General features: G+C 45.3%; 2 protein-coding genes across 6 annotated transcripts; both read right to left on the bottom strand.

Moving 5' to 3' along the window:
* Positions 1-14,812: 14,812 nt before the first annotated feature.
* ZNF346 (zinc finger protein 346) lies at positions 14,813-69,408 on the bottom strand. Of its 5 annotated transcripts, none has more exons than XM_066272309.1 (7): positions 69,203-69,408; positions 36,074-36,177; positions 35,234-35,326; positions 32,774-32,918; positions 28,580-28,813; positions 19,138-19,231; positions 14,813-16,222 (listed from the first exon to the last, which is right to left on the bottom strand). In XM_066272309.1, the coding sequence occupies exons 1-7, from the start codon at positions 69,375-69,377 to the stop codon at positions 16,135-16,137; spliced, it is 933 nt and encodes a 310-aa protein (XP_066128406.1). In that variant the 5' UTR covers positions 69,378-69,408; the 3' UTR covers positions 14,813-16,134. The 5 variants fall into 5 exon arrangements, with proteins under 5 accessions (XP_066128406.1, XP_066128407.1, XP_066128408.1 ...); XM_066272310.1 differs by having other exon boundaries at positions 28,580-28,765; XM_066272311.1 differs by lacking the exon at positions 19,138-19,231.
* Positions 40,484-41,708, bottom strand: LOC136333324 (prothymosin alpha-like). Its single transcript, XM_066272319.1, has one exon. The coding sequence runs from the start codon at positions 41,510-41,512 to the stop codon at positions 41,186-41,188; it is 327 nt and encodes a 108-aa protein (XP_066128416.1). The 5' UTR covers positions 41,513-41,708; the 3' UTR covers positions 40,484-41,185.
* Positions 69,409-71,510: the final 2,102 nt, after the last annotated feature.

Genomic DNA, 71,510 nt, shown 5'->3' with positions numbered 1-71,510 from the left:
CAGGAAAGATCTTTTTCCTCTAGGTCTGAGTAATTCCATCTCATTCTTAAGTCTCAGCTCACTTCCTCAGAGAAGCCCTCTGGACTTGCCAGGTTTCTCTTCAGATCTTCTCTTTGTGAGAATGGAGAAATAAACCAAATGTGGCAGCGGGATGGCTGGCAGCAGCGGGGAGGGCGGGAAGGCAGTGGTAGCAGTGAAGCGTGCTAGAGCACAGCTTGCAGGGCTCGGTCTCAGCACCGTCACCATGGCTTTGGCATACGCCATCTGTATCGTCAATGATAGTGTATCAGCCTCAAGAAGTGGTTGCAAAAAGTAGACACGTCAGTTTGTGTAGGCCTTTAGAACAATGGTCCCCAACCCCCAGGCCACGGACCGGTACTGGTCCATGGGCCATTTGGTACCGGTCTGCAGAGAAAGAATAAATAACTTACATTATTTCCATTTTATTTATATTTAAGTCTGAACAATGTTTTATTTTTAAAAAATGACGATTCCGCCTGACCTGTGATGGCGCAGTGGATAAAAGTGTTGACCTGGAAATGGTGAGGTCACCAGTTCAAAACCCTGGGCTTGCCTGGTCAAGGCACATATGGGAGTTGATGCTTCCTGCTCCTCCCCCCTTCTCTCTCTCCTCTCTCTCTCTTCCCCTCTCTCTCTCCTTTCTAAAATGAATAAAAAAAAATTTAAAAAAAAATGACGATTCCCTCTTGTTACATCCATCTAAGACTCACTCTTGAAGCTTGTCTCGGTCACGTAATACATTTATCCGTCTCACCCGATAGGCCGATCCATGTGTTGGACAGATAAAATATATTATGCTCACTTTGTTAAAGATGGCGCTGCCCACATGGAAGCCTGTCGCCCAGGTGATATTAATGTGTGTTGGGGGCTGGCTGTGGGCAGGCAGGATCCTTGTAGCCTGGGGCTTGGTTTTAAGACTAAGCCTTTCCCACCCCCCCTTTTTTTTGTATTTTTCTGAAGCTGGAAACGGGGAGGCAGTCAGACAGACTCCCACATGCACCCAACCGGGATCCACCCGGCATGCCCACCAGGGGGCGATGCTCTGCCCATCTGGGGCGTTGCTCTGTTGCAACCAGAGCCATTCTAGCGCCTGAGGCAGAGGCCATAGAGCCACCCCAGCGCCCGGGCCACCTTTGCTCCAATGGAGCCCTGGCTGCCGGAGGGGAAGAGAGAGACAGAGAGGAAGGAGAGGGAGAGGGGTGGAGAAGCAGATGGGCGCTTCTCCTGTGTGCCCTGGCCGGGAATCGAACCCGGGACTCCTGCACACCAGGCTGACGCTCTACCACTGAGCCAACCGGCCAGGGTCTCCCACCCTTTTTGATGTGGAGTGGTGCAATCCCATCATGCCTCAGATAAGTGACTTTGTATTAGAGACTTCCCAATGTTGTATATTGGATTAAAGGTTTTGATTCCTACACTATAAAATGGGGGTAGAATGGGAGCTTGCTCTCTCGGTTCCTGAAATTAGCATTAGAAAGCAGAGCAAAGAAAGGCCATGTGGAGGAGGCCAGGAGAAGCAGCCAAGATGGCGGAGTGTTGAGTGAGAAGCCAGTTTGTGCAGAGTTTATGCAGAGAGAAGGAGATGGGGAACAGAGGTGAATAAGTCTGGTGAGCTAGAAACTTTTAATTCTAGGAAACTCGGATAAGTCAGTAGCTTTGTGAGCACTGAATGAGTGGGTTTTGGAGCCCAGTGTGTGTTTTTTACTTGCCTGCAGGGTGCAAGCTAGAATTAAAGATGATGGCCCGGGCCTGACCTGTGGTGGCGCAGTGGATAAAGCGTTGACCTGGAAATGCTGAGGTCGCCGGTTCAAAACCCTTGGCTTGCCTGGTCAAGGCACATATGGGAGTTGATGCTTCCAGCTCCTCCCCCCCTCTTCTCTCTCTCTGTCTCTCCCTCTCCTCTCTAAAATGAATGAATAAATAAATAAATAAATAAGATGACGGCCCACCAGCTTTTGGCTCCATTGTTTCTTTACTGATTGTCCGAATCCAATGAGAACCCACATGGGCCAGGCTGCTGTGATGGTGGCCTTGGATACTGGCTTCACACCGTGAAAGTATTTTCTGACATTAAACTGGTCCGTGGCCCAGAAAAGGTTGGGGACCACTGCTTTAGAACACTGCTTGACATAGACTCTATGTTGTAGAGCACTTGCTTTGTAATGCTGGCTATAATTATTTAGGACCTGTTATTTCTTTACTTTTTGCTTTCTTTCTTTCTCTCTCTCTCTTTTTTTTTTTTAGCAAGAGAGAGAGACAGACAGACAGGGACCAACAGGCAGGAAGGGAGAGAGATGAGAAGCATCAACTTGTAGTTGTGTCACTTTAGTTGTTCATTGATTGCTTTTCATACATGCTTTGACCAGGGGTACTCAAGCAGAGCCAGTGACCTCTTGCTCAAGCCAGCAGCCTTGGGCTCAAGCTAGCAACCAAGAGATCATGCTGAAGATTCCACTCTCAAGCCAGCAACCCTGCGCTCAAGCTGGGGAGACTGCACTCAAGCCCGATGAGCCTTCAAGTCAGCAACCTCGAGGTTTCAAACCTGGGACCTCAGTGTCTACATTTGTTAATCCAAATTCGGAAGGACTCGAAATATGGAAGACAGGAGCAAGGCCTGTCGTTTACACATCAAAGCTTTATTGTCTAGCTTGGCCAAGCAGTGGAACTCCTACAGAAATCTGACGGAGAGCGCGCCGGCCCTTTGTTCTACTTAGTTTTTATAGTTTGTAAGTGGGAAGTACAGAAGCAAAAATTGCAATTAGGAGCCCCTTACTGCTATTGGTTATAGTCATATGTCCTTTAACATGATAGGACCACATTCAATTTGCAAACCATACATTATTTTGGAGAAAACAAAATTTACAAGCCAACACAATGGTAGAAAGATGTCTCTTTACATATTAAAGGCATTCCTATATTATCTAGTGTTTATCTGCTATCTCTCTGTCCAGAGTCACACACACATTTACATAGGAGAGGTAGTTTCGGTGGGTGGGGACAAATGCCCACAAATGGCTCATTGCTATAAGAAAAGGTTTATTTTGGCTTTTCTCTTCCTGCACCTGGCTAGCCATTCACCCCTTTCCCCACAGGTGTGGTGGAATGTCTGGGAATCCATGTTTTCCTCCCCTTGCATTTATAATACAATGCCAAGGGCCATCCTGGTTATGCCAATCACACAGTACAGAGACTATTCTCACAATTTCTCTGCACACCTTAATCCAAATTAATAAAATGTTCTCCAAGCCTCCTAAAATATTAATATTAATTCTGTAGCCTTTGGTACTTTACAACACCTGCTGGTGAAATGGCTCAGTGGCTCCTCACATTTTTTTTTATTTTTTTATTTTTTACAGAGACAGAGAGTCAGAGAGAGGGATAGATAGGGACAGAGAGATGAGAAACATCAATCATCAGTTTTTCTTTGCTAACACCTCAGTTGTTTATTGATTGCTTTCTCATAATGTGCCTTGACCTTGGGCCTTCAGCAGACTGAGTAATCCCTTGCTCAAGCCAGCGACCTTGGGTCCAAGCTGGTGAGCTTTGCTCAAACCAGATGAGCCTGTGCTCAAGTTGGCGAGCTCGGTGTCTCGAACCTGGGTCCTCCGCATCCCAGTCCGACACTCTATCCACTGTGCCACCGCCTGATCAGGCCACCTCTACATCTTGAGAGCCTGGCACACAGTAGTTATCCCTAAATAACTTTGCCCTGCTTGGTTCAAGTCTGCTTTACCTGCAAGCACTTCTCTCCTGAGCATTTTGACAGTAGCAAAATAGCAGGCCAGCTGACCTTTGACTTCTGCCCAACCCTCACCAGAGTCCAAGCCCTCACTCCTTAAAGTCTCTTTAAGGGGAATCCTTAGCCAGGGTCTTAGCTCACTTCCCCTTAGCGCTGGGCTGGTGGAGACCTTGGCCATGCAGAAGCACTTTCCGTTCCCATTGTTATGCCAAGGAGCTGGTCTCTCACCCTTACTACTAGGAAGGAGGTTTACTTTGCATAACTAAAAGGCCCATTCAAGTGATTTCTTTCTTTTATCTTATTTTTCCTTCTCAAAGAAAAGAATGGTCTTCTTTCAAAGATAAGTAAGAAGATAATTGGCTATCTTTTAAAAAACAGCTTCTCCAAATTCTTGTCTTTCAGGGTCCCTTCTTGCTGGAACATCCAGAAAGGTAGTCTCTACCAGCCCATATCCACTTTTATTCATTTATCCTTTAATTGACTCAACCACCATGCAGTTATGAAAACAATTACAGTACGATCTTGGGCAGGTAGCTCAGTTGGTTAGAGATCATCCTGATATGTCATAGTTGCGGGTTCAATCCCTGGTCAGGGCACATACAAGAATCAATCAATGAATGCATAATGGGTACAACAACAAATTGATGTTTCTCTCTCACTTTCTCTCCTTTCCCACCTTCTCTAAAATAAATAAATAAATAAATAAATTTAAACAAACAAACAAACGATCTCAGTCCTATGCTGGGCACTAGGGGACCCAATATAATGAATAAGACCTAGTTCCTGCCCTCAAAGAGTTTCTTGTCTAAAGGAAGAGACAGGGAATGAAATAGATCATAACACAGTATATTAAGGGTGTAAGATATTTTTCCCGCTGAGAAGGAAGGAAGAGGGCTCGGAGCCACCAAGTGTGTAATAGCAAAAGGCTTTATTGAGTACAGCGCATCCCCGCCCGGCAAGGTTCCCTGACTCCGAGGTAAGATGGAGGCCAGGGAAGTTGCAAAGATTAAACCACGTGGGAGATATTTAAAGGGGTCCCTCTAGGGAAGTTGAGCTACCATGACGTGTTGAAATCCCACTGGCTGGTAGATGGTCGCTTTTTTCCAAGCGGTTCCTGTGAAGCCTCTTTTGGCACGCTTGGTTGTGGGCGGTCCTAGCCAGGGTCGGGGGTCTGGGTTCCCCAAGTGACCATCCCCCAATATCCACTGACCTTACAAAGGGCAATGCCAGAGTGGGTATGGGGCATCTGGAAAGGCAGCCAACTCAGCCTCGGGTTTAGTGACAGCTGCCCGGGATCATCTTGGACATCTCCAGGTTGATAAGGGACCTGGAGCAAGTATTAAGCAGAACTCTTGGTTGTAAGTGATAGAAACCTGACTTAAGGAAAAAGGGAATTTATTGACTCATCACTAAAAAGTCTTGAGAACACTGTCTTCAGGCATGTTTTGATCCAGGTGCTCTTCAGAAATCAGTCTCTTCTAATCTCTCAGCTCTGTTTTCCTGTGTTAATTCTCAGGCAGACTGTCTTTAAGTGTTGACAAAGACAGCTACTGACAGTTCCAGGCTTATGATTCTGGTTGCTCAGTTCTAGGTCAGAGGTTCCTCTGGAACCAGGGAGTGGGATCAGTCTCTCAAACCACAGGGTCTAAGAATGGAGCAGAGATGTTACTCAAAGGAAGTTAAATGACGTCTAATGAGAAGGCCAGATATCAGGTGTGCTCCCAGACAGGTGACTAAATTAAAGATCTCAAACAGAGGTGTTGTTGGGCAGATAAAATGTATTATGCTCACTTTGTTAAAGATTACGCTGCCCAGGTGATATTTTTTAATTTAATTTTTTTTAGTTTATTCATTTTTAGAGAGAAGAGAGAGAGGAGAGAGAGAGACAGGGGGGAGGAGCTGGAAGCATCAACTCCCATATGTGCCTTGACCAGGCAAGCCCAGGGTTTTGAACCGGCGACCTCAGCATTTCCAGGTCGACGCTTTATCCACTGCGCCACCACAGGTCAGGCCTGCCCAGGTGATATTAATGTGTGTTGGGGGCAGGCAGGATTGTTGTAGCCTGGGGCTTGGTTTTGGGATTAAGCCTTTCCCACCCTTTTTGATGTGGGGCGGTACAATCCAATCATGCCTCAGAGAAGTGACTTTGTATTAGAGACTTCCCTATTTTGTATATTGGATTAAAGGTTGTGAAGCTACACTATGAAATGGGGGCCTCCTGGCTTTACATTTGGCGTAGTCGGCAGGATTCGATACAGATCGGCAAGGAGCCTTTGAGCGGTGGAGTAGAGGACTGGCTAGTGTTAGGGTTCCCCATGGCTGTCCTCTTGGGGATCGTAGGCTGGCTGACTTTTACAGCCATGCATGAGGAAACTGAGAGCTCCGTGGAAGAGGCTGCCTGGGACCTGCAAACCGAGCAGTGGAAGGAGCTGGAGCAAACGCAGGAGAAACCAATGCTGACCCTGGAGCTGGAGGAAGCGCTGGAGGAGGAGGCCGACCAGGTTTGCGAGATTCGCCTGGAAATGGAGCAAACGCTGGAGGAGGATTCAGAAGTTCATGAGTTGCAGATTGCCCTGGATGTTGCAGAGAGCCAGCAGCGGCAGGAGGCCGGGGTTGAGGCTGAGGCTGAAGCTGAGGCCGGGTCTGGAGCTGCAAGTTCTGCGGAGCAGAAGGCGGCAGCGGCCTGGGGTTCAAGCCCGGCAGCAGGAGCTGATGTTTCCAGTTCCTCTTTGGAGGATGAGGAGAATCGGGCTGGAGTTGCAATCCGCAGTCTCCAGAAGATGAGAGCCCAGCTGGAAGGAGCACCTACTACAGCCCTGGTAGGTCTGTGATTTTGGGGACATAGGATGGACGCTATCATGCTCTCCAGAGCCAAGATGGAAATGCTGACTGCCATTGCCACGTGCTCCTCTTTGGGACAGTGTAAGACCTGCCAGGACGGCAGGGCTTTCGGTTTACGGATTTTGGACAATGTGAAATACCCTGATGGGGTGGGGGGGTGGCTATACTGGAAGCACTCCCCTGCCCCGGGAAGCTTTTCCCATAGGCCGAGGACATTTTGCGCTTTGGGCAAAGTGCTCAGAGACTGGTGAAGTGTACCTTTGTGATTGTTGAAACTGTATGATTTGTGCTGTTGTAATTTGTGTAATGTTCTAATTTCCTTGCACAGGGTTGCCGGTGGTATAGATTGTGGGTAGTAAAGTGAGCATAGGGGTGGATTGTTGGGCAGATAAAATGTATTATGCTCACTTTGTTAAAGATTACGCTGCCCAGGTGATATTAATGTGTGTTGGGGGCAGGCAGGATTGTTGTAGCTTGGGGCTTGGTTTTGGGATTAAGCCTTTCCCACCCTTTTTGATGTGGGGAGGTACAATCCAATCATGCCTCAGAGAAGTGACTTTGTATTAGAGACTTCCCTATTTTGTATATTGGATTAAAGGTTGTGAAGCTACACTATGAAATGGGGGCAGAACGGGACTTGGCTCTTGGTTCCTGAGGTTAGCATGAGAGAGCAGAGAGAGTAGAGCCAGTAGCGGAAGGAGGCCACGTGGAGGAGGCCAGGAAAAGCAGCCAAGATGGCGGAGTGTTGAGTGAGAGGCCAGTTTGTGCAGTTTATGCAGGGAGAAGGAAGGAGATGGGGAACTGAGGAGAATAAGGCTGGTGAGCTAGAAACCTTTGATTCTAGGAAACTCGGATAAGTCAGTGGCTTTGTGAGCACTGAATGTGAGTGGGTTTTGGAGCCCAGTGTGTATTTTTACTTGCCCGCCGGGTGCAAGCTAGGATTAAAGACTATGGCCCACCAGGTTTTGGCTCCGTTGTTTCTTTACCGACTGTCTGAATCCAATGCAAACCTGCATGGGCCAGGCTGCTATGATAGTGGTGGTAGCCCTGGCTTCTGGCTTTACAGGTGTCCTCAGGAGGGAAACGTCCCGAGGGAAGGGCTAGTTGGCCTTTGGGGCTCAGGAATAGTCATCTTAGTCTCTTCTGCATTAAACCAAACAGCGGGGTCCTGGGGCTGGTCTACTTTGCCCCGCAAAAAAAGGAGCATTCTCCACCTAGTGGCCATCGGGATCATTGGCCGTAGCATAGACCTGTTTAGGACTGGAAGTTACTTTGGCAGGGTGAAGTTCCTGGACAGATGAAGCAGTGTTTGCAGACAGGGAAACTGGGAGTGCCAGAACAGGGACCTGTCTGCCTTCTCTGTAATGCGGGCTTGGCACAGGGCAGAGTAAGCGAGGTAGTTAGGGGGACAGGTGGCCAGAGGAAGAAGTTGTATTTGATGGTAAGAGTAGCTCACCTATGCCTGACCTGTGGTGGTGTAGTGGCTAGAGAGTCCACCTGTGGTGGTATAGTGGCTAGAGAGTCCACTATGTGGTCATAGTTTGAAACCCAGAGCTTACCTGGTCAAAGCACATACAACAAGCAACCAATGAACAACTAAAGTGAAGCAACTATGAGTTGATACTAATTGGCCTCCTCCACTTTCTGTAAAATCAATAAATAAAATCTAAAAAAAAAAAAAAAAAGGGCAGCTCACCTGGCAGGGGCTGCTGTTGAAGGAAGGGCTTTCTTCTTTCCCTGCTCTGGGAAGGACTCCTAACTGCCCATCATTGCTACCTCATCAGGACTCCTAGGAACTCTTGATTTCTTCCAACTTCTTCTTCACAGACAATATTAAGGCCTCAGTTCACATGAAGCTGGTGGCAGGGCTCAGACTGGTGCCCAGGGACCTTGAATCCCAGGCCAGTGTTCCATACACACTCCATTACCATTATATGGGCACATACACAGCTCTGGGTCTACACTGGGAGTTATTACATCCCAACACTTGCTTTGCATCTGGCTCTGAATTAAGAGCTTTATATGCGTTGTTTTTTTTAATGGTTTTTTTTTTTTTTTTCATTTTTCTGAAGCTGGAAACAGGGAGAGACAGTCAGACAGACTCCCGCATGCACCCGACCGGGATCCACCCGGCACGCCCACCAGGGGCGACGCTCTGCCCACCAGGGGGCGATGCTCTGCCCATCCTGGGCGTCGCCATGTTGCGACCAGAGCCACTCTAGCGCCTGAGGCAGAGGCCACAGAGCCATCCCCAGCGCCCGGGCCATTTTTGCTCCAATGGAGCCTTGGCTGCGGGAGGGGAAGAGAGAGACAGAGAGGAAAGCGCGGCGGAGGGGTGGAGAAGCAAATGGGCGCTTCTCCTGTGTGCCCTGGCCAGAAATCAAACCCGGGTCCTCTGCACGCTAGGCCGACGCTCTACCGCTGAGCCAACCGGCCAGGGCTATGCGTTGTTGTTTTTTTTTGTGAGAGGAAGGGAGACAGTGAGACAGACTCTCACATGCGACCCAACTGGATTCCACCTGGCAACCTGTCTAGGGTGGATGCTCAAATCAACCAAGCTATTTTTAATGCCTGAGGCCTGTGCTTGGACCAACTGAGCTATCCCCAATGCTTGGGACTAATGTTTGAACCAATCGAGCCACTGGCTGTGGGAAGGGAAGAGGGAGAGAAGGGGGAGAAGAAAGGGAAGAGAAGCAGATGGTTACTTCTCCTGTGTGCCCTGACTGGAAATCGAACCCAGGATGTCCATACACTGGGGCCACGCAACATCCACTGAGCCAATAGGCTAGGGCTGCGTGGTTTTCTTTTTTCTTTTTTTTGTATTTTTATGAAGCTGGAAACGGGGAGGCAGTCAGACAGACTCCCGCATGTGCCCGACCGGGATCCACCCGGCACACCCACCAGGGGGCGATGCTCTGCCCATCCGGGGCGTCGCTCTGTCGCGACCAGAGCCACTCGAGCGCCTGGGGCAGAGGCCAAGGAGCCATCCCCAGCGCCCGGGCCATCTTTTGCTCCAATGGAGCCTCAGCTGCGGGAGGGGAAGAGAGAGACAGAGAGGAAGGAGAGGGGGAGGGGTGGAGAAGCAGATGGGCGCTTCTCCTGTGTGCCCCGGTCAGGAATCGAACCCGGAACTTCCACACGCCAGGCCGACGCTCTACCACTGGGCCAACTGGCCAGGTCCTAAAGGAAGAATTTATTTAGAAAGTCACAGAAATTGAAGAAGTGAGCTATGGGAAAAGTGAGCTAGCTGGGATGTGTGGGCTCAGGAAGTGAATTAGTCAAAAGAAGGGCTCCTGGAGCTTAGGAGAGAGAAAGCAAAGGCACAAGGTGGCTTCTTGCTGGAGCCCAGCATGTTGCCTGCCTTGCACATTGAATTAGGTTTACACCATTTCATAAATCATTGAGTCTTTTTTTTAATTGAATTTATTGGACATTGGTTAGTAAAATTATAAAGGTTTCAGGGGTACAATTCTTCAATAGCATATCTGTACAATGTAGCAGTCACCACCCCAGGTCAAGTTTCTTTTCATCGCCATTTATTTTCCCCTTTACCTTCTCCTACCTCTCCCTACCCCTTTCCCTCTGGTAATCACCATACTGTTGTTTGTGAATTATTTCTTCTTATTAATCCCATCACAATTACTGAGTCTTAATACAAAGGGCTGTGTCAGATGCCATCTACCTGTGGACTCACTTTCTTTCCCAGGGAGACCCAGAGCTTACTTAAGCCAATAACAGAAACAGCAGCAGTCATGCTTTATGTAGCACCTATCATCTGTTAGGCACTGTAATTTCTTATGTAGCTATTCTTTTTATTCCCACAATCGCCTTGTAAGGTATAGTTTCACCCTGAGGTAGAGGTCAACTAATCAAGATCACATAGCCTCACAGTGGCAGAGCTGGGATCTGAACCCTGTCTGCCTGACTCTTTGCTACTACTACACTAGACTGCCTCTCCATAACTGATTCCTCTCCTGTGGGGACTTTCTTGGTCACCAGAGCCATGGAGCGGAGCTCCCTCTGATGTTTACTGGACTGTATTGTGGGTCCAGGAACTGACATCAGAGATGATTTCAGGCTAGAGAACTCCAACCCTGATATACAGGGGTGGACAGAGTACACGGGGCCCTGATATACAGTCAGGACCCTTGGGTTCAAATTCCTGGATGTCACCAGCTTGGCCAAAGTTAGAAAGACCAGCATTAGCAAGTGCTGCCTAGGATATGGAGCATGTGGGACTCTCCCACATTACAGGTGGGAAAGCAGGTGGGTAGAACCACTCTGGAAAACCTTTTGGCAGTTTCTAGACAAACTAAATCCACCTACCCTATGCTACAACATTCCACTCCTAAGTGTAGTGCACACGAACACCAAACAACACAGACAAAATTGTTCACAACAGCTTTATTTATAATAGTTTAAAACTAGGAACAACCCAATTATCCATCAACAGTAGAATGGCTAAATTGTGGTATATTCATATAATGGGCTGCTACTCATCATGAAAAGAAATGAACTTCTGATGCATACATTAACATAGATGAGCTCACAGACATATAGTATTGAGCAGAAAAGGATGCATGACTTCATTTTTATAAAATTCAAGAGCAAACAAAATTAATTTATGCTAATAAGAGGTCACAATAGTGTTTACTTCTGGGGGATACTGACTAGAAAGGAAAACAAGGGAACCTTCTGGGAGCTGGCCCTGTTCTGTGTCTTGATCTGGACTGCCCAGATGTCTGCATGTACGTGAGGACTCATTAAACTGCACATTACTAAATGTATGCTGTATCTCAAAAACTCGGGGGGAAAGGGTTAGGTAAAGACACTTTCTGGGTGTGGCTGACGAGTTATTTTTGCCCACCCGCACCCTGTTCTTCTCTCATAGTCTGGAGAGAACCCACTTTCTTTTCTTTCAGTCATTGTGTTTCAGGAGGTGCTCACTCCCTCGCAGGCTCCAAGTCAGAGCACCATTTCCCCTGCCTGCAGTGAATGGTTTAGGGATGGGAACAGGACCAAACTGGCTCATGAGTCAGTCCCAGAAGTTTTTGTTGGAATCAGTAGAAAAAGATGTGCTTTCGACTGCAGTTGCCAGTCTCCCAGGCCACCTTCTGAAGAGCCTGCTGGAGAAAGGTCACACAGAGGAAAGCGGCGAGACAATTCTTCCTGATGCCACTTTCAGAACCTGGACCTAGCCATGCCTCCACCAAGATTTTTCATTAGGTGAATAAAAAATTTCCTTTTTAGCTAATCATTTCAAGTTTCATACAGTTATAACTACTGTCTAATACACTGAGAATCTTGGGTAGAATTATGAGTGGTACGAGGGGGCTTGGAATATAAAGTAGCCACTGAACCTTGTTTGATCTGTTTTGTGGGTGCTGATGACACCCCTGCACTTGCTCTATGAAACTATGTCCTGTCAGATGAAGGGGTTGTGTGGGAAGGACTCTGGGCCTTGTTTGAAAAGGGTTCTATCTCTGGCCAGATAGCTCGGTTGGATGGAGCATCATCCTGAAGCACAGGGTTGCTGGTTCAACCCCTGGTCAGGGCACAAACAGGAGACCTATATTCCTGTCTTTCTCTCTTCTTTCCTCTCTCACTAAAATCAACAAATAAAAGTTAAAGAAAAAGAAGCCTGACCTGTGGTGATGCAGTGGATAAAGCGTTGACCTGGAACGCTGAAGTTACTGGTTCAAAACCCTGGGCTTGCCTGGTCAAGGTACATATGGGAGTTGATGCTTCTTGCTCCTCTTCTCTCCTTTCTCTCTAAAAATGAATATAGCCTGACCAGGCAGTGGCGCAATGGATAGAGCATCGGACTGGGACACTGAGGACGCAGGTTCAAGACCCCGAGGTCACCAGCTTGAGCGCAGGGTCACTTGGTCTGCTGTAGCCCCTCGGTCAAGGCACGTATAAGAAATCAATCAATGAACTACTAAAAAACCTCAACGAAGAATTGATGTTTCTCATCTCTCTCCCTTCCTGTCTGTCTCTATCTGTTCCTCTCTCTGTCTCTGCCACACACACACACGCACAAAAAAAGAATAAATAAAAAGTCTAAAAAAAAAGAAAAGAAAAGGATTCTGGGCCCTGGCAGGTTGACTCAGTAGATGGAGTGTCAGCCTGGCATCCGGAAGTCCCGGATTTGATCCCCAGTCAGGGCACACAGGAGAAATGACCATCTGCTTCTCTCCCCTCCCTCCCCCTTTTCTCCTCCCCTCTCATAGTCAATGGCTCTACTGGTTTGAGCTTCATCCTGGGGCGCTGAGGATAGTTCTGGTTGGTCCAAGCATTGGCTCAAGATGGGGGTTGCTGGGTGAATTCCAGTTGGGGTGCATGAGAGAATCTGTCTCCCCTTCTCTCACTTAAAAAAAAGAAAGGGCTTGGGAGCAGGAACCCTGCGAATTGGATTCCACTCCCCATTTTGCTGCCTTCTTAGTGGTAAGACCTTGGGCAAATCCCCACAGCTCTTTTGAGGCTTGTTCCTTTTCCATAAAAGGGACTATCATCATCTAGCTCAAACAGCTATTACAGATCAAATGCATTTCCCAACTTCTTTTTTTTGTGACAGAGACAGAAACAGAGACAGAGAGAGGGACAGATAGGGACAGACTGAAAGGGAGAGATGAGAAGCATCAATTTTTCGTTGTGGCACCTTAGTTGTTCATTGATTGCTTTCTCGTATGTGCCTTGACCAGGGGGCTACAGCAGACCGAGTAATCACTTGCTCAAACCAGTGACCTTGGGCTCAAGCTGGTGAACCTTGCTCAAACCAGATGAGCTCGCGCTCAAGGTGGCGACCTCGGGGTCTCAAACCTGGGTCCTCCATGTCCCAGTCCAATGCTCCATCACTGTGCCACCACCTGGTCAGGCACATTTCCCAACTTCTCCAGCTTTTCATACCCTTAGCTGTTAGTGCCTACATCCTGGCATCTGCATAGCACTCTGTATGACCCTCTGACCATTGCCATAACGGTCTTTAATAGTATGTGAGCTTCCCAAGGAAAAAAATGTGTTCATCCTTGTGTCCTCATGCCAACAGGGCACACATGGCTGGCAGGGACTCCTGAATCCAGACAAGGTGGTTCTGTAGGCCAAGGGTATGGCGTGGTATGGCAGCCCACCCATCCTTCTGCCCATCACTTCCTTGCCTGGCAGAGGAACCCAGTTCCAACATCCTGGGTGGGACAGAAGGACTCTGGCAACTGGGAGTTAGCCTGGGCTCTAGAAGTCGAGAGTTGAGAACCCACACTGGGGGCTGTGGAGGGTCTTCCCCTGCTGGCCAAGAACAGATGCTGAGTGACGAATGGGAGCAAAGACCATGGGCTCCTTCCTCAGATCAGTCTGCCTGAAACAAGGCTGGATCAAGGATTCCTAAAGCCATGATACTCTGTCTCAGCTCTTCTGGGTCATGGAAAAGGTTCCTTCAAGAATGACCAGGCCGGGCCTGACCTGTGGTGGTGCAGTGGGATAAAGCGTCGACCTGGAACACTGAGGTTGCCGGTTCGAAACCTTGGGCTTGCCCGGTCAAGGCACATATGGGAGTTGATGCTTCCTGCTCCTCCCTCCCCTTCTCTCTCTCTCTCTCCTCTCTCTCTAAAAATTAATAAATAAAAAAAAAAAAAAAAAAAAAAGAATGACCAGGCCTATGGAAAGTCTTATGGGACAAACTTACCACTGTGTAAGAGCTGAGTGGGACAAGGCCATCACTCCTTATACATCCTCATTCATTCATTCATTCATTCATTCAACAAACACTTCATGACATGCCACTCCGTGCATTGAGGAAGTGATGAACTGGGTCTCTAACCTGAAGGGGCTAGCCTGGAGACAGCCACAATGGACACAGCCTCCATTCTGATCTGTCTCCTTTCCTGTTCCCCTACAGTCCTTCTGTGCAGAGCAGCCAGAATAGTCCTCTCAAGCAAAGCATATCACTAGTTTAAACCTTATAAACACCTCCACGAGGCCCCCATCACAGGGGAAGGTAGATGAGCACATGAGGTTGTACTGAGTTTAGAGCACCTGGGAAGACTTACATAGGGTTGCCAAACAATTTGCTTCTCTCTCTCTGTCTCAACTCTTGAGATCAGTATTTAGAGCCCTGGGAGACTGAGTGGGATGAGGGTGAGGGGTCAAGACACACACATTAGACTCAATAGCATTACGGTCCCAAATCGCGTATCTGTTAAGTTACAGTCTGGCTCATGGGAGAACTTCTTTATTTAGATGCTTCAGTGACTGAGACAGACTGTAAGTACACACCCACATGTAATACTCCAGGCTTTCATAGACAAGGGCCAGGGAGTGGCAGGAGGTGGCTATGAGAGCAGCTAGGGGCTTCTTTGACCCAATGAAGGGGAGCCTCAGATGGTGCCACTCCTTAGAACTCCTGCTTTAAAGATACAAGGAAATCTATATCCCAGTGAAGTCCAGGTGATAAAAAATGCAGCAGAGTTGGAGAAATCTAGGTTTGGGGCTTGGGGTGCACCTGGTTCCTCACTGTGGAGACTTGTGCCAGCTCTCCTTTCTGTCCCTGGGGCTCTGTCCTGCTCCCTGGTGCCTAGGAATCTCCTGGTGGGTGATGAGGCCCGGGGGTTAGCACCACAGCAACCTGGGCAGGTGGCTGCTGCACATGGGGAAGAACAGGGCTGGTGGGGGCTGAAGGGCAACAATGACTCTGAACTGACTGGTATAAGGCAGTTTGCCTTTAAGGGCACAGAACCATCAAGCAAACCTGCAGGTGGGGACTTTCCCATATGACCCTGGGTCAGAGCACCTCTGACAGAGGAAGGGAACGGCTCCCACTGGGGCTTCCCATGATCCCACTGGGTACTGCAGCCTTCTCTAGCTCTAGCTTGTCTCCCGCTGCTACAGGTCCTTAGCACCACTCAGAAACAGTGGAGGAGGGGCAGGAGGGACAAGCTTTACTCTGCCAGGATGTAGAACACCAGGAGGAGACTTCACAGTGGGTAGAAACCCATACCACTGGCTGGCATCTGGTCCCAGCTTAGGAAAGCCTGCACTTTTGGGGAAGGGGGAGGGTCACAATAACTCTAAGCTCCTATGTGGCAGCTACTTTCATCTGCCCTTTCCTGCTTCGGTCAAGGTCTGGCGCGAAAGTGACAGATTTCACCGGAGATGCCTAGAGCCCAGGGAGAGCTCAACTGTTTAGCTGCAAGGACTGGTCCGACACTAACCTGCAGAGGAAACACAGGCCTGGAGCCTCATGCCACATGGCCCAGAAGGACTCGGGAAGGGGAAGGCCATCCTCTAAATACAATCCTGTGACAACCCAAGTCCTCTTAAGACCCTTGCTTCCCTTGTCTGGACCTACAGGGCCCATTCCAAAGGGGAGCAGCAGGGGTGAATTTGCCTGGACCAATCAGAGGCTGTGGCCCACTCCTTCCTCAGGCCTATGTAAGAAAGGAGGAAGAGGGAGCCAAGGGCTGATCATGGTCATGGTCACAGTCACAGGGAGGCTGGCTCATGGCTGGTTCAACCTGGGGTGCTGAACAGAAACACCTCTAATCTTCCAAGGTAGTTGAGTCTTTTTGAATGTGTTGTCTTTGCACTGGAATCTGGCCCAGGGGTGATGCCATTGTTTTTGGTGACCTGTAATTTAAGAAGAAATAAAGGTACAGGGTCAGTTTGTAGTGGCTGCAACAGTGCTCCAGGTGGCTTATTCTAATGGGGACAGCTTTTCCAGAGGCTTGAAGCAGGACAGCTCTCCTTCACTGAGAGCCACGGCATGGTATGCCAGGCATGTGCTTTGCTTCCAGCACCCTATTTTACTCTTATAGCAATTCTACAAAGGGGTGGGGAACTGCACCCCCATTTTACACGAAGAAACTAAAGTTCAGAAAGTACAAGCAGCCTGACCAGGCAGTGGCGTGGTGGATAGAACGTTGGACTGGGCGCAGAGGACCCAGGTTCGAGACCTTGAGGTCGCCAGCTTGAGTGCGGGCTCATCTGGTTTGAGAAAAGCTCACCAGCTTAGACCCAAGGTCACTGGTTTGAGCAAGGGGTTTCTTGGTCTGCTGAAGGCCCGCGGTCAAGGCACATATGAGAAAGCAATCAATGAACAACTAAGGTGTTGCAATGCTTTTCATCTCTCTCTGTTCCTGTCTGTCCCTATCTATCCCTCTCTCTGACTGTAAAAAAAAAGAAAAGTACAAGCAACCTGCCCACAGTAAGCTTTTAAGTGTAGTAGAATCAAGACCAAACCCCCCCTCCCCCCGCCTCATGTCTTCCCACTATACCAAACCATTTATCCTGCCCACAGGGCCAATAGGACCTGCATGGTACAGACGGCCATTCTCCCCTACACTACATCTACAGTGGCTCTCCTGTCACTCTTCACCCCACTCTTTGGGTACCCAGCACCAGCTGATAGTCTTACTTGTTTGAGGATTTGCTTCTACCACCAGAGGGGTTGATTCCTCCTATAGCCCCAATGTCCAAATCAAGGCCTGGCACATAACAGGTGCTATATAATTATTTGCTGAGTAAATAAAAGCTCATTTCTAATAGCTCCCCTTTTGGTACTAGCATTTAAGTACATTATCTCTAACCCTCACATTATCTGAGAAGGTGAAGATAATGAGCTCCATTTGGAAGTAGCAGAGCAAAATGAATGGGCTTTGGAGTCCAAGAGATTTTTTTTAAGATTTTTAAATTTATTCATTTTAGAGAGGAGAGGGAGAGAGAGAGAGAAGAGGGGGAGAAGCAGGAAGCACCCTGCTTAGAGGGATAGAGAGAGAAGCAGGAGAACAGGCCAGGCCTGGAGTCCAAGAGATTTGAGTACTGGATCTAATTCCAGGTAACTGTGGGATCCTAGGCCAGTCACCCGGTCTACCTGATATTAGGTTTCCTTGGGTTGTAAAAAGGGGGTCCTAATTCAGAGCTACTGTGTGAATTATATATTTTTTAATTTATTCATTTTAGAGAGGAGAGAGAGATAGAGAAAGGAGGAACAGGAAGCATCAACTCCCATATGTGTTTTGCCCAGGCAAGCCCAGGGTTTCGAACCGGTGACCTCAGCTTTCCAAGTTGACGCTTTACCCACTGCGCCACCACAGGTCAGGCTACTGTTGTGAATTAAATGAGACTGAATTAGGTGTTCAACAAATTGTAGCTATAATCTTACAGAAGTCCTAGTTTACTGACTTGCCCAACATGACATAGCTGGAAAGTATAGGAGTCAAGTAGTAAACAATACTAGCATTTTCAAGTATGAGCAGCCCCAGGACGGGGGGCTCTGGTTGGCTCCAGACTGTCTGTGAAATTGCCACCAGCCAATGTGCCTCAAGCTGCAGGCATGCTAAAACAGCAGTGAGCCCTGCCCTGGGGGGCTGGGGCTTGTTTCAAGTCCATAACTAAGAGAAATCTCAAGAGTCCTCCAGTTCAAGACAAATCTACAAATAAAGAGAAAGACCTTCTGAAGCATGGGAGAGGAGACTTCGGCAGAGCAGAGAGGACCAAGGACATTTTTTACTCCAACACTCTGTTTCTACCCCTTTTAATTCATTTGGCTTTGTGAACAGTGCAGAACCAAAGACCAAAGTTAAAGCAATCATTTTAGCAGGCTTGCCTGCCTGCAACTCTGTTTCCTCATCTGCAAAATGGGGATAATTCTGACCTCAGAAGTTTGTTGTGGCACACTCTCCACACTACACAGTTCCTGTCTGAGAGGAAAGGACGTAACCACATGGGTCCTTCCCGGCTGGGTCCTAGCCTCTTTGTCTCACGTGGTGCCACTACCTCCCTGTCAGCCTGACACTTGGGAGGAACACGCTGAAAGCCTCGGTTTGAATTATGGTTCTGCCTCATAGGTTCACTTTTAATGGGGGTTGCCTCTGTCTGTAAATCAGAACATTGATCCCCTCTTCCCAGGCTTGCTTGAGAATTACCTGAGACAGAATAGGTGTTCAAAGAATGTTATTCATTTTCAAGATTATCATGAACAGACAACTCTCTGTTTACCTCTTCCTTTCACAGAAGTTATCACAATTTGCAATTATTGTTTGTTTATTTAGGTTTTGTCTCCTATCAGAATGTAAGGTCTTGAGAGCAGGAACTGGATTTGTCTGGGCCATGACCCAGAGGGTATTCAATAAATATATATTTGATTAATGAATGAAAAAAGCTGGTCATATTTGGTAATGACCTGTAGAGGAAGCTCTTACCACAGAATTGATAGCAATGAAGAACAAGGTCTTGGGTCCAGTGAAAAAGGCTTCCCTAGTCAGGCTGCTTCAGGCCAGGAAATCCAAGTAGTCTTAGGAGGCCATCAAGGAATTGTCTATGCTTCTCTGCCCAAACTTTAGCCTAGGAGGTCCAAAGGCTGGGGTGAAGCTGATGGGATAAAAACTTACAGAAGAGACACTTCTTTCTCTTAACTGACTGATCTGTTGACTGAGAAAAGGCTGACAGGATTCCCTTTCAGCCAAGAAGTACCTGGCTTTGCTCTAATTCAGAGTCCAGAGCTCCTGCTGCAAACCCTTGAACTTCAAAGAACAGTTACTCACTGGTTCTTGTGTTTGAAGCCGCTGACGTGAGCTTGGTACTGCTCTATGGAGTTCAGCACTATTTTACACGTCTTGCACAGGTAGCCCTTCCCGGCTGAAACACATACAAAGTCAAGATGCTTAGTTATCCAATCAGAAGGGACCTGGGGAGTGCATGCAAATGTCCTGAGGACAGAGGGGTGAGATGAGGGCTGGTGGTCGGCCCTGATGAGAATCCCAAAGGCCTCAATGTTCAGGGGGCATGTGCTGTGTGTCTATGTGAACCTCTTCTTTCCCCTATGCCCACAGTCCCGTCCCAGCATCAGACCTGGTCCACAGCAGCTAATGAATAAATAAGATTAACAGAACAAAGAGGTAATATTTGGTGTAGCTATCTTGTCCATCTTGACTGTGTTAAGTGACCTCATTAAGGATGCTCTTTGCCGGCCTGACCTGTGGTGGCGCAATGGGATAAAGCGTCGACCTGGAACACGGAGGTTGCCGGTTCGAAACCTTGGGCTTGCCTAGTCAAGGCACATATGGGAGTTGATGCTTCCTGCTCCTCCCCCTTCTCTCTCTCTCTCTCTCTCTCTCTCTCTCTCTCTCACCCCTCTCTCACTCCTCTCTCTCTCAAAAATCAATAAATAAAATATTTTAAAAAAAATTAAAAAAAAAAAAAAGGATGCTCTTTGCCCTGGCCGGTTGGCTCAGTGGTAGAGTTGGCTTGGCGTGCGGAAGTCCCGGGTTCGATTTCCGGCCAAGGCACACAGGAGAGGCGCCCATCTGCTTCTCCACCCCTCCCCTTCTCTTTCTTCTCTGTCTCTCTCTTCCCCTCCCGCAGCTGAGGCTCCATTGGAGCAAAAGATAGCCCGGGTGCTGGGGATGGCTCCTTGGCCTCAGCCCCAGGCGCTAGAGTGGCTCTGATCGCGACAGAGCGATGCCCCGGATGGGCAAAGCATGGCCCCCTGGTGGGTGTGCCCGGTGGATCCCGGTTGGGCACATGCGGGAGTCTGACTGCCTCCCCATTTCCAACTTCAGAAAAATACAAAAAAAAAAAAAAAAGGATGCTCTTTGTCAAGAGACCTCTGGGAAGGTGCCACTGTCTTTGGGCTTTCAATAACAGTAATTGATGAGAACGCCTACTATGAAAACCAATCTACTTTTGTACCTTGGGACTCGCAGAAACCTTGTCTTACTACCAGGGCTGCTCCAATGACCAAGTGGCCTTTCTCCACAGGGTCTAACAGAGAGATGAGCAGGAGCCAAGATATGGGACTGGACTCCTGCCTATTTCTTTATATGACCTTGGTTGAATCCCTTCCCCTCTGATTGACCCTCAGCTTTTCTCAACTATAAACCATAATACTGACAACTGATATAATACTTGTCATAAAAAGCAGCTATTATTTACTAAGTGCTTGATATAGGCCATGAACTTCAACATGACTTCAAGAACTCTCCTGGCTCTTATACCTTTCACATCATCTGCCACCCTACTATCTCATAGCTCTGCACTGATATCACCTGGGCTCAAATCCCAGCTCTATATTTCCTACTTGTAGGACCATAGGCCAGTTACTTAACCGTGCTGAGATTTGGTTTCCTCATTTGCAAAAGTGGAACTTCTCTGAAACTCAGGTTCCTTACCTATAAAATGAGGCTAATATTGGTATTAACCTCGTAGTTATTTTAATAATTCAAATAAAAGCTTTAGCACATAGTAAGTGTTCAACTAACACAAGCTTTTATCACTATTATTTCACTCTTCTGGGTTCCATGAGTTAACCCTGGCAGAGGTATACAGTCTCTTTAAACCAGCTTTTCATGGCAGTTGCAGCTTCTGAGAACACAGCACAATCTCCTCTGCTCCAATAAGCCAGCCAATGTTGTCAGCTATGCTAGTTTCCCTTGCATCTTCACTTAAGGGGAAACTTCCTGCAACCAGAATTCAGGTCCTTGTTAAACATTTAAGGCCGAAATTCATGATTCTAACTAACATGGAAAAGATGCATAATGGACTAGAAATGCCCTGCCTCAAGGTCAAGTGTGGGACCTGGGGCTGGTGTGGGGTGATAACCGCCAGTGGTTAAGAGTCACTGACACCCAGATTACAAGAGCCTACTCTTACTATTCATTAAGCACTAGGCACCATGCCAGAATTTTGGATATTTGTGCCCTTGGATTCTTACAACACACCTGCAAGATGGGTGGTTATTTTCATTTTTCAGAGCAGGAAACAGGTCCAGAAAAGTTAAGTGGCTGACCTGAGGTCAGAGCTAGGATTTGCCCCCTGGTTGTGAAGCCCCTGTTCTTCCCTTTGCACCACGTCTCTGAACTCTCTTATGTCCCTTGTGAGGTACAAGATCTCAAAACACTATCTGCTGACCTGTAAGCCAGGCTCAAAATTGTCATTTGGGGAACTGCAGAATTCACTGGTGATCTAAAAAAAAAAATGAGATTTGTCCAGTACTTACGCTCATTAATTTTTATCTGCTTTTCATTTTACATGTTTGATATTCTTGTTTACCCATGTGATTTTATGAAGTCACCAGAGCTGATTTTTAAACATCTGGCTTATTTGGAAAAGCACCTCTATCTCCTTTACTGCTGAGCCTTTTGAATGACCTACACTTGTTTCTCCAATTCTTTTGCAACCTCTCTCTCTCACACACACATACATACACACACACACACACACTCACACACGCACCCACGCACCTTTCCCAAGGCCAGTGTATCTAAATTTTATGCAGCCCTGGCTGATAGCTTGGTTGTCTGGACTGGAGCATTGTCCTGAAGCACAGAGGTTGCAACTTTGGTCCCCAGTCAGGGTACACACAGGAACTCAGTGATGCTCCTGTCTTTTTCTCTCTCCCTCTCTCTAAAATCAAATTAAAAGAATTAAAAAATACAATGAATTTAATGAAAGCAATGGATGCTTATGAGGCCTCATCATATTTGAGCTCTCAACAGCAGCTGACAGATTAATGACTCTTCCCTCCCTCACCTTCTGCCTTTGGCTTTCAGCATGTATACTCTTGATTTTTTTTAATTCATTTTAGAGAGGAGAGGGAGAGACAGAGAGAGAGAGAGAGAGAGAGAAGGGGGGAGGAGCTGGAAGCATCAACTCCCATATGTGCCTTGACCAGGCAAGCCCAGGGTTTCGAACCGGTGACCTCAGCATTTCCAGGTCAACGCTTTATCCACTGCGCCACCACAGGTCAGGCTATACTCTTGATTTTTATCCTCTGGTGGCTCCTTCTCAGTTTCTTGCTAACTCCTGTTTTACCTCCATCATTAATAGTGGCATTCCATAGGGTGCAATCTTTTTTTCTTTTAATTTTTTTTTTTGTGACAGAGACAGAGAGATGGATAGATAGGAACAGACAGACAGGAAGGGAGAGAGATGAGAAACATCAATTCTTCTTTGTGGCAACTTAGTTGTTCATTGATTGCTTTCTCATATGTGCCTTGACTGGGGCTATAGCAGAGTGACCCCTTGCTCAAGCCAGCAACTTTGGGCTTCAAGCCAGTGACCTTTGGGTTCAAGCCAGCAACCATGGGGTCATGTGTATGATCCCAGGCTCAAGACAGCGACCCCGTGCTCAAGCTGGTGAGCCCGTACTCAAACTGGTGATCTTGAAGTTTTGAATCTGGGTCCTCTGCATCCTAGTCTGACGCTATATCCACTGCGCCACTGCTTGGTCAGGCTTTTTAATTTTTTAAAAAATATTTATTTATTTAAAGATTTTATTTACAGAAAGAGAAGGTGGGGGAGAGTGAGAAGAATCAACTTATAGTTGCTTCACTTTAGTTGTTCGCTGATTGCTTGTCTTATGTGCCTTGACCAACTGGCGAACTCAGCCTTCCATGTCAACTTTTTATCCACTGTGCCACCACAGGTCAGGCTAATTATTAAATTAAATTAACTATTTTAAGTGAGAGGAGGGGAGATAGTGAGACAGACTCCTGCATGTGCTCCGACAGGGATCCACCTGGCAACCCTTATCTGAGGCCTACACTCAGACCAACTGAGTATCCTCAGCACTGAGGGCTAATGCTCAAACCAATCAAGCCACTGGCTGCAGGAGGGGAGGAGGGAGAAAAAAGGGAAAAGGAGGGGAAGAGAAGCACATAGTTGCTTCTCTTGTGTGCCCTGACTGGGGATTGAACCCAGGACGTCCATACACTGGGCTAACTTCTATCCACTAAGCCAAGCAGCCAGGGATATTTTATTTTTAACTGTGGTAAAATACAAGAGGAAATTTACCATTCGAACCATTTTAAGTGTTCAGTACAGTAGTGTCAAAAGATAGGTCTGGTTAGAGAAATCTGTGTTTTCATCATCTTTAAGTATACTCACACTGCCATGCAACTAATCTCCAGAACTTTTTCATTTTGCAAAACTGAAAAGTTCCACCTATTAAACACCCTAACCCCTGAATCACCATCATTCTACTTTTTGTTTTGGTGAGCTGATTATCCTAGATACCTCACATAGGTGAAACCATACAAGATTTGTTGTTTATGCTCATTTCACTTAACATAATGTCCTTAAAGCTCATCCATGCTGTAGCACATGACAATACCCAGAAGGCTCAATCTCAGACCCTTAGCTCTTCTCTCATTAAACTCTTTAAGTCATTCCCCTGACTTCAATTACCACCTATTAGGTTAAAACATATGGAACTCCCAACATTTAAGTTTATTACCTATCAAATGGCAACATCTCTAACTCACACCTCTCATCTGAGGTCTTGACCTACATACCCAACTGCCTCTTCAGCACCTCTGCCTGGGTACTGCACGAGCATCTGACACTTAGGCTGGCAGAACCCGGCTATCTGCCTATTTGCTTGAGACTGAATCTGGGAGCCGTCCTTGACTGTTCCCTTTCCTACATCTCTCACATCTGAGGGCCGAGCCCTGACAATTCTACTTCCGACATACATCTCTAACCCATCTATTCTCATCTCCTCCACTGCTGCCTTTGTCCAAGCTCCTGTCTTCTTCAGTATGTTCTTTCCCACTTCCTTTCCTCCCTATTCCAAACCATTCTTCATTTTGTAACCAGAATGAACAAATAATGCTTAAATGGTCAATGGCTTCTCAGTGCTTTTAGGATGAAGGCCCAAATCCTCAATACGACCTGCAATGCCATGAGTGGACACTTACTTGTCTCCCCAGCATCATTTTGCTCCACATCATCCCCCTGACCCTTTGGAAACCTTCCGTGACCCCTGCTCCCCCACAGTAGGCTATCTCTATAGTTTCCCACCTACTTCCTGCTCTAAAGCTTGTTGCACTTGTTAATTGCTCAATGCCTATCTTCTTTGTAGAATCTAAGTTCCATGAGAACTGGGACAATCTCTCGTTTACTACATGTACAATGTCTGGCATATATTAGGAAAGAGAACAACAAATATTTCTTGACTATATATAAATTTTGTAAGAACTAAAATCTTGTCCTGTGTAAGGTGTTGAAGAAACTGAGGGATCAGCATAGGCAGAGAAAGCAGACCTGTCCTGTGGAGGAGGCAAGGCCAGAAGTGGGTAAAGGAAGTGATGGGTGAAGCCGAGCTGCAGTAACACAGAGGGGATGCTGAGTGCTCTGGAGGCTGGAGGATCTGGTGCCTGGATGATATGCAGGTTTGAGTTTTATTCTTGGGTCCATGAGAGAATGTGAGCCTGGAGTATAAACTCCTGATCTTGTTGGATCTGCTGGTAGGTGCTGCATCTTTCCCTGATGGGAGAGCTCTAGATGCTCTGGGTCATCTCACATTTTTTTTTAAATTTTTTAAAATTTTTATTCTTCTTTCTTTTTGAAGCTGGAAATGGGGAGAGACAGTCAGACAGACTCCCGCATGCGCCCGACCAGGATCCACCCAGCACACCCACCAGGGGTGATGCTCTGCCCACCAGGGGGCGATGCTCTGCCCCTCCGGGGCGTTGCTCTGCCGCGACCAGAGCCACTCCAGCGCCTGGGGCAGAGGCCAAGGAGCCATCCCCAGCGCCCGGGCCATCTTTGCTCCAATGGAGCCTTGGCTGCGGGAGGGGAAGAGAGAGACAGAGAGGAAGAAGGGGGGTAGAGAAGCAAATGGGTTCTTCTCCTATGTGCCCTGGCCGGGAATCGAACCTGGGTCCCCTGCACGCCAGGCCGACACTCTACCGCTGAGCCAACCAGCCAGGGCCGGGTCATCTCACATTTGACCCAAATTGTCTTGATACACTTGCCAGGAGTCCCATGAAAACTATTCTCTGGACTCAACACAGAGCTTGACCTATTTCAGTGCTGGCTCCACTGCTGCCTAGTGTGGGACCCAGGACAAATCGCCTCATCCTTCTGACCCTAATGTCCTTATCTGTAAAATGGGGAGAATAAAACTTGTACAACAGAATTATTGTGAGAATTAAATCAGGCAGTTACATATGGGAGCATCTAGCCTAAGGCCCAGAATTGTAACAGCCATCTGTAAATGCAGGAAGACTGGTAGAATAAATGAGGGAATGAAGGAAGAAACTTCGGCTGAACTGAAGCCAGCCAGGAAAAGTCAAGCCACTAACAAATCTAAATCCTTTGCTAGGGCAGAACCTGTCAGTTGAAGTCACTGCCTGCATACTTTAGGTCAACAGCCTACTTCTGTGAGAAAGGGGTCAGCGTTGGCCCAGTGTCTCTGCTGATGTCCTGTGACTGAAAAGCCTTCTGCTAAGTACACTCAGAGCTGGAGGAAGAAGGAAGGAGCTTTGGAGCCAGACAGAGCTAGAGACCCCTGCTGAGGTTGTCACCAATCAACAACAGGTCACAACATGTGGATATCCTTCACCACGTCACTCTAAGTCTCATCTTTCTTATTTGTGAAGTAGGAAAACCATGCCTATTTATAGGAATGCTGTGGAGATTATATTATAATGTATATGTAAATATAAAGGGGCATGTAATGCCCCTACTCCTCTGCCTATGGCTTTTTGTGTGTAGTCCATTTTGATTTATTGATTATAAAAGTTATACAATTTGACTTCCTCTGCCTAGAAAGATTTTGACTGACCTTTAAAGCAGATGCCTTAAGCAAGCAAAAAAAAAGATCAAGGCTACAGTACTAGTATTACTTATGTAATTCAGACAAACGGAGGAGGGTGGATAGAGAAAGGAGGCTTTGGCTTGAGATAAAAGAACAGGATGGATAAGCAGCCCAAAGACTGTAGTACCTGAGTCCTTCCCAGAGACAAGAGATAATGAGGAATGACCAGGGCAGGGCCGAATCAAGGAGCAGGAGCTAGGGCAAAGAAGGGTCAGCTGCGAGAGACCCCGGGGGCATGACAGCTGAGTGTTATGCTGGTATCAGTCACAAGCCAGAATAGGAGGATGTTGTGAAGTGGGATTCTAAGAAACTTGGTACTGAGGTTTCCAGACTCCTCAGCCCATGAGACTGTCCATCCTGTTAAAGGGGAAGGCAGTGCTTGTATGTGGGAATGGTAAGTAAGTATCAGTTACCTCTTTCCAGTTCTGAAGGTGTGTAAAGCGGGGCCCTTCAATCCTTGGTGCCCTGCTTAAGAGCCCCCCACCTTGTTTAGAGCCACTGCTTTGCACCCTCCTCATCTGTCAGTCTTGCCCAAGGACGGCCTGTGTTGTATGGTTTCTTTGGGGTTTGAAGGGTTGTTAGCCATGATCCCTCTCCATGCTCTTATGTGGTCTGGAACATCTAAGACATCTGTATGTTCACCTCTCCAGTACTGTGGGAACAGCACAGAACACTCTGGGAAGCACCTTCCCTGAGGCCAAGTTATTGGTACCCGGATGCCATGGGGGCCTCAAGTGCTGGATCTCCGTGGCCTGGGGAGGAAGCCCTGAGGACCAACACCAATGCTCACATGGGCTCCATGAGACAGGAACTGTCAGTCTTGGTCACTACTGTACCTCAATGAGGAAACACAGTAGGTGCTCAATAAATATTCACTGCCTGAATGAAAAAATAATCTTCCTCTCTTCCCCTCCCTTCCTGTAGGCAGTGAGTAGTTACCGTGATGGGAAGGGTCCTACCTTTTTTTTTTTTTTTAAAGATTTTTTAATTTATTCATTATAGAGAGGAGAGAGAGAGAGAGAGAGAGAGAGAGAGAGAGAGAGAAGGGGGAGGAGCAGGAAGCATCAACTCCCATATGTGCCTTGACCAGGCAAGCCCAGGGTTTTGAACCGGCAACCTCAGCGTTTCCAGGTTGACTCTTTATCCACTGCGCCACCACAGGTCAGGCCGGGGTCCTAACTTTTTATGGACGCTCACTCTGGTGATGCTCACGAGCAAGCATCTTGAGGTCGTGGGTATAGCTAATATTCTGAGTCAGAATGGACTTCTTAACATTATCCGAGGAATATAGGCTGGCCTCAGCTGCTGGAAAAGGAGGGGCCCTGAGGACACTAAAATTTGGCAGAAGCTGTTGAGCCCTTCACACAAGGAATGGGGATGACAGGAAGTTTTAAATTAGGTTACAAACTGGTGGTTTGACCCAAATCTCACAGGGTTTGACATTTAAAAAATGTTTACAAAAAAATGTTTCCATTTACTTAAGTGGGGGGTGGGCAAGGGAGAGAAAAAGAGAAGCATCAACTTCTTGTTCCACTTAGTTGTTCCATTTAGTTGTGTACTCATTGCTTCTTTTTTTATTTTTTATTTATTCATTTTAGAGAGGAGAGAGAGAGGGGGAGAGAGAGAGAGAGAGAGAGAAGAGAGAGACAGGGGGGAAGAGCTGGAATCATCAACTCCCATGTGCCTTGACCAGGCAAGCCCAGGGTTTCGAACCTGCGACCTCAGCATTTCCAGGTTGACACTTTATCCACTGTGCCACTACAGGTCAGGCCTCATTGCTTCTTGAGCATGGCCTGACTGGAGTTTGAACCCACAACCCGGGATGCTTTATCCACTGAGCTACCCAGCCAGGACCTAACTACTTTTTACTCATTGATTTTTAGAGAAACACCAATTTGTTGTTTCACTTATTTATGTACTCATAGGTTGATTCTTGTATGTGCCCTGACTGGGGATACAACCTGCAACCTTGGCATATCAGGACGATGCTCTAAGCAACTGAGAGTTCCCTGGCTAGGGCTGGGGTTTAATATTTTAAAACTTAGTTGCACATTTACACTGATAAGAACAGATACTTGATATTAGCCAGAAGGCCGAGAAGCAATGTTGCACATTTAAAAAAGAGGAGAATTCTTATTCAAATCTGGCTTCTAGATTCTCTTTAAAGACATGGTAATAATTGGCTAGGGCTGGCAGGCCTGCACTCTTCAGCTGACCATATCCAGTCCAGGCTCTCTCTCTTATGTAAGTTTCCTATCTGGTTTCTGCAGGCATTTGAGTTTGGCACTCCTGCCTTAGGAGACCTAAGGAGGAAAAGCATAGCCGTGGTGGTCCAGCTGTGATCCAGTTGTGGGTTTGGGCTGGGGCCCCTCAGGCCACCTTACCTGATGAGTCAGTGACAGCAGGGTCTGCCAGCCGTCCATAGTGTGCCATGAGTTTGAGCTTGGTCTCCTGTTTCCTGTGTTTCTTGCCCACATAATGTTGTTGAGCCATGACAGGGTCGTTGAAAGTCGCATGGCAGAGGCTGCAGAACTTGTCTGGGTCTATCATCTCTCTATTCTGGTATAAGGCTAAGGTGGAGGCCACAAGGAAAGGGTTTGTAAGGCGTTTCGACAGAGCTGCGGTGAGAGATTCAAACAGAAACAATGAAAAGACCTAGAAGGTGCCAGGCTTTCGAGTATGCTGAATGCAAATGAAGGCTGGTCACTAATCATACTTGCACATGTAGTCCTGTGGTGTGAATCACACAGTGAAAGCTTTCTTTAAGAAAACAGCGAAGACTTGGGGGTGCTACCCTGTCCCACAGCTTTAACTGTCAGGCACGTGAGTCCTGATGTCACACTGCATTTTTGCTCTCAGGCTGCCAAGTGACACCAGACTGGAGAGGCACATGGTTACGTCTTTTTATCCTTCAGAATTCCCCAGAGCTTCACAGAGGGGAGGATAAGAAGTTCGGGTATTTTATCCCATCCTCACAGTATCCCGGTCACAGAGCCAGGAGCTGATGTGCAGATAGAGAAACTGAAGGTCTAAGGCCCTGCAGGGTCATTTAGAAAGGGCAACTATCCCGGAGACCTTCCAGGCTGTGGTGGGGAGAGAAGAGGGTTTATATTGCCATTTAGTTATGTGTCTCACACATATACTGCTCACAAAAATTAGGGGATATTTCAAAATGAATATGAAACAATAGAAAAAAAAGTATTTGATTTTTTTTTTATTAAACAAGAACATCAGAAAAGCAAATGACAAGTCAAAGAAAGTTGTTTGATTATGCAAATGAGATATAAAACCAACTTTTATTTCACTGGTGAAAATGCACTATACAAAAGGCATGTTCTCTGATCCCCTAATTTTTGTGAGCAGTGTATACTTTCTTCTTTGGTCCTCAGAGCAGCTCCTTGGGTTAGGTATCACTTTGCTCTACCATAAAGAAAAACCAAGGCTCAGGTGAAACGACTTATCCAGAACCACCCAGCTACTGCGTGGAACCCAGGTCTGTGTGATCCTTACGATAATGCCCTCTTTGCTCAGCCAGGCTGCCAGAGTGTGTCAAGGAGCCCTGAAGGCATGCTTTCACCTTTAGAAAAACCCCTGGCTTTGGTCAATGAGTTGTGTTAATCACAGCCTATAGTGTGTGCATATGTGTAAGCCTCCTATAGATAAAAGATGTCCTAACTCTGACCACAAGTCACGCTGCTGTCGTACAGAGTGGATGCCGTTACTCACTAATCAGGCCACATGGCCAAGATGGTGTGGATCTAGTAACCACTGCTTTAAAAATGTGGCCTAGAGTCCCCAGCATGGGTGGAGGAGGGCGGAGCTCAGCAGTACGCACAGGTGGCTTAGGTGCTCGTGCATCTTGGTACCACTTTAGTGGGGAAGTCTTGAGGACTTTTAGCAAGCCAGAGAAACTTGCTGACTTTTCCCACAGTGATTTTCCAGTACAGGGAATCTTAATTTCTCTGGCTGTTGATTTTCCTTGGCCCTTGTTTCAGCAAGTCACTTGAAAAGTAATGTACATGCTACAGAATACATATTTAATACTATGAGAAATATTCAGCCGGGTACTGAGTGAAAAAGAAAAGGTTATACAGAAATCTCTTTGTCCTCTGTAAAACAACAACAACAAAAAACCTACTGATGATGTATGGAAGAAAGACCAAAAGTATAGGTAGAGTAGAAGGGTGTTTTTTGGTATTTTTCAACTTTTCTACAATGAATGTAGATTTTTGAATCAGAAAAGAGATAATGGTTGACATAAGTGTCATTCTTTAAAAGACACTGAAGAGAAGCATCACAGTTGACTGGTTAAGTAAAGTTAGAGGAACCACTTAACGGACATCCAATAAAAATGAGAGCTATGGAAGTTTTCTCTCAGGAAACAGCTTGAAATATGGAGAGTATTCTATATGGATGCTTGCCGTAGAATTATTTATAAATACCAAAAAGGGGAGGGAGGAAAACACTAGAAGTATGGTTAAATGTGGTATGATGAAATATTTTAGTCATTTAAAATGTTTACAAAAATGTTTTTAATAACATGAGGAAATACAGATGTTATATTAAAATGAAAAGAGTATAAAAAATTACACATATATCATTATGAAAAGACAGATACATAGTTTATAGGTGTGTACTGGTATTTTGAAATGTCAGCAACATGTTTACAATGTTTTTCTCTTGCTGGTAGAATTTGGGTGAACTTTTACTGTCCTCTTTGTACTTTTTGAATTGTTTGAACTAGAACTATTTATAATGAGTATGCATCGTTTTCATAAAAACAATCTTTAAAGTATTCTATGTTTATATGGACATATACATGAATTTAATCTAGATATACATAAAACAGATATACACACATACACATAACAAAAGATTATAGGAGAAAGAGTACTATAAAATATTAATAGTGGTTTATCTCTAAATGGTAAAATGATGGGTACTTTTCCTTTCCATTTATCTATATTTTCCATATTTTCTACAACATGCTTGTATTACTTTTACACTAAAAATGTTTAATTTCAGAAATATAGTTATAAACTCATGTAATAACAAGAAAATGTACTTAAACTACAAAATTCAAGTAAAAGCAGGATACATGTATGATGATTACAACTACATAAAAATGTATTCTGGCATGTGACAAAGGCCAAAAGTGCATATGGAAAATAATTTTTTGAATATGGAATCTTTGGGATCAGGCTATTCCAGGGAATTTCCCCACTTATGGGAAAATAAGTCCGTGTAAAGATAGTGAGTGACTTTATCAAGTTCTGTTCTTAATCTGATTTCTCTTGGCCTAATGTTTAATCTTTTTTGGTACTATGAACAGTGAATTTAAACTAAAGCAATTAGTAGCAGTATAACTTAATAATGAACAAACCAGAAGCAAGGCCAGTGATATGCTCTGTCTGACCAACTACTGCATTTGGTGGGGGGGAATTCCACTCAATGGCTACCTTACTGATGGTGATGATACTAACATAGCAGCTGTCATTTACTGGGCATCTGTTATGTCCCAGATTCCATACATACTATTTCATCCTCACAATCTATGAATTAGAAAGCATTATCAACATTATAGGTGAGGAAACTCAGGCATGAAGAAGTCATATAAAGGGTAAATAGCAACCCTGGATCTTAAACCTGAGTGTCTCCAAGTTCAGAGTCCACATTCTGTTGTTTCACAGCATGAATAACTAGCTCTGGGTGTGATAAGAGTTATAAAATTGTAAGTGATGTTTTTACTGTATCTTCAAAGCCCTCTAAACGCTATTGTTTTGCTTTCATAATACAGTAATATAAAAAAAAGATAGTAAGTATTTTAGATAGTATAGTCTACTTCTTGGTCCAAAATGAGGAGAGAAGCAAAAATTACCAAGAAAAAATAAAGATCAAAGAACTTCCAACTATTGACTAACTGCAGTTAGCAGAGGTTAAAAAACCCCAGAAAGTCAGGAGCTAGTGAGATGAAAGTGTGGCCCAGTGGTGACAAGGTAAAGAGACCACTTTGGAAGTCACTGTAATGGGAATGAAGTCACAGTAGCTGTGAACACAGCCTGCTGGGCAGTAGCAGCAGCACTGAAGTACTGAGCTTTGAGAGGCAAGTCCCTACCTTAGGAGAAGAGGCAACTTTGAGGATTAAAGTGAGCAGGGCATAAACTGTGCACAAAAAAGACAAGGTTGTGGCTTTCAACCTCAAACATGATGATAAGGGCAGGTGGATGCTGGGAGGGAAAAATCTAAGTGGAAGAGGTAGGAAGTAGAATGCTCTTATGGTGTGCATAGCCTGGAGGACTTCGGCACTCCCGAGTTATAATATTAGTCAGAACAAAAGCTCAGGGCTAAGAATCCTCTACAGAGAAAAACTGATGTAACCAAAGAAAGGGAAGTTAGGTCAGAACAGCCCTGAGGCTGCACTTCAATGAAGCTGGGCCTATTTTAATATTTTTAAGGGCTCTCAAAAGCAATTCAACCTCTCCAAGTCTGTGGCCCCAGTGAGCATTCTGGGGCACCTGGTCTTGGTGCCCTGAGGACGGGAGGGGTCCCGACATAGCACTACTCAGGAAAACCAGTACCTTCCACCTTAGTGGATTGCTGCTTCAGCTTTAAGTTCTTTGCGTGGGTCTTCCCCAGGTAGTGCGACTGGGCCACGACAGGGGAGGAAAAGGTCATGTTACAGGTGGGGCAGCACTGGTTCTTGTCTTTGCTTCTGCTGCTCTTCTGGTTGGGAGAAAGAACACAGGTCTGATCACGCCACTGCCCGGCCAAAAATCTTCAATGGTTCCCCAATGCCCATAGGAGAATGGGCATCCAAGGCCCCGTGTGCATACTACCCCAACCTACCTTTCTGGATTCTTCTCCAGCTAACTCATACCATTCGTCATTTTTGCTCTGTGCTTTCTTGCTTTTCTTGGGCCATTCCTGCTGCCCAGAATAATCTTCCCTTTTTTCCTGCCTGGCATATTATCTGCTTAGCCTTCAAGGCCCAGGTGAACTATTACCACTTCTAGGAGACTGACTCAGAAAATCATTCAATAAACAATTATCAAGCCACTTTGTATGAATATGCCAATAATAATTAATTTTGTTCCTCCTCTGTACTCCCAGCGTACATGAAATAGAACTCTCTGGCATACCATTGTCACCCTAAATTGACAGCGTCATCGCTTGAGAGACTTCTGTGAACTAAAGTTTAACGTTTGGGCTTGGGCTGCTTGACTTGTCTGTTTCCCATCCTTAACACCTGCTGGAGTCTGGCACATGGCAGATGCTCAGGGTTTGTTGAACAAGCAGATCATTGGGTTTTATTGGTTGATCATGATTACGAGAAAACAAGACAGCATTTTAAACCTTGGCACTATTGACATTTTGGACTGGATAGGTTTTTTTTTTCTTTAAGTAGGGGGAGAACCAGGGGAAGAGAAAGGCAAGGACATGCTCCTGGGAGGGAGAGTGCACTGGATAGTTCTTTACTGGGGCATGGGGAGGAGTTTATGATCTTATTTAACTGCCAACCTACCCTGATTTGAAGGAACTGAAATACAAAGAGGTAAAGTGACTTGCCCAGCCAGGGCCATGGGAGTTGATCCTGACTTTCTGATTTTTCTTTCTTTCTTTTTTTTATTTTAGCTGAGGAGGGGAGACAGTGAGGCAGACTCCAACATGCACCCCAATAGGGGTAACCCCATCTGGGGCCGATGCTCAAGTACTGAGCTATTTTTTAGCGCCTGAAGCTGATGCACTCATGCTCAGATCAACTGAAGTGATCCTCAGTGGCCTGGGGCCATGGTTGAACCATTAGAGCCACTGGCTGTGAGAGGGGAAGAGAGAGAAGGGGGAGGGGGAGAAGTAGATGGTAGTTTCTCTTGTGTGCCCTGGCCAGGAATCGAACCTGGAATGTCCATACACCAGGCCGACACTCTACCCACTGAGCAACCAGCCAGGGCTGACTTTCTGAATTCTGAATCACAAGGTGAAAGGCAACTAGAGGGTCAGTCTAGCGAAGTGAAGAAGGGATGAGCATGGCCCTTTCAAACCTGTGGTCACTGTAACAGAAAGCACAGTTTACAAACTCACTGAGTGTCCACTAGGAATTGAAATTCTACCTCACAATACCCTTAGGAGGTAGGCAATACTATTTTCATTTTATGAGTGAAGTACACACCGGTTAAGTGATTTATCCAAAGTCATCCAACCAGTAAGTTGCAGAGCTAGTACTGAGGCCTAGTTGGTTGACTTCTTATCCAGCGGTTGGCAAATTCATTAGTCAACAGAGCCAAATATCAACAGCACAACGATTGGAATTTCTTTTGAGAGCCAAATCTTTTAAACTTAAACTATATAGGTAGGCACATTGTTATTTACTTAATTAGGGTTATTTACTAAGCTGGCCTTTGCTGAAAATGTCATCAATCTGATTGAGCCGCATGCGGCTCATGAGCCGTGGTTTGCTGACCGTTGTAGACTTATCCCATATTTACACATCCTCCAATGGAACAAAAATTATAGTACCCTTCAGAGACTGGGATTATTTCAGCATAATTCCCACAGTATTTCTAAACCAAAAAGCAAATATGTTAATATCTCTATCAGAACAGGTATCTGGAAAGGTGTTCCTTCTATTTGTTTATTCAAAACATTTAAATGTTCAACTCAGCTCCTTCTCCTGACCTTGAGAAAGCAGGTAGCCTGGGCCTCCTTCCATTTTGTTTCCTTGAGTAGTGAACGGGCAGTTTCTAGTCCTACTCCAACAAACTATTGGGTGGTAATGTATTGCAATGGCTCCATTTACTGAGCTCCTACTATGTGCCAGGCTCTCTGTTGGGTGCTTTATTCTTCCCTCATTTTAGTTAGGAAAATCCTAAAACATAGTTGACATTAGCATCCTCATTTTTATAGAGGAAGAAATCAAGGCTCAGAGAAGTAATAAGACTTGGCCAAGTCAGTCTGACTCAAAACCCATGCTCTTTTACCACACCAACCTGCCTGCTGGCTTCACCAGAAAGCGAGCAGTCTCAACATGGCAGCTGAATTACCTGATCTGAGTCTAGCTTCTTCGTTTCCCCCTTTAATGTCTCCATTCCATGGATTGCTAGGTATCTCTTCACTTTGTTGGCATGTTTTTTGCTCTGTAAGAACCCAGGAAAAAGATCAAAGATAGCCAAATGCCATTTCATATCTAGGCACTCTAAAACACTTACTAGATTTTACCTGATTCATCCTCACAAAACTTTTGAGCAGGAGAGGGTATGGGAGTTTACCGAGTTCCTACTCTGTTCAAGGCACCTTACATGCTGTCAAATCTAATCTTCACAACAATCTATGAGAAAATGATTACCATCACTATTTTTTATTTATTCATTTTAGAGAGAGAGAGAGAGAGAGAGAGAAAGAGTGAGAGAGAGAGAAGGGAGAGGAGCAGGAAGTATCAACTCCCGTATGTGCCTTGACCAGACAAGTGCAGGGTTTTGAACTGGCGACCTCAGCGTTCCAGGTCGACGCTTTATCCACTGTGCCACCACAGGTCAGGCATCATCTCTATCTTATAGATGAAGAAATAAAGGCTGAAGATGATGAGGATTCTTGCCCAAGATGAGTAGCAGAGTTGTGATTTAAACTCTGGTCTATTTAAAGCCGAAGTGCTTACTTTCTACTAAACAGGCTACAAGGAAACATATTAAGTATAATAGCCTGATTTGGATGGGAGAAATGAGAACTGGAAAAATTACATCAGTCTTTAAGTTACAGTTAACACGCATGGAGGCAATGTCTGGGTGGCTAAAAAGGATTTCCCCTTCACTATGCAATCCAGGGAGAAGTGGGGGCTTGGAACTGGGTCTGGAAAGTAAGCCAGTTCTAAAGGTACTATGGCATACCTGGTAGTGTGCCAGCTTCTGGGACTCCGAAATGAGCAAGGCGCAGCAAACCTTACACTGGGTGTTGGTGAAAAGACACTGGTTCTTCTGGATCATGTGTTCCACTACAGAGAGGAAAATAAAAAATCTGAGTTAAAAACCTGCTTTGCCTGACCAGGTGGTGGCACAGTGGATAGAGAGTCGGACTGGGACATGGAGGACCCAGGTTCGAGACCCCAAGGTCGCCAGCTTGAGCCCAAGGTCATTGGCTTGAGCAAGGGGTCACTTGGTCTGCTGTAGCCCCCTGCTCAAGGCACATATGAGAAAGCAATCAATGAACTAAGGTGCCGCAATAAAGAATTGATGCTTCTCATCTCTCTCCCTTTCGGTCTGTCTGTCCCTATCTGTCCTTATTCTGTCACTGTCACCAAAAAAAAAAAAAAAAATCTGCTTCAATAACACTGTCTTTGAACCCTGCTGGCACTGAGTAATAGAATGCCATACTATTTTTTTTTAATTTAATGATTTGAGAAAAAGAGAAAAAGATTTTTGAGAGAGAGAAAGGAAGAGAGAGTGAGAAGTACCAACTCGTAGTTGTTTCACTTCAGTTATGCATTGATTGCTTCCTGTGTGTACCTTGACTGGGGATCAGACCTCAGGCTCAAGCCAGAGACTTGGGATCATGTGGATGATCCCGTGCTCAAGCCAGTAACCTTGGAGTTTTGAATTAAAGACTTCAGTGTTTGGGGTCAATGCTCTATATCCACTGTGCCACCATCAGTTAGGGTGGAATGCCATACTGTTACATCCTGGCAACCTCAGTCACTCTTCCTCTACTGCTTTCGTAACTCATGCTATGCTATGTTTTTACACAATCTATATCAGTGTTTTTTGACCACTGGTCCATGGACTGGTGCCAGTACAGCAGAAATTCTGTTCCAGTCTGCAAAAGAGTTAACCACTCTGATGTTGTATGAAGACCCTATGATTATATGAAGATTAGAAACCCAATGATTACAGACTCTATAATCTTCATACAACATCAGGGTGGTTAAATCTTTCGTGGATTGGCACGGAATTTCTGGCGGACAAGCACCAGTCTGTGGACTGGGGGTTGAAAAAAATCTATATTATTACTCACTTTATAATCTTATGTAAGCCAAATTTATTTACTATATAAATTGTTAAAAAAAATTTAAGCTGAGCTATAACTGACATGTAACATTATATTAATTTCAGGTATACAATATGACTCAATATTTATTGAGTTATTTATATATATATTGTGAAATGATCACTGCAATAAGTCTAGTTAAATAGTTAACATCCATCATCAGTTATTTTTTTAGTTAAGAAATTAAATTTAATATGGTACAATGTTTTTCTTATGAGAAATTTTCAGATCTACTCTTAGAAACTTTCAAATATACAATACAGAGTTATTAACCTAGTCACAATGTTGTACACATAAATTCTTATATTTATTTATTTATATTTAAGTGAGAGGAGGGGAGATAGAGAGACAATACTCTCACACGCGCCCCGACCAGGATCCAGCTGGTGACCCGTCTGAGGCCAATGCTCGAGTCAACTGAGCTATTTTTAGCACTTGAGGCTGATGTTGGGAACAATCCAGCCATTGGATGAGAGAGGGGAAGAGGGAGGGAGAGAGAAGCAGATGGTCGTTTCTCCGGTGTGCCCTAACTGGAAATCAAACCTGGGACATCCATATGCTAGGACAATGCTCTATCCACTGAGCCAGCCGGCCAAAGCCAAAAAGGAATCTTTAGATTACAAACTTAAATAGACACCAATAATAATGAAACACAATTCTAGCCACATACTTGTGTCAGTGACTTGGAGCTCTCCTTAAAATGAACAATAAGAGGCCCTGGCTGGTTGCCTCAGTAGATAGAGCACCCAACTGAGTCTTCTTCCCTAATAGAACTGGAAGGACTGAAAGAGGAAAAGGGAATCATTTTGCCTGACCAGGCGGTGGCACAGTGGATAGAGCGTCGGACTGGGATGCGGAGGACCCAGGTTCAAGACCCCAAGGTTGCCAGCTTGAGCGCGGGCTCATCCGGGTTGAGCAAAGCTCACCAGCTTAGACCCAAGGTTGCTGGCTTAAGTAAGGGGTTACTTGGTCTGCTGAAGGCCCACGGTCAAGGCACATATGAGAAAGCAATCAATGAACAACTAAGGTGTTGCAACAAAAAACTGATGATTGATGCTTCTCATCTCTCTCCGTTCCTGTCTCTGTCCCTATCTATCCCTCTCTCTGACTCTCTGTAAAAAAAAAAAAAAAAAGGAATCATTTTCTCACTGTTTTTTAAGGAAATTTATTATAATAATACATTCTGTATCTTTTTATTACTTGTGGAACATTTTCTATGGAATTAAAAATAAACCTTCAAATTTGCTCCACTAAAAGATCAATAGCATTTTCTGATTATTTAAATTTACACTGGTATACACAGAATTGGTAGAAAATTGTATTGGGGTTTAATTATTAACAGACTAGAACATTCTTTTTGTATAGTAAGAATGTGAGTTTCTGTTTATTAAGGAAACATTAAAATTAGAAATTGGTTTTCTTTTGAACAAATCAGAAGATATGAAAAGAAGTTTCAGAGGAAAAGTATCAGAAGATGGTGCTGATGAGGAAAGGTAAATTAGTCCTATTCTTACAATAAACACAACTATTATCTAATACCAGCTAAATGTTTACTGTACAAATCATGACTAGGAACTTGGGAGTGCCTGGGCATGATCACTTTGGTTCAAATCCTGCTGTTACTTACAAGCTCTGTGATTTTGCAGAAACTACTTAACCTCCATCCCACAGTTTTCCTTTTATATGTAAAATGGGGGTACTGGTAACATGTATCTGATAGAATGGTTTCTCTTGTGGTTTTCCATAATAATGCAGTTAGTACAGTACCTGGCCTAGTATATATTCAATTTCAAGGTTACTGTCAAATTATTTTCTGGGCCCTGTGTTTATAAGCAAATTAATTATTTTCTATATTGTACCCATGTTCATATTTCTTAATTGGATAACTTAAAAAATTTTTCTTGCCTGCCTGACCAGGCAGTGGGGCAGTGGATAGAGCGTCGGACTGGGATGCAGAAGACACAGGTTCGAGACCTCGAGGTCACCAGCTCGAGCACGAGCTCATCTGGGTTGAGCAAAAAAAGCTCACCAGCTCGGACCTAAGGTCGCTGAGCAAGGGGTCACTCGGTCTGCTGAAGGCCCACAGTCAAGGCACTTATAAGAAAGCAATCAATGAACAACTAAGGTGTTACAACGAGAAACTGATGATTGATGCTTCTCATCTCTCTCCGTTCCTGTCTGTCTGTCCCTATCTATCCCTCTCTCTGACTCTCTCTGTCCCTGTAAAAAAATAAATAAATAAATAAAAAAAAATTTTTTCTTGCCTGACCAGGCGGTGGCGCAGTGGATAGAGCATCGGACCGGGATGCAGAGGACGCAGGTTCGAGACCCCGAGGTTGCCAGCTTGAGCGCGGGCTCATCTGATTTGAGCAAAAGCTCACCAGCTTGGACTCAAGGTCACTGGCTCAAGCAAGGGGTTACTCGGTCTGCTGGAGGCCTGTGGTCAGGGCACATATGAGAAAGCAATCAATGAACAACTAAGGTGTCGCAATGCGCAACGAAAAACTAATGATTGATGCTTCTCATCTCTCCGGCCCTGTCTGTCCCTCTCTCTGACTCTCTGTCTCTGAAAAAAAAAAAATTTTTTTTTTCTTGGCTTGTTGGCTCAGTGGTAGAGCGTAGGCCGGGCATGTGTAAGTTCTGGGTTCGATTCCCGGTCAGGGCACAGAGGAGAAGAATTCATCTGCTTCTCTCACCCTCTTCCCCTCCTGCAGCTATGACTCAACTGGTTCCAGCAAAGTTGGCCCCAGGAGCTGAGGATGGCTGCAGCGCTTCACCTCAGGTGCTACAATATTGAATAGCTTGGCTTCAAGCACCAGAGCAAGGACCCCAGGCAGGCAGAGCATCACCCCTTAGGGGGCTTGCTGGGTGGATCCTTGTTGGGGCACAAGCAGGAGTCTGTCTTTCTGCCTTCCCGCCTCTCACTTAAAAAAAATTCTCACTGTTCTTACTCTGACTTTGAAACACCTAAAATCACCTAACATATTACACAAGTTCCACTGTAGGAATCCATGGTATTATCTTGTTCGTAATTGTTGGGTCTGGAGAACAAAGCCTTACCTTTTGGAGAGGGAGTAAAATGTTACCCAAGACACAAATTCTATCATGACACTGATAACTTGAGGGAAGGCAGAGTTCAGAAAACTGTGAGGGGACAGCTAGCCATGTTTTTTATCTACTCTGGACCAAAAAGTGGTCAAGATGCCCTGGAGAAAGGTTCTTGGTAGATAACTTTTTTTTGTTGTTGTTAGAACAACTCAGCAAAATAAAATTCCGGTTTATTGTTGGACAACATTGTTTCACACATACATCAAACAGGCCAAAAAAAAATAAACAGCAACTTCATAGACAAAAAAAAAAGAAAAAAAAAGAAACCTTTTATCTTTGGCCTTTTTAACCATCTCATACAAACCAACTACTTATAGTACAGCTAAGTACATACACAAAAAGTTACTGGAATGCTCGGAATAAGATTGTTTTTTTGTTGTTTTCTTGCTTTTTTTACAAGGTTTTTTTTCTCCTTTGAGATTATAATGAACATGGTCACACCACAAGTAAAGTCGGAAGTAGGACAGACAATGCTCCAAAGGCTGGTTTGGTCATCCCGAGATCATTTAAAATGGCTGACCCCTAACAATATGTACAAAAATATAAAATGTAAATAAAAAATACAAACAAATTTTTCCTTTTTAAAGTACTTTTAAGAAAAAAAGCAGGGCCTTGGAAGTTTTGGGTTTTTCCTCCCCTGTTGCAAATTCACGTTGTGGTTTTGGTTGGGTGGTGGCAAGCGCGTGTCATCTGCGGTGGCGCTGCCCAAGTTGGGTGAGCGGTAGGGCGGGACTCTCTACTCGAAGGTGACCACGTTTAGATTCTGAGACGGGAAGTGGAGGGTGAATAGGTCACGGTGGCCTTTTTTTTTTTTTTTTTTTTTTTAAGTTTAACTTTTCCTTTTTTGCTGTCTAGTCATCCTCATCAGTCTTCTGCTTCTTGGTGTCAACATCATCATCCTCATTGTCCTCAGCTGCTCGTTTGCCCGTAGCTGCCTCAGCTTCCTCATCTTCATCACCATCCTTTTCCTCACCATCACCTTCCTGTTCCTCCTCCTCCCCTCCTTCTTCCTCTTCTTCATCTACCTCATTGTCAGCCTCCTGCTCCCCGTTTTCCTCATTAGCATTCCCATTAGCAGGTGCATCTCTTCCATTCTCTGCCTCCTCCACAACTTCCTTCTTCTCTTTCAAGTCCTTGGTGGTGATCTCGGAGCTGGTGTCCACGGCCGCGTCTGACATGGTGGGGCACGCCGGTGATTCGGTGCAGCGGATTTAAAAAACAAACAAACAAAAAAAACAAAAACCAAGAGTTCGAAGACTCTGGCGAAAAAGCTGCCGGAATTTGCGGCAGCGGAGGAGGCGCGCAGCGAAGGTGGCTGCGGCGAGCAGAGAGGCGGACGCAGGAACAATGCAAAGATGGCTTTTCAGAGCAGCCAGTTGGTAGGTAACTTTTAAGGGAACTCTAGTTCACTACATCTAAGGCTTTTGGGTAGAAGGGCAGTTGACTGGCTGTATTCCTGCCTCTTAGGGTCTCCTGTTTACTTCTCCATTTTTGTCTTATACTGCTTGGTAAATTCTTGTGAAAGATTGCCTGCCTCAGCTATGCTCAAGAGAAACCAAGGGAAAAGGGTCTGTGAACACATCTATGCCAAAGCTTTTTAATCTTTTTTTTAAAAAGATTTTATTTATTCACTTTAGAAAGGAGAGAGAAGTAAGAGAGAAGGGGGGAGGAGCAGGGAGCATCAACTCCCATACGTAGGTACCTTGACCAGGAAAGCCCAGGGCTTTGAACTGGCGACCTCAGTGTTCCAGGTTGACTCTTTTTTTTTTTTTTTTTTTTTTTTGTATTTTTCTGAAGCTGGAAACGGGGAGAGACAGTCAGACAGACTCCCGCATGCGCCCGACCGGGATTGACCCGGCACGCCCACCAGGGGCGATGCTCTGCCCACCAAGGGGCGATGCTCTGCCCCTCCGGGGCCTCGCTCTGCCGCAACCAGAGCCACTCTAGCGCCTGGGGCAGAGGCCAAGGAGCCATTCCCAGTGCCCGGGCCATCTTTGCTCCAATGGAGCCTTGGCTGCAGGAGGGGAAGAGAGAGACAGAGAGGAAGGGGGGGGGGTGGAGAAGCAAATGGGCGCTTCTCTTGTGTGCCCTGGCCGGGAATCGAAGCCGGGACTCCTGCACGCCAGGCCGACGCTCTACTGCTGAGCCAACTGGCCAGGGCCAACTTTGTATCCCTAGTACCTAGTATAATACCTGACCTATATTAGGGGGTTGAATATCTGCTGAACGACTGAAATGCACCTTTCTGGCCTCAGAGTACACTCACATACTGCACAAACAAATGCCTTCTGCCTTGCCGGTGGTAGCCCAGTGGATAAAGCAATGACCTGGAATGCTGAGGTTGCCAGTTTAAAAAACCCTGGGCTTGCCAGGTCAAAGCACATACAAGAAGCAACTACTATGAGTTGGTACTTCCTGCTCCTCCCCCCACTCCACCTCTCTTTCTCTTCTCTAAAAATCAATAAATAAAATCTTCAAAAAAAATACCTTCTATGTGCTAGCACTGGGCTTTACATGGGGGCCATATCAACAAATAAGAGAGAGTACAAGATAAATGAAAAAGCAAAATAGTAACAGAAAGTGAGAAATGCTATGTAAAGAAACAATGTAGAAGAGAATGATGGGGGCAGTATGTCAGTGAAGACCATTCTAGAAAGCATCTGCCTCTAGATAAGAAGGTCTGCAGGAAAATGTGCCAGCCTGAGACAGTGCCACGTCTCTGAGGCACGAATAAGTTTAGCATGTTCAAGGAATGACGAGAAGGCCAGTGTGGCTAGAGTATGATGAATGAGAGAAAAGGGGTAGGAAATAAAGCTGGAGAGAAAGCATGAAGACTACCGGATCATGGATAAATATAAGGCCTCATAAGTCATGATATGAATTATGGATTTTATTTTTAGTGCAATGAGAAGCAACAAGATCTGGCTAGTGTTTTGAAGCGATTACTTTGATCACTGTGTCAGTAGACTGTACAGGGAAGAAATGGAAGCATGGAGAACAGGAAGGAGGCTGTTGTAGTCTTTTAGGCCATAGATCAGGGGTAGTCAACCTTTTTATACCTACCACCCACTTTTGTATCTCTGTTAGTATTAAAATTTTCTAACCGCCCACCGGTTCCACAGTAATGGTGATTTATAAAGTAGGGAAGTAACTTTACTTTATAAAATTTATAAAGCAGAGTGACACAAGTTAAAGCATATAATAATAATTACTTACCAAGTACTTTAGGTCAGATTTTTGCTAAGTTTGGCAGAGTAAATCTTTTAAAACAACTTACTATAGTTAAATCTATCTTTTTATTTATACTTTAGTTGCTCCACTACTGCCCACCATGAAAGCTGGAATGCCCACTAGTGGGCGGTAGGGACCAGGTTGACTACCACTGCCATAGATGGTAGAAGTTTGGACTAGGTAGGCTAGCAGTAGAGGCAGAGAAAAGTAGATGGATTCAGAATCACGTTGTAGGCGTAGGTCAGGCATTCAATTTCTTAGGTTGGGTGGGAGGGGCTGAAGAAAAAGAGAGGATTCAAGAATAACTCCTAGGTTTTGAACTTAAGAAACTGAACAGATGAGATCAGAACTGGAGGAAGGCAGCCTTGGAGAAGAAATTAAAGACTTTTTTCCCTGCTATGTTAAATGTGAGTGGTTTATCAGACACATGGAAAAGATGTCAAGTAGTCACTTGGAGATTTAGGTCTAGAGCTCCAGGGAGAGATCAGAGCCGGATATATTAGGAATCATCATTGTATCAATCATATTTAAAGCTGTAGATGGAAGAGAATCCTAGTGTAGATGAAAAAAAAAAAAGAGATTCTGGGACTGAGTCTTGGGAATCTCCATGTCTACATATAAGTCAGGCAATGGAAGTGAGGTTGACTATGAAACAAGTACAGGACAGAAATCCTTTCGCCCCAAAGCAATTATAAAACTAGGCAAAACTGACAAAAACAACCACTTCAGCGCTCAGGATGTTGACCAAAGGCACTTAATCTGTGAAGCACTTATGTTTGTACACCTGCTGAACACTGGGTGAGAACAGCGGGAATCTGAGGCTGCTCCCATTCCCTTGCACTCAGTCAGCATAGACAACCTGCCAACAAGAGGCACGTTGTGAGAACCAAAGCTTCCCAATGGAAGGGGAAAACACTTGATTGGGAGTAGTGGGCAACATGAATACCTAGTGATACTACTGGTGGAAGTGATGCTCTCAGAGGCAGGTGAGCAGGAAGGGCCCAAGGCTCTAGCCTGAGGTTGAGGTCATGGTTGAGGCAAGTGTATACCTGGCTGAGACTGAGTGGCAATGAAGACCTGAGAGGGCCCAAGGTAGTCATATACTTTGGTCTATTCTGAGGCTGTGCATAGAAACAGAAAAGATGCAAAGGGTCAAACACAAAGCCATGGCAGATTTAAAAGGGCCTGAATGCTCTGGTTTCTCTTCAGATCATATAAATCTTTCGCCTTTTAAAAGGGCCTGAAATGTTTTGTTTGTTTGTTTTATTAAGTGAGAGGCTGGGAGGCAGAGACAGACTCCCGCATATGTCCTGACTGGGATCTCCCTGGCAAACCCCTACCAGGCATTACTCTGTTGCTTGCTTGGCAACCAAGCTATTTCAGCATCAGAAGTGCAGCCATGGAGCCATCCTCAGCATCAGGGCCAACTTGCTCGAACCATTTAAGCCATGGCTGCAGAAGGTGAGGAGAGAGGGAGAGAAAGAGAGAGAGAGAAAGGGAAGGGGGAGGAGTGGAGAAGCAGATGGTCGCTTCTCCTGTGTGCCCTAAGAATCGAACTCGGGACTTCCACATGCCAGGCTCACACTCTACAGCTAAGCCAACCAACCAGGGCTTAAAATGGCCTGAACTTTGAATGTGTGAACTACACACAGATCCAACAGCAGAGGACCAAGGCCTTACTGGCTCCTGGTGTCTGCGAAAAAGCTCTGCTGAATCACTGGCTATGGAAATGGAACGACATATTTTAAAAAAAACTAATTGGGAATATTTTCTCTTCAACTTTCTAGTCATTGTGTAAGCAGTTTTCTTCCAAAGTGTGTACAAACTATTCCATACATGAAACCATGTGGAGGCTCTGAGACTACCTGAAAAGTCAAAGATGCTTTCTGGCCAGCCTCTGGAAGCACCATCCCACAGCTGTTTCTGTTCTAGTCACCACCTGACCGCAACGGTCTAAGAAATCCTGTGTTAGACCTGTCCAGCCAGGTCTTTCCTAAATTCCTGACCCACAAAAACCATGATATTACTGAGGTTGGAAGAAGCTGCAGTTCACAAAGGAAAAAAAAATTCAGGATTTATCAGTCTTGTGAGAAGGTGGTCTGCATTGCATCTCTGTTGCTCTGATAGGCACGTACAACTTGAATCCAACTACTGACCACCTCTCAAGAGTGAGATAGGTTTGATACAGGAAATTAGGTGCTTAGAAAATCTTTGGAAAAGCTGAAGGTATGAGATTGGGTCCCCAGAAACATCTCTAGTAACAATGCAAACTTTTCCAAAAGGCAAGCTATAGTCTCTGAGGCCTCCACCACAGTTGTTTTTTTGTTTTTTGTTTCTTTTTACAGAGACAGAGAGAATCAGAGAGAGGGATAGACAGGGACAGACAGGAACGGTGAGAGATGAGAAGCATCAATCATCAGTTTTTTGTTGCAACACCTGAGTTGTTCATTGATTGCTTTCTCATATGTGCCTTGACCGCGGGCCTTCAGCAGACCAAGTTACCCCTTGCTTGAGCCAGTGACTTTGGGTCCAAGCTGGTGAGCTTTGCTAAAACCAGATGAGCCAGCGCTCAACCTGGCGACTTAGGGGTCTCGAACCTGAGTCCTTGGCATCCCAGTCCGACACTCTATCCACTGCGCCCCCACCCGGTCAGACTCCATCACAGTTTTTTTTGTTTGTCTGTTTTTATATTTTTCTGAAGTTGGAAACGGGGAGGCAGTCAGATCGACTCCCACATGCGCCCAACTGGGATCCACCTGGCATGCCCACCAGGGGGTGACGCTCTGCCCATCTGGGGTGTTGCTCTGTTGCAACCAGGGCCATTCTAGCGCCTGAGGCAGAGGCCATGGAGCCATCCTTAGCGCCAGGCCAACTTTGCTCCAATGGAGCCTCGGCTGCGGGAGGGGAGGAGAGAGACAGAGAGGAAGGAGAGGGGGACGGGTGGAGAAGCAGATGGGCGCTTCTCCTGTGTGCCCTGGCCAGGAATCGAACCCGGGACTCTTGCATGCCAGGCCGATGCTCTACCACTAAGCCAACCGGCCAGGGCCTCCATCACAGTTTTGACAGAAGTAAGAAGCTTCTATTGTCACTTAACCTACCTCTCAACCTATGAAGCTAAAGAATGGATGCTGGAACTGTGATGTAGGAATATCTCCTTGTTCCATGACTTTTGTTGACAGCAACAAAAGCCAATAGCCAAGGAATATGGCCTTCATTGCATTTCTGACTCTTAAATATTTTTAAAATCTTATTCATTAATTTTAGAGAGAAAGGAAGGCAAAGTAAGAGACAGAAACATTGATATATTTCTGTATGTGCCCTGACCCACAATTGAACTCATAACCCTTGTGTGTTGGGATGACACTCCAACCAACCAAGCTATTCAGCCAGGGCTTCCTTCCAAATCTTATGCGAAAGCATATGATTGGCAGGATTTAATTTCTATTATCCATACTGTAGCCAAACAAAAGATGTATGGGGCAGTGGCTCAGATATCTACAGTGTCAAGTTCAAGACTGATTTTAACAGAGTCAGTGAAGTAGGGACAGAAAGAAACAATGTGGGAAAGCAAGCTAACTCACAAACTTAAGAAATTTAGTGGAGGTAGTATCTGGGAAACAAAATGATAACACTTCAATCAGAGTTACAACTGTCTTTGGGTGACTTAAGGTGCCTTAATTTGCCCTAGGATGACTCAGGACCAGGATAGCTGGTTATTGTGTGACTAAACTCCTAAATTCCAAATAATAAGTCAACATTGTTAATTTATAATGACTTGCTACTCCTTGGGTCTAGATGTAGCCTTAGAAATTTCAATTCAGCTCTACAAAATACCATCGACTGATTGGAGTTGATCCTTAAAAAGAGAAAAAACTGGGCCCTGGCCGGTTGGCTCAGTGGTAGAGTGTCGGCCTGGTGTGCGGAAGTCCCGGGTTCGATTCCTGGCCAGGGCACACAGGAGAGGCGCCCATCTGCTTCTTCCTCTCTGTCTCTCTCTTCCCCTCCCTCAGCCGAGGCTCCATTGGAGCAAAAGATGGCCCAGGTGCTGGGGATGGCTCCATGGCCTCTGCCCCAGGCGCTAGAGTGGCTCTGGTCGCAACAGAGCAATGGCCCAGATGGGCAGAGCATCGCCCCCTGGTTGGCGTGCTGGGTGGATCCCGGTCAGGCACATGTGGGAGTCTATCTGACTGCCTCCCAGTTTCCAGCTTCAGATTTTAAAAAAATTAAAAAAAAAAAAAAGAAAAAACTGCCCTGGCTGGATGGCTCAGTTGGTTACAGCATCATCCTGAAACAGAGGTTGCCAGTTTGATCCCTGGTCAGGGCACATACAGGAACAGCTCAATGTTCCTGTCTCTCTCACTCTCTCTCCCACTTTCTCTCTTGCTAAAATCAATTAAAAAAAAAAAAGAAAAAAAACCCTATTTACTACCCTGCTTATTATAGCTTATTAGGAGGTAGTGGGTTTCTAGGTACTGCTATAGTAGACAGCAACAGACAACTAAAAGATCCTAGAAAAAGGCGGCTGGATATAATATAAGGTCTACCGGAAAGTTCTGTCCATTTTTGGAATAAAACAAAATACAAATTTTTCTTACCATCAATAAACTCTATTAAATAATATAATTGCCATTATTATTAATGATTTCTTGCCAGTGTGAGGGCAATTTGTATATCCCATTTTTGAAAAATGTTTTATCTTTTGATGTGAAAAATTGAACCAGTGCCTGTTTGATATCTTCTTCATTTTTGAATTTTTTGCCCTTCAAAAAATTTTGTAAGGACAAAAATAAGTGATAGTCAGAGGGTGCTAAGTCCAGGGAATATGGTGGATGTGACAGACATGCTTCTGTAGCATTTCTTCCTTGTTGAAATTCGTAAAAATACAGTGGCGTAAATGAACTTTATCAGTAGCCATGGGTACACTATCGCTTCACTCATAAGACTAATGTGAATTAACTTTGTTTTACTTAATTTGCTACGTCAGTATGTATACATTAAGTGATAAAAATAGAGAGGCACACATGCGCCAAATAAACATGTGCTTACGTGTCGAAATTTGTTGTGATAGAAACGAACAGAACTTTCTGGTAGACCTTATATAACCGTGTGTCAGACTGGTTAGGCAGTATACTCTAACAGACAGGGTGGTCCATAAGAATGAACTGAACAATTAGCTCCATTAAGGTCACTTAGCCTTAAGACGTCAACTTTGTGAACCTGTATTTATGATGTCTCAAAAAGCTCAAATTTTCATTATATGAAAAGAGCATGAAGAAAGCAAATGTAAGAGTGCTGATGATGTGGTGCTAGAATGTTTTCTATTAATCCTTAAGTAGTGAGTTTTTTCATGCTCACTGACCTCCGGGATGGTCAGGAGGCAGGAGGACGTACATGAATGTTCATACTACTCAAAGGGTTTAGAATTGTATAAAACAGAGTTGAGCTAAAATGAAATAAATGCAATAAATATGAGAAAAAAATTCACTAGAGGAACTCAACAGCAGATTCTAATGGCAAAAGAAAATAATCAGTGAACTTGAAGATAAATCAATAGATATATGAAATCTGAAGAACAGAGAAAAAGAGATTGGTGAGTAATGAACAGAGCCTCAGAGAGCTGTGAGACACATTGAGCATAACCATCCTATTTGTAAGGGGAATCTCAGAAGGAGAGAAGAAAAGGAACAGAAAAGAAATATTAAAAAAAATTAAGGCCTGAGAACTCTCTACCTTTGATTCAAGAAAAACATTTATCTACACATCCAAATATCTTAAGTCCCCCAAAGCAGAATAAAAACCAAGAGATTGATATCTAGGATATCACAGTCAATCCATTGAAATATAAAGACAGAAAATCTTGAAAGCAGTAAGAGAAAAATGACTCAGTATATACAGTGGAATGATCTGATTAATGGGTTAACTTCTCACCTGAAACAATGAAGGCTGGAAGGCAGTGGAATGATATATTAAAAGTAGGGAGAAAGACCAAAACTATCAACCAAGAACTTTATTGCCAGAAAAACTATCCTTCAAACATTATGTTAAGTGACAAAAGCCAGTCACAAAAAGCCACATATTACACAATTCCATTCATATTAAACATTAAGAAGAGGCAAATTTATATGAACAAAAAGAAAAGATTAATAGATGCCAGAGATGACTGCTAATAGGTATAGGGTTTCTTTCTGGAGGAACTAAAATATTCTAAATGTACTTTTTACTTATTTATTTTAAATTTTAGGCATTGGCCGGTTTGCCCAATGGACAGGGTGTCAGTCCAGCGTGCAGACGTCCTGGGTTCGATCCCCGGTCAAGGCACATACGAGAAGCAACTATCTGATTCTCTTACCTTTCTCTCTCTCTTCCCTTCTCACAGCCAGTGGCTCGACTGGTTCGAGTACTGGCCTCAGCTAAGGAAAGCTCGGCTGATTCAAGCATCAGCCCCAGATAGGGGTTGCTGGGTGGATTCTGGTTGGGACACACACGGGAGTCTGACTCTCTATCTCCCCTCTGCTCACTTAAAAACAAAGTTTATTAATTGATTTTAGAGAGAGGAGAGAGAGAAAGGGTGGAGGGGAAGCAGGAAGCATCAACTGGTAGTAGTTATTTCTCACATGTTGCCTTGATCAGGAAAGTCTGGGGTTTTGAACTAGCAACCTCAACATTCTAGGTAGTAGATGCTTTATTCGCTGCACCACCGCAGGTCAGGAAAAAGGTACTTTTTAAAAGAGTGAATTTATGGTATATAGATTATGTATCAATAAAGCTGTTATTAAAAAAACAACCCTTGAAGGATTAAGACAAAATAAAGACATTCCCAGATAAAGACAGCAAGAATTCACTGACAGCAGGTCTGTCTTGCAAAAAATATTAAAAGAAGTCCTTTAGGCTGAAAGAAGGTGCCAAATGGTAACTTGAATCCAGAGGAAGAAATGAAGAACACCAGAAATGGTAAATATGTGGGTTAATATAAAACACATTATAAGTATTTTTAATTTCTCTTAACTTCTTTAAAAGACTATATTGCATAAAGCAATAATTATGCCAATTAAGTTAATATGAAGTAGACTGTAATGAGTTAAGATGTATTCTATAGTCCCCAGAGCACCGTAGAAATACAACTTGAAAACAGTAAAAAAAAAAAAAAAAAAAAAAAAAGAGAAACTAAAATGGTATACTAGAAAATAATTTACATAATGGAAACCAGTAAAAAAAAAAAGAAGATAAACAGCAAAATGGAAAATATGCCTATTCAGTAGTGGTACAGTGGATAGAGCAGGGGTCGGGAACCTATGGCTTGCGACCAGATGTGGCTCTTTTGATGGCTGCATCTGGTTCGCAGACAAATCTTTAATAAAAAAATAATAACGTTAAAAATATAAAACATTCTCGCCCTGGCTGGTTGGCTCAGTGGTAGAGTGTCGGCTTGGCGTGCAGGAGTCCCGACTTCGATTCCCGGCCAGGGCACACAGGAGAGGCACCCATCTGCTTCTCCACCCCTCCCCCTCTCCTTCCTCTCTGTCTCTCTCTTCCCCTCTAGCAGCCAAGGCTCCATTGGAGCAAAGTTGGCCCGGACGCTGAGGATGGCTCTATGGCAGCAGTTCTCAACCTGTGGGTTGCGACCCCGGCGGGGTTGCAACCCACAGGTTGAGAACCGCTGCTCTATGGCCTCTGCCTCAGGCACTAGAATGGCTCTGGTTGCAACAGAGCAACGCCCCAGATGGGCGCCCCCTAGTGGGCATGCCGGTGGCTCCTGGTCGGGCGCATGCAGGAGACTGTCTGACTGCCTCCCTGTTTCCAACTTCAGAAAAATACAAAACAAAACAAAAATTCTCATGTATTACAATCCATTCATTTCCTACCACTCATGTTCATGGTTGCAGGTGGCTGGAGCCAATCACAGCTGTTCTCCGGGAGAACACCAATTTTTTTTTTAATTTTTTTTTTACAGAGACAGAGAGTCAGAGTGAGGGATAGACAGATAGGAACGGAGAGATGAGAAGCATCAATCATTAGTTTTTCGTTGAGCATTGCGACGCCTTAGTTGTTCATTGATTGCTTTCTCATATGTGCCTTGACCACGGGCCTTCAGCAGGCTGAGTAACCCCTTGCTTGAGCCAGCGACCTTGGGTCCAAGCTGGTGAGCTTTGCTCAAGCCATATGAGCCCACGCTCAAGCTGGGGACCTCGGGGTCTGGAACCTGGGTCCTCAGCATCCCAGTCTGACGTTCTATCCACTGCGCCACCGCCTGGTCAGGGAACAACTACAAATTTTTATTGGATAATGCCTAATGTACACGGGTCATTGTGAGGTCAGGAAGTAAACTTCCCTCCTTTTAATCAAGTAGTCAGCTAGCTAATTGTAGAAACCCTTTTGACAAAGAAGATGGCTAAAAGAAAAAAAGAGGAGTATCGTACTTTTCAGCAGGCATGGACAGAGGAATTCGCCTTTGTGAAGAGGGCAGGTTCTGCAGTGTGTCTAATATGCAATGATAAAACTGCATCGATGAAACGGTCAAAAGCGTTGTATAAAGCGGTACTTCGACACACGCCATACTACATTTGCATCGAAATATCCAGCAGGAGACAGCAGGAAGAAAGCATGTCAAGAGCTACTGTGCAGAGTGCAAGCTAGTCAGCAGCAACTCCGTGTTTGGACCCAACAAGGTGACTGGAATTGGGCTAGCTTTGCTGGTGCTTTAGCAATTGTGAGAAATGGAAAGCCATTCACAGATGGAGAGTATGCCAAAACATTCATGCTTGATGTTGCCAATGAACTTTTTGACTTTTCGGATAAAGACAAGATAATCAAATGAATAAAAGACATGCCTCTGTCGGCAAGAACTGTTCACAATCGTACCATCATGATGACAAATCAAATTGAGGCAACACAAGTGAAGGGCATAAATGCAGCACAATTCTTTTCCCCTTGCTTTGGATGAGTCAACAGACGTAAGCCATTTATCCCAGTTCAGTGTGATTGCAAGGTATGCTGTCAGTGACACACTACATGAGGAAAGTCTTGCTGTTTTGCCTATGAAAAAGACAACAAGAGGGGAGGATTTATTCAAGTCTTTCACTGAGTTCGCTAAAGAAAAAAATCTACCAATGGATAAACTTATTTCGGTGTGTACTGATGGTGCTCCGTGCATGGGGGGGGAAAACAGAGGATGGCGCTTCTTCGTGAACATGAAAAGAGACCCATCCTATGTTTTCACTGCATCTTACATCAGGAGGTACTTTGTGCTCAGATGTGTGGCGAGCACTTGGTGAGGTGATGTCGCTGGTCATTCGGGTGGTCAACTTTATTGTTGCCCGAGCTTTAAATGATCACCAGTTTAAAACACTGCTGGATGAAGTTGGGAACAATTATCCTGGTCTGCTTCTGCACAGCAATGTGCGTTGGTTGTCAAGAGGGAAGGTGCTCAACCGTTTTGCGGCTTGTCTGAGCAAAATCCGGACTTTTCTTGAAATGAAAAACATCGAGCATCCTGAGTTAGCTAACACTGAGTGGTCCTGAAGTTCTACTATCTCGTGGGCATAACTGAACATCTGAACCAGCTCAATGTGAAGATGCAAGGCATTGGAAATATAGTCTTATCCCTTCAACAAGCAGTGTTTGCATCTGAAAACAAGCTGGAACTCTTCATTGCCGACCCTGAAACAGGTCGTTTACTACACTTCAAAAAACTGGGAGAGTTTAAAGAAACATGCACAGCAAGTGACCCTGCTCAACATCTTGATCTCCAGCAGCTAGAGGGCTTCACATCTAATCTCCTGCGGTCATTCAAAGCGTGATTTGGAGAATTTCTTGAGTGCACTCGTCTTTTTAAGTTCATCACCCATCCACACGAATGTGCAGTGGACAGCACTGACCTGAGTTACATCCTGGTGTCTCTGTCAGAGATTTTGAGCTACAAGCTGCTGACCTGAAGGCCGCAGACATGTGGGTGAATGAGTTCAAGTCACTGAATAAAGATTTGAAAAGACTTGCACGACAGCAAGCAGAGTTGGCGAGCAAACACAAGTGGGGAGAAATGAAAAAACTTCAACCCGCGGACCAGCTGACTGTCAAAACTTGGAACATGCTTCCCATCACATACCACACACTGCAGCGTGTGAGTATTGCTGTACTGACAATGTTTGGCTCTACATATGCACGCGAGCAGTCTTTCTCACGTCTAAAGAACGTTAAGACCAACCTACGATCACGTTTAATGGATGGAAGCCTCAATACCTGCATGAAGCTTAACCTCACCATGTATCAACCAGACTACAAAGCCATCAGCAAAACCATGCAGCACCAGAAGTCGCATTAATGGTTAAGAAGTACTTTATTCATCACCGGTTAGCAACAGCATAACAATGTTATTAAAAAGAATTCAGAGACTTATAGTACTTTAAAAGTGTTGGTCTTACATAAAATGTACACATTTACTTGTATTTAGTGTTAAACATATTGTATGGCTCTCATAGAATTACATTTTAAAATATGTGGCATTCATGGCTCTCTCAGCCAAAAAGGTTCCCGACCCCTGGGATGGAGTATTGGCCTGGGAACCTGAGAATCCAGGTTTAAAACCCTGAGGTCACTGGCTTGAGTGTGGGATCATCAACATGATCCCAAGGATGATGGCTTAAAGCCCAAGGTTGCTGGCTTGAGCAAAAGGGATCACTGGCTTGGGTTGAACTGCCTGGCCAAGATACATATGAGAAGTAATCAATGAACAACTAAAGTGACCCAACTATGAGTTGATGCTTCTCATTTCTCTCCCTTCCTGTTTCTCTCTCTTCCTAGAAAAAATAATTTAAATATAAATCTAGCCTTTTCAATAATTAAATTAAATGTGAATAGTCTAAACCAGCGGTTTTCAACTACTGGTCCATGAAAAAGTTAATCAGCCTAATTATCATTGGGTCTATAATCTTCATATGACCTAGGGAGGTTAACTCTTTTGAGGACTAGCACAAGATTTCTGGAGAACAAGCAGTTGAAAACCACTGGTTTAAACAGCTCACCTCAAAGGTAGAAATGGTTAGAGTATAAAATATCAATAGAAGGGAATAAAGTATTAATACACACTACAGTTGTGCTGAAACTTGACAACAATGCTGAGTGAGAAGCCAAATGTAAAAGAATACATACTGTATGATTCCACTGTTATGAAATGTCCAGAGAAGGCAAATTTACAGAGACAGAAAACGTATCAGTGATTGTGTAGGGCAGGATGTAGAAGTGGAGATTTCAAATAAGGGAGCACAAGGGGAACTAAGATGACAGCAGAACAGGTAGAGGTTATACTCACTACCTCCCAGGACCAAACAGAAATTACAACTATATGCTAGAATGATAAACCTGAATAACCAACTGAAAACTAGCTATAACCAACAATTTACAGAAGAAGCCACATCCAGACTGGTAGGATGGGTGGAAACGTGAAAAGGCTGGCCCTACAATCACATGCAGTGGTTGAGAATCTGGACCTTGCAAGGGTCCCGCCTTAGAAGCATGGTCTTAACTCCATGCTGGGCTCTCCAGCCTGGAACACCAGAGCCAGGAAGAGGAGCCCACATGACACCTGTCTGTGAAAATCAGCAGGGATTCTATACACCAGGGAGAGATGGGAGTTTGCTAAAAACCCAGGCACCCTCTTAAAGGGTCACCACACAAAATCTCATTTGCAGCCTCTCATCCTAGGTTCCAGTAGAGGGAGGGCAAATTGAAATGGACTGGCATTGTGCAAAGAGAAACTGGGATATGTGGCTCTGAGGAGAGAGCTGCAGGAACAGCCAGCTACCAGGGTTCCTGTGCTGACCAGACACTGCCCACAGACATCATCTTTCCTGGTGCAAGTACTCTCCTCCATATGGCATCATTCTGGGGGAATGCACTTTCCCCAACCTTGTCACCCCATTCTATGGAGCTCACGTCCTGTAGAAGAGCCAGCTGCCTGGGCCTGTGTTGTACATTTTCTTGGAGGACTCTTTAGGGCAGACTCAGGAGTGTCAGAGATTGAGTTGTATGGGTCTGGGGTGGGAAACATTCCCACCTCATGTGCTTGATGGGCACCACCCCCTCATGGGAGATCCGCTATCCCCAACCTTCTGACTACTGGTGGTCTAGCCCTTCCAAGCTGTTGCCCTGCAGAGTCAGCTGGCTATGGCCAGCCTGGTCCCTTGCTGAAGACTGTCTTGGAAGGTTCTTGAGAAGGTCTGGGTGACTCAGGAGGATACTGATTTCTGTGACTCTAGTTCAGGGGGAGGCTGTTTTATCATTTGCACACCCCACTGGTGCCACTGTTCCTGTGCAGAGCCCTCTCTTCATGTGGACAAATCTTAGTCTGCGTGCACCTGATAAACTCTGCTGGCCTCAGCTTGATGACTCTTGAGAACCTACCCCACCAAAAAGGTCCAAGGGCACCCAATGGGTGGTGGCTGGCCTTGGAATACCTTGTGACTTTTTTTTTTTTTAATTTTTATTTATTTATTCATTTTTAGAGGGAGAGGAGAGAGAAGGGGGAAGGAGCAGGAAGCATCAACTCTCATATGTGCCTTGACCAGGCAAGCCCGGAGTTTTGAACCAGCAACCTCAGCATTCCAGGTCGATGCTTTATCCACTGCACCACCACAGGTCAGGCTACCCTGTGACTTTTGATGAGTGGCCTCAGACCCAACACTGGTGCCAAATTTGAATCTGTATCAATCTGGTGAACACCACTCGCCCCTACCTGGTGACTCACTAAGAACCTACCTCGTGCAACTCGTGTATGCCAGAGGCTCTTTCTTTCTTTTTTTTAAAAAAGATATTTATTTATTTATTTATTTATTTACAGAGTCAGAGAAAGGGATAGACAGGGACAGACAGACAGGAATGGAGATGAGAAGCATCAATCATCAGTTTTTCGTTGCGACACCTTAGTTGTTCATTGATTGCTTTCTCATACGTGCCTTGACCGTGGGCCTTCAGCAGACCGAGTAACCCCTTGCTCAAGCCAGCGACCTCGGGTCCAAGCTGGTGAGCTTTTGTTCAAACCAGATGAGCCGTTGCTCAAGCTAGCGACCTTGGGGTCTCGAACCTGGGTCCTCCTCATCCCAGTCCGACGCTCTATCCACTGTGCCACCGCCTGGTCAGGCACCAGGCGGATGTGTATTTCAGGGTGCCTTGGGCCTTCTGCTGACCCAACCCTGAGCTCAGTGCTGGTGGAAGCTGGCCTAGGTGTGCAGTTTAGCCCCTCATATGCATACCCCAGCCCAGCAGAAGCAGCCACAAACTGGACTGCTTTGTAATTCCAAATAGGCAGCCCAAGGCTGGTCCAGGCAGTACCTGGCTTTGACCTATACTGGAGTCCCTTCTAAAAGGCCCCAAAACCAACACTCCTGGTGGAGGGCTTCAGACCAATTCAGAGTATGATCCAATTAGCTCCAAAAGAGGTATATAGTTGTCCCTAGCCATACTGTGGTTCACTTTTTGTGGTCTCACTGTATTGCGGATTTTAAAATTGTATATATCGCCTGATCAGGCAGTGGTGCAGTGGACAGAACATCAGACCGGGATGCCGAGGACCCAGGTTTGAGACCCTGAGGTCGCCAGCTTGAGTGCGGGCTCATCTGGTTTGAGCAAGGCTTACCAGCTTGGACCCAAGGTCGCAGGCTAGAGCAAGGGGTTACTCGGTCTGCTGTAGCCCCACGGTCAAGGCACATATGAGAAAGCAATCAATGAACAACTAAAGCCATGATGGCGAACCTATGACACGCATGTCAGCACTGACATGCGTATCCATTTTCAATGTGATGCGGCCACATGGGGCCGCATGCTGAGAAGGACGTTTCATCCTCGGCTCCTGCAAGGCCAGGTGCAGTAGCCGAGGATAAAACATTTGCTGTAGTGTAGACACTCTGTGCCAGAGGTCTGTAGGCCAAAACAACAGAAGTCCGGCACAGAGCGTCTAGTTCTGGGACTTCCGGTTAGGCCGTTAGGGGATCTCTGACCTCACTTCCAGCCGGTGGAGCAGGGAGCAGCAGAATGCCGCGGGGGATGCAACTCTGGGGGCCCTGTGATCGCCATTACCAGCAACCACATAATCACAGCAACCATCATCCAATCTACTGTTCTGGGGTGTCGTGGATTTCTAATTGACCATCATTACTGAGATAAGTGAGGGGGAGGCTGGGAGAGGCGATGGCCTGTGCTATGGGTGCCATTTCCCATCATTAGAAATAGCAGCAGCCATCTTAATTTACATAAGATGCAACTTGCAGAATTTCAAGACAGCATCTGGGCTCAGGTGTTTGTCGACTGGAGGTCAAAGCTTGAGAATCTGGAAAGGTACTGCTTGGAGAATCAAGAGGAGTGCCACTACGAACAGGAAATTTGGAGTGCCTGAAACCAATTATCAGACACTTTTTGCACCCTGAAAAATATAGCAATGGCTTTACTCACAATTTTTCCCTCTACGTACTTTTGTGAGACCTTATTCTCAGCGTTAAATAATATCAAAACCAACAAAAGAAACAGATTGACAGATGAAGTTAGTAGCGCTTGCTTGGGCTTGAAGTGTACAAAATACCAACCTTCAATTGAAGATTTAGCCAATGAAATTTAGCAATAAAAAGTCACTAATAGCCTGACCTGTGGTGGCGCAGTGGATAAAGCATCGACCTGGAAATGCTGAGGTCGCTGGTTCGAAACCCTGGGCTTGCCTGGTCAAGGCACATATGGGAGTTGATGCTTCCAGCTCCTCCCCCCTTCTCTCTCTCTGTCTCTCTCTCCCTCTCTGTCTCTCTCTCTCTCCTCTCTAAAAATGAATAAATAAATAAAAAAAACAAAAAAATTAAAAAACAAAAAACAAAAACATCTGTTAAAAAATATATATATATATTAAAAAAAAAAAAAAAAAAAAAGTCACTAATAGGCCCTGGCCGGTTGGCTCAGTGGTAGAGCGTCGGCCTGGCGTGCAGAAATCCCGGGTTCGATTCCCGGCCAGGGCACACAGGAGAAGCGCCCATCTGCTTCTCCACCCCTTCCCCTCTCCTTCCTCTTTGTCTCTCTCTTCCCCTCCCGCAGCGAGGCTCCATTGGAGCAAAGATGGCCCGGGCACTGGGGATGGCTCCTTGGCCTCTGCCGCAGGCGCTAGAGTGGCTCTGGTCGCAACAGAGCGACGCCCTGGAGGGGCAGAGCATCGCCCCCTAGTGGGCAGAGCGTCGCCCCCTGGTGGGTGTGCCAGGTGGATACCGGTTGGGCGCATGCGGGAGTCTGACTGTCTCTCCCCGTTTCTAGCTTCAGAAAAAAAAAAAAAAGTCACTAATAGGCAGGTTAGTTCAAGAATTTCACTCCCCCCTCACTTATCTTAGTTCACGGCACCCCACATAAGTTAAATAATATCAAGACCAACAAAAGAAACTGACTGAAATATGAACAAAGAAGTCACTAAGCAGGTAGGTTAAATAATTAGTTTTTGGTTTATTAAATAGTTATATATTACAATTATACATTTTTGTTATTTAAACTATAAATATTGCAAAATTATGGTTTTCTTCTCAAAGCGACACATCACCCGAGTTATGCTTGGTTTTTTGGCGAATTTTGACACACCAAGCTCAAAAGATTGCCCATCAATGAACTAAGGTGTTACAACGAAAAACTAATGGTTGATGCTTCTCATCTCTCTTCATTCCTGTCTATCTGTCCCTATCTATCCCTCTCTCTGACTCTGTCTCTGTAAAAAATAAAAATAAATGTATATATCTAATTTTGTATTGCGTATTTTTCACTATATCGTGAAATTTTGCAGTATATAGGTATTTTTACATATGCATTATTTTAATAATTTTTGCGGTAAAATAAGCATTTTCTAGCCTAAAAATTTGAAAATATATAAAATAAAATATATAAAAATATTAATTAAAACACATTAGAAGAATATCACTGTATATTCACTGGTGAGTACCCATATAGAATTTTATATGTTGTTAATATTACATAGGTTTAAAAGTGCAGAAAGTGTTTAGTAGCATAAGTGTTTATAAGAGTGTAGGAAAGGTTAATAACAGTGTGGGAAATGGTTATAAAAGTGTGGGGAAGATTTATAAAGCCTTAAAATATATATAAATAATAAAATAAATATAAGGTCACTACTTTGCAGATTTTTGCCTATTGTGGGGGGTTATGGAACTTAACCCCCCGCGATAGACAAGGGACTGCTATACCCAAAGGGAGATCTCAGCAAGCACCAGACCCTGCACAGCAACTTGTACACTGTGGTCAGGTCAGTCCTCACGGTCAACCAGCCTGAGGGTCAACCCCACTATGAATGGGCCAATAGCAACCAAGACTCAATTATAGCAGAAGGGCTCACATAACATTCTGGGAGCACTTAGCTCAGGTGATTGGGGAGACTGTGCCACTGAGCCCCACAAGACAACTGTTCCGTAAGACACCATACCAAGACTGGGAGGCATAGCAGGTCTACCTAATACACAGAAACAAATATAAAGAAGCTGCCAAAATGGGAGACAAAGAAATATGTTCCAAGTGAAATAAAAGAAGAAATCCCCCAGAAAAGTAACTAAATGAAATGGAGGTAAGCTATTTACCAGATAGATACATTCAAAACAATGGTTACAAAGACATTCAAGGAACTCAGGGGAAGAATAAATGAACTCAATGAGAATTTAAACAAAGAGATAGCATAGAAAAGGACATAGAGGCCCTGGTAGAGCGTCAGCCTGGAGTGCAGGAGTCCCAGGCTTGATTCCCGGCCAGGGCACACAGGAGAAGCACCCATCTGCTTCTCCATCCCTCCCCCTCTCCTTCCTCTCTGTCTCTCTCTTCCCCTCCCGCAGCCAAGGCTCCACTGGAGCAAAGTTGGCCCAGGCACTGGGGATGGCTCTATGGCCTCTGCCTCAGGCACTAGAATGGCTCTGGTTGCAACGGAGTAACACCCCACATGGGCAGAGCATCGCCCCCTGGTGGGCATGCCAGGTGGATCCCGGTTGGGCGCATGCAGGAGTCTGTCTGACTGCCCCCCCATTTCCAACTTCAGAAAAATACAAAAAAAAAAAAAAGAAAGAAAGAAAGAAAGAAAAGGACATAGAAAGCATAAAAAGAAGAAGGAGGAGGAGAAACAACCCAATCAGAAATGAAGAATACACTAGAACAGGAAAATACATATTTATTATACAATACATTTTTAACTAAAATATGTATTTCTGATGGCTTTAGGCGACCCCTGTGTTTTGGTCCTTCGACCCCCGCCGGGGTTGTGACCCACAGGTTGAGAACCGCTGGATTGGACTTAAATGGAAGACTTGGAACCATAAAACTCCTAAAATAAAATATAAGCAGTCAAAATCTCTGACATTTCTTTTCTTTTTATTAAGTGAGAGGCAGAGGGGCAGGGAGGCAGAGGGACAGACTCCTGCATTCACCCCGATCAGGATCCACCCAGCAAGTCCCCTACAGGGTGATGCTCTGCCCATCTGGGGCCACTGCTCCATTACTCGCAACCAAGCCACTTCAGCACCTGAAGTGGGGCCATGGAGCCATCCTCATTACTCAGGGTCAACTTTCTTAAACCATTTGAGCCATGGTTGTAGGAAGGAACAAGAGAAAGAGAGAGAGAGCGAGAGAGAGAGAAAGCGGAGGGTCGAACCTGGACTTTCACACGCCAGGCGCACCGCTGAGCCAAATGGCCAGAGCAGTTTTTTTTTTCTCCTGCTATATCTCCTTAGGCAATGGAAACAAAAAGGAAAAATAAGCAAATAGGACTATCTCAAACTAAAGTTTTTGCAAAGCAAAGAAAACCAAAAAGAAAAGATAAGGGGTTAATATCTAAAATTAATAAAGAACTAATACAACTTATAACCCCTCACCAACAATCTAATTAAAAACTGGGTAGAGGGCCTGACCTGTGGTGGCGCAGTGGATGGGGCATTGACCTGGAATGCTGAGGTTGCCCGTTCAAAACCCTGGGCTTGCCCGGTCAAGGCACATATGGGAGTTGAAGCTTCCTGCTCCTCCCTCCCTTCTCTCTCTCTCTCTCTCTCTCTCTCTCTCTCTCTCTCTCTTTCTCCTCTAAAATGAATAAATAAATAAAAATAATTAAAAAAAATAAAGTATCATGTTTATAAATTAAAAAAAAAAAATGGGTAGAGGGCCTGAATAGACACTCCTCTAAAAAGGACATACAGATGGCCACCAATAGACATATGAAAAGATGCTCAATGTCACTAAATTATCAGAGAAATATATATTAAAATCATAATGAGATATCACTTCACACCTGACAGAATGGCTATCATCAATAAATCAGTAAGTAACAAGTGTTGGCAAGGATGTAGAGAAAAGGGAACCCTTGTGCACTGTTGGTAGGAATGCAGATTGGTGCACCCACTATGGAAAACAAAATGGAGGGTGAGGGTCCTCAAAAAATTAAAACTGGAGGCCCTGGCCAGTTGGCTCAGTGGTAGAGCGTCGGCCTGGCGTGCAGAAGTCCCGGGTTCGATTCCCGACCAGGGCACACAGGAGAAGCGCCCATCTGCTTCTCCACCCCTCCCCCTTTCCTTCCTCTCTGTCTCTCTCTTCCCCATCCGCAGCCGAGGCTCCATTGGAGCAAAGATGGCCCGGGCGCTGGGGATGGCTCCTTGGCCTCTGCCGCAGGCGCTAGAGTGGCTCTAGTCGTAACAGAGCGATGCCCTGGAGGGGCACAGCATCGCCCCCTGGTGGGCAGAGCTTCGCCCCTAGTGGGCGTGCCGGGTGGATCCCGGTCGGGGGCATGCGGGAGTCTGTCTGACTGTCTCTCCCCGTTTCCAGCTTCAGAAAAATAAAAAAAAATTTAAAAAATTAAAACTGGAACTGTCTTATGACCCCACAATTCCACTTCTGGGTATATACCTCCAGAAACCTAAATCAATTCAAAAGAATATATGAACCCCTATCCTATGTTCATTACAGAGTTATTTATAATAGCCACGCTATGGAAGCAATAGATGAGGGAATAAAAAAAGTAGTGGTACATATATATACAATGGTTTATTACTCGGCCATAAAAGGAATAAAACCTTACCATTTGCAATAGTATGTGTATGGCCAGTATTCACGGCCACTATCAAAGCCACCTGGCCAACGCAGGTTTGCATTTGATTCTGAGAGATGGTACGGAATCAACAGAGCCAAAAACTGGTGGTCCATTTTCCTTTAATCTTAGCTCACACCCGGCAGGCGAGTAAATACACACAGCGGGAAACACTTCCCTTTCCATTGAGGGCTCCCAAAGCCACTGACTCATCCGAGTTTTCCTAGAATCTAAGGCTCCTACTTCTTTGCCTCCGTTTTGGCTGCCTCCTCTCCTACACGTGGCCTTTCTCTGCCCTCCTACAGCATTGGCTCCTCCTCTCTACAAGAACGTGGCCACTCGACTGACCAGGCGGTGGCGCAGTGGATAGAGCGTCGGATTGGGATGCGTAGGACCCAGGTTCGAGACCCCGAGGTCACCAGCTTGAGCGTGGGCTCATCTGGTTTGAGCGGAGCTCACCAGCTTGGACCCAGGATCACTGGCTCGAGCAAGGGGTTGCTCACTCTGGTGTAGCCCCACGATCAGGGCACATGTGAGAAAGCAATCAATGAACAACTAAGGTGTCACAACGAAAAACTAATGATTGATGCTTCTCATCTCTCTCCGTTCCTGTCTGTCTGTCCCTGTCTATCCCTCTCTGACTCTCTGTCTCTGTAAATTAAAACAAACAAACAAACAAAAAAACCCGTGGCCATTCTCCTCCAAAATGGCCTCCTAGCTCCTCCTTTTAAAACCTTTTGGCACAATCTCCCTCCCCCAACACACATTAGCATGACCACGCCCCTTCCCAAGCAAGAGGGCAATTAATTTAACTTTATCTGCCCAACAGTATGCATGAACCTAGAGGGTATTACACTTGTTGTAAAGTAGCGTACCTTAATTCCACGGGTTATGTAGACACCAAGGCAGGATACAGAATAATTTTTAAGAGATTTATTGCCTGACAAGGCGGTGGCGCAGTGGATAGAGCGTCGGACTGGGATGCAGAGGACCCAAATTTGAGACCCCAAGGTCGCCAGCTTGAGCGTGGGCTCATCTGGTTTGAGCAAAATCCCACCAGCCTGAACTCAAGGTCACTGGCTCCAGCAAGGGGTTGCTCGGTCTGCTGAAGGCCCGTGGTCAAGGCACATGTGAGAGGGCAATCAATGAACAGCTAAAGTGTTACAACACACAATGAAAAACTAATGATTGACGCTTCTCATCTCTCTCCATTCCTGTCTGTCTGTACCTGTCTGTCCCTCTCTCTGACTCACTCTGTCTCTGTAAAAAATAAATAAATAAAAATTAAAAAAAAAAGAGATGTATTAATAAGCCGGCTGCATATGACTTACAAGGGGTATAGCTGACCCAAATCGTGTAGCCTCGAATATATCTCTGAGGCTAGTTATATACACTTGATCACATACAGGTTGGGGGGGGAAAGAAGGGGAAACACAATAATCAATCATTAACAAGCTTATAACATTTGTCTATACAATCTATAAAAAACATTCCTACAGCCTGACCAGGTGGTGGTTCAGTGGATAGAGCATTGGACTTTGATGCAGAGGACCCAGGCTCGAGACCCTGAGGTCACCAGCTTGAGCGTGGGCTCATCTGGTTTGAGCAAAAGCCTACCAGCTTGAACCCAAGGTCGCTGGGTCCAACAAGGGGTTACTCGGTCTGCTGAAGGCCTGCGGTCAAGGCACATATGAGAAAGCAATCAATGAACAACTAAGGTGTTGCAACGCGCAATGAAAAACTAATGATTGATGCTTCTCATCTCTCTCTGTTCCTGTCTGTCTGTCCCTATCTATCCCTCTCTCTGACTGTCTCTGTAAAAATAACATAAATAAATAAAATTAAAAAAAAAACACCATTCCTACATATTAAAACTTACAAGGTAACACAATAGTGATGTCGTTTTACAAAGCAAAGACATTCACAAATCTTTTAGTGTTTACCTCCCATTCCTTTGTCTAGAGCAGGGGTCCCCAAACTTTTTACACAGGGGGCCAGTTCACTGTCCCTCAGACCGTTGGAGGGCCGGACTATAAAAAAAACTATGAACAAATCCCTATGCACACTGCACATATCTTATTTTAAAGTAAAAAAACAAAATAGGAACAAATACAATATTGAAAATAAAGAATAAGTAAATTTAAATCAACAATCTGACCAGTATTTCAACGGGAACTATGCTCCTCTCACTGACCACCAATGAAAGAGGTGCCTCTTCTCGAAGTGCGGTGGGGGCCGGATAAATGGCCTCAGGGGGCCGAATGCGGCCAGCGGGCTGTAGTTTGGTGACCCCTGGTCGAGAGGTATATGTTACTCTCAGGATTCCAGGGAGGGAGAAAGAGGGTTTTTTTTTTTTTTTTGTATTTTTCTGAAGCTGGAAACAGGGAGAGACAGTCAGACAGACTCCCGCATGCGCCTGACCGGGATCTACCGGGCATGCCCACCAGGGGGCAACGCTCTGCCCACCAGGGGGCGATGCTCTGCCCCTCCAGGGCGTTGCTCTGTTGCGACCAGAGCCACTCTAGCGCCTGGGGCAGAGGCCAAGGAGCCATCCCCAGCGCTCGGGCCATCTTTGCTCCAATGGAGCCTCGGCTGCTGGAGGGGAAGAGAGAGACAGAGAGGAATGAGAGGGGGAGGGGTGGAGAAGCAGATGAGCGCTTCTTCTGTGTGCCCTGGCCGGGAATCGAACCTGGGACTTCTGCACGCCAGGCTGACGCTCTACCACTGAGCCAACCGGCCAGGGCCAGGAGGAAGAGTTAAAATCAGTGTAGGATATGTAAATACTGTTTCTTATTGAAAGGGAAAAGAAATTCTTCAAATAACCTTTATTCTTTCAAAGCCTGACTTTTCCTCTTTAAAATGGCGTTGCCCATACTAAGTTTTACAGTTCTTTAGCACCTTACCACACACTAAGTGAAATAATTCAGCCAGAGAAAGACAAATGCCATATAATTTCACTTATAAGTGGACTCTAAATAACAAAACAAACAAAACAAAAATGAAACAGACTCACAGAAAACTGACTCATGGTAGCCAGAGGGGAAAGGGATTGGAAGATTAGGTGAAAAGGGGGAAGTACAGATTGGTAGATACAGAATAGTTATGGGGCTGTAAAGTACAACAGCATAGGAAATATACAGTAGTTAATAATATTGTAATAACTATGTCTGGTGTCAGGTGGGTATTGGAAATACCAAGGGAACTCTTTGCAAAGTATGTGATTATCTAACCATTATGCAGTATACCTGAAACTAATATAAAATAATATTGAATGTAAACTTATTTAAAAATAAAATTAAAGGAGCATAAAGGGACTAACTGGAGTAATGGATATGTGTGGCTATACAACTCTATACTTTTACTAAAGATCATTGAATTGTACAGTTACAATGGATGAATTTTAATAGCATGTAAATCATAACTTAATGAAAATGCTAAGAGAAAAAAACCAAGGTGAATAGAACATGGTGTTACAGGTATCTACCTAGACCTCATAAATATTGCAGAAGTGAGGAGTCAGGAAATGAATCAGGCTGTAAGTGATACTGTATATTCATGCACACATAAAGACAGTTCACTTTTCAGTGCACAGTTGCTGTGTTCTATGTCCCCTGTGGACGACAGTTACTTCCTCTTTTTGGGCACCCCCCCACCAACTCTTAAGCATTCCTCTTCACTGTTCCCATTACATTATAATAAAATGGCTTTGGCCTGACCAGGCGGTGGCGCAGTGGATAGACTGAGCGTTGGACTGGGATGCAGAGGATCCAGGTTCAAGACCCTGAGGTCGCCAGCTTAAGCACGGGCTCATCTGGTTTGAGCAAAGCTCACCAGCTTGGACCCAAGGTCACTGGCTCCAGCAAAGGGTTACTCAGTCTGCTAAAGGCCCACAGTCAAGGCACATATGAGAAAGCAATCAATGAACAACTAATGTGTCACAACGAAAAATGATGATTGATGCTTCTCATCTCTCTCCATTCCTGTCTGTCTGTCCCTATCTATCCCTCTCTCTGTATCTCTAAAAAAAAAAAATCTTAGTATTAAAAAAAAATAATAATAATTAATTAAAAAAAAAACAAAAAAACGGCTTTGGTGTCTGCTTCTTGGACCAGACTACAATCTCCTCCAGGGCAAGAACAGTATTTTCCTAATCTCTGATACCCAAACAGTCTTGGGAATAGAGCGGGCATCAGTGAATGTCTATTGAATTAATGAGAGAAAAATTCCGGAGGGAGAGGGGGAGGGCAACTTTGTACCAAACAAGTTTGAATGTATGAGGGACAGTGTGGGGTCCATAATAATTTAGGAATCGGAATAGACTAGTTTTTAAATTGGGGAAGTACATATTGTATATATTAGGGTATACAGGTCCATGTACCAGCCCAAACTGAAACATACAGTCCTTGAATGTGGTCAAAAATTCCATTTTGGCCCTGGCCAGTTGGCTCAGTGGTAGAGCGTCGGCCTGGCGTTTAGAAGTCTCGGGTTCGATTCCCGGCCAGGGCACACAGGAGAAGCGCCCATCTGCTTCTCCACCCCCCCCTCCTTCCTCTCTGTCTCTCTCTTCCCCTCCTGCAGCCGAGACTCCATTGGAGCAAGGATGGCCCGGGCACTGGGGATGGCTCCTTGGCCTCTGCCCCAGGTGCTAGAGTGGCTCTGGTCGCAACAGAGCAACGCCCCGGAGGGGCAGAGCATCGCCCCCTGGTGGGCAGAGTGTCGCCCCTGGTGGGCGTGGCGGGTGGATCCCTGTCGGGCGCATGCGGAAGTCTGTCTGACTGTCTCTACCCGTTTCCAGCTTCAGAAAAATACAAAAAAAAAAAAAAATCCATTTTACCCCAGGGCTATCAGTTCAGAGGCAACATATAAAACTTTTCAAGATTAGTCTGCTCAGCAAGCAAACAAAACATTAGAGAAGAAGCCACTAGTTGTTCTATTTTTGGGTAGAGTTAAGCAGGTAGCTCTGCTAAGGACTGTGTGAAGGGGCTCACACAACCAGGCTAGACCAGCCCTTTCCATCTCCTCTCTCTTCATCTTACCTCTGCCAGGTCAAATGCAGAGCAAGCTAGGAAGCTTGTTTCTCAGGCTCCTGGCCTCCATCTCAGGAAGGGCTAGAAACCAGACAACTAGAAACAGGGGTAAGCTAGAGCTTTGTCCAATGGTGGGATTCAGCCGGTTCACACCAGTTCGGTGGAACTGATACCTAATATTTTGTTCAGTTTGGCAAACCGGTTGTTAAAATGGCACTTGTAATCAGGGTACTCTCTAAGGTGGGCGCCTGGGCAGCTGCCCAATGTGGAAATAACAAATTTACATTCCTTACTCTTTTTTAATGTTCATCTGTGCAACAGCATATTCTAAGCACCTATAGTAATGTTCATTCTGTCCATAGGTGAAAATAATTGCAGGTGAGGGTGGCAATCAAGAAGCAATATGGAGCCCTGGCCGGTTGGCTCAGCGGTAGAGCATCGGCCTAGCGTGCGGAGGACCCGGGTTCGATTCCCGGCCAGGGCACACAGGAGAAGCGCCCATTTGCTTCTCCACCCCTCCGCCGCGCTTTCCTCTCTGTCTCTCTCTTCCCCTCCAGCAGCCAAGGCTCCATTGGAGCAAACAGGGCCCAGGCGCTGGGGATGGCTCCTTGGCCTCTGCCCCAGGCGCTAGAGTGGCTCTGGCTGCAACATGGCCACGCCCAGGATGGGCAGAGCATCGCCCCCTGGTGGGCAGAGCATCGCCCCATGGTGGGCGCATGCGGGAGTCTGTCTGACTGTCTCTCCCTGTTTCCAGCTTCAGAAAAATGAAAAAAAAAAAAAAAAAAGAAGCAATATGGAAATATCCTAAATAACAGTTCTATAGTTTTTTTATCAGGTATTATTTAATATTTTTCATTAATATTTTAAAACTCATAGCATAATCTAGTTTTGTGTACCTCTTTTATTGTTCTTATTTAAGTATTAAATGCATGAAATAATAAACTACTTTTCGGTATATCTTTTTTTTTTATACTTAAAACGGTTATTAGGGCAGAGAACGGGTTGCTAATTTACTTGAATCCCACCACTGGCTATGTAACCAAGGTCAAGAGGAACATGGGGATAACAAGGCCTTCTAGAGCCCTTGGAAGAGTGGGGGCATGACAGAAGGGAGGCTAGACACTAGAGGTGGAAGAGCCCAGAGACAGGGACGCTAGAGAGTGAGGGAGAAAGGATGCAGGAGCTGAGTCTGGCAGGGAAGGTTCTTTCTCCCAGAAGGGCGTGGATAGGGATTACAGTCCGCAGCTTGGGAAGGGCTGCGCTCTCGTGGTCACAGAAGCACATCGCCTGAGCATGAGGTAGCCCTGAGTCAACTGCACGCGTCCTCGCGTGTCCGACCCTCGGTTTTCAGGAGCCGCCGGCGCTGCACGAGTCCGGGAGTCCCCGGGTGCGTCACGCAAGGGGTCGGGGGGGGGGGGTGGTGACCGTAAGCCCGGGGGTTGGTCCGTGTTGTCGCCCTGCGCTTCTGCCACAGCTGGCAAAACCAACTGGGCGAGGGGCATCCTTCCTTTGAGAACCCTCCCCCTTCCCGGACTCACCTTCCTCCTTCCCCACTGGCTGGACCCCAGACACTGCTTCCCACAGGCGGCACGCCCTCTCGCGGTCGAAGTGCAGCCCGTCCGGTTCCCGGTCATCCTGCTCCTTCAAGCTGCTATATGGCCGGGCACCTCCACTGTCCTTGGCCTCCACGGTGCCCAACGCGAGATACTCCATCTTTCCCGCAAGCCCAAGCGGGCCGATAGGCGTGCCTGAACTTTAGTCTCGCGAGATATGGCTGGAATGGTGACTTTGCCAGGCTAGCAAATCTCGCGATGTTGGCGTCGCAGACCGTGTTGCGGTACCCGCCGTGGTGGTCCTTTCGCGGTTGTAACTGCTTGTGATCTGGATCGTCTGTTGTATATTTGGAGGGAAAAGGAAGGGAAGGACACCCCTCCCTTCTGGACAGGCTCATGCAGTCCTTGGTGCAGGGTTCTCACTTTGCACATGGTCAGCCTCAAATGGAATCTTTTCCTCAAATACTTCTCATTTTATTCTCGTGAAGGCCTTGTTATGTGGAAATATTTTCTCCATTTCATTGGTAGGGAGACTGAGGCCCAGAACCTAAAAGTGTATTACTCAAGAGTTCACTACTAGTAAGTTAGTGGTAGAGTGGGACTCCATCACCATAATTAGATAACATTTGAGTTTCAAATGCAACCCCCCAGCCTAACCTCTTCTTAAACTCCTTTCCTATATAACTGTCAAACCCATAACTCTATGGGAGCCATCACTTCTGGCCAAAGTTATTGTTGTAGAGTTCATTGGTCCTGTACTTTCCCCTTCAGGTAGTCCCAGAAAAGCAGCCCCAGTGATCCTCTGACACCCTGGTGCTCAAATTCTCCACCACCTTTTCTTTCTCTTCAAAATGCCAAAATCCTGCAGTGGATAGAGCTTCGGACTGGGATGCGGAGGACCCAGGTTCGAGACCCCAAGGTCGCCAGCTTGGGCTCAAAATCGCTGGCTTGAGCAAGGGGTTACTCGGTCTGCTGAAGGCCCACAGTCAAGGCACATATGTGAAAGCAATCAATGAACTAAGGTGTTGCAATGAAAAACTGATGATTGATGCTTCTCATCTATCTCCGTTCCTGTCTGTCTGTCCCTATCTCTCTCTCTCTGTCTCTGGGAAAAAAAAAAAAAAAGCCAAAATCTTTAGTTTAGCCAACAGGACCGAACCACACTCTGACATCCCTTAACTTTTCCGGCCTTATCTACCATGAGTTCGTTGGCCTCCAACCCCCTACATTCTTGTCCCAGTTACCCTGGCCTCCTGAAATGCATTTCCACTGATGTCTTCATGGCTCAGTTCTCTTTCCTTCTTGGGTTAGTACATCTAAAGTTGTACCCCTCCACACAGACTTCATGTCTTTTCCTGTTTTATTTATTTTTTCTTCATTAACATTTATCATCCATAGTTTAGGTTTTACTTTTTATCTTGCTTATTGTTTGTTTCCCCTTAAAAGGCAAAACCCAGGAAATCAGGGACTTTTGTCTATTTTGTTCTCAGCTGAATCCCTAGCACTTTAAAATAGGGCCTGGATCCTCATATGTACGTATAAAATATTTGTTGACTGAATAAAACTTTTGATATAATTATCTTATTTCAACCCTATTTACTCAAATGTTTATTTAGGATTTACTATGACCTAGATGTTGTTTTGGCCATTGGAATACAGTGGTGAACTAGACAGACTGGGAGGCTCTAATAGAGTGTTTTTTATTATAGTGAAGGAGAATGTAATAAGTCAACAGACAATGATAAATACTCTTTATTTAAGAAAAAATAAAACAAAATATCTTGGGTGAATAATATGGGAGGAACATTAGGGTAGTCAGAGAAAGGCTCTGAAGAAATTATATTTGACCTAAGACCTAATTGATGAGAAGGGGATGACCAAAGAGCTGGGGAAGAGTGACCCAGCAGAGGGAACAGCAGAGGCCCTGAGGCAGGGATGAACTGACTGTGTTGGAGGAACAGGAAAAAGTCCGTATGGCTGGAGCCCAGTGAACAAAATAAGTGGTAGCAGAGGAGGCCAAAGAGAGAGATTTTTCTTGCTTGAGATCACATAGCTCATCAGTGGAATTTACTAATTTATACTACAATTATTCAGCACAAGATCTGTGTCAGGCCTCGTGCCAGGCTCTAGAACTTCTAGTGCAATAAATGATTAATGGTAGTGTCATGCTTTAAAGGCTATGAGACACCTTTCACATACATTATAACATTTAATTCTTCAGGTGGTTCTCCAATGCAGGATTCCTACATATTTAACGATAAAGAAAACTGGGAGATGTGAAGGTTTTTTCAGG

The sequence above is a fragment of the Saccopteryx bilineata genome, chromosome 4, assembly GCF_036850765.1.
Source record: "Saccopteryx bilineata isolate mSacBil1 chromosome 4, mSacBil1_pri_phased_curated, whole genome shotgun sequence".
Lineage (NCBI taxonomy): Eukaryota > Metazoa > Chordata > Mammalia > Chiroptera > Emballonuridae > Saccopteryx > Saccopteryx bilineata.
Note: the sequence above shows the minus strand (reverse complement) of the source record. Positions and strands in the feature narration are given on the sequence as shown.

Coding starts and splice junctions, on each gene's coding strand:
- ZNF346 (XM_066272309.1), bottom strand. CDS start 69,377: ATGGAGTATCTCGCGTTGGGCACCGTGGAGGCCAAGGACAGTGGAGGT. Junction 36,178..69,202: donor GCCAGTGGGGAAGGAGGAAG/GTGAGTCCGGGA, acceptor TCCTCTCTGTAG/TGGAACACATGATCCAGAAG. Junction 19,232..28,579: donor TGCTGTCACTGACTCATCAG/GTAAGGTGGCCT, acceptor TATGTGTTTCAG/CCGGGAAGGGCTACCTGTGC.
- LOC136333324 (XM_066272319.1), bottom strand. CDS start 41,512: ATGTCAGACGCGGCCGTGGACACCAGCTCCGAGATCACCACCAAGGAC.